We start from the raw sequence: 60,948 nt of genomic DNA, 5'->3' as shown, positions 1-60,948 counted from the left end.
ACAATACTTGCTCTTCTTTTCACTGAACAACAATACTGGAATCATCAAATGTTTCATAGAACTGTTTCAACATGCCAGTCATTACATCACATTACATTACTCTGCTTGCAAGGCTGTCTCATTCACCTTGTTTTTAGGCCTTTATATTTGTATGTAGTTGTGTTGCTACTGTCATTTTTTCTGTTCTTTGTACTGTTGATTCAAGGATTTAGCACAAAAAGGTTATATTTATATCACTATTCATGTGTGTGTGCATGTGTGCATGTTTGTGTGCATGTGTGTGTGTCAGTGAGACAGAGAGAGAGGAAAGGAGAGAGAATGGGGGGAGAGGGAGAGAATTAGGATGAGTGGCTATGGTGAACAGAATTCTCTATATAATCGAGGACACACAAAAAAAAACAAAAAAAAAACAAGCAAGCTCTCATCCATGTGTCAGTGCCAGGCATTAATTAGGCACAGATAATCATCAAGAGGGAGGGGGAGGAGAGCTAATGTGCGTCTCTCTCTCTCTCTCTCGTTCTCTCTCTCTCTCTCTACATCCAGGTCCCGGTCTAAGCATAAAGAATCTGTGGTCCATAGTTGTGCTGAGGGGGAATGAGAACAAAGCCACCAGGGGCTGTGAGAATAGCTTAAAATCACTTGATTGAAGTAAACAGTCTTTTGTGCCATGAGCACACGATATCTATCATCTTTTTTTCACACGATCAGGGTTTTTCCACCTCAGATACTGGGCACCAGGAGATTCCAGCACACACTTCTATAAATATAGACAGGGTGAGAGTGGGATTTTATTAAAGTCATTTTTCAGATGCAACCATATTGCTTGATTATGTGGTGGGAATATGAATAAATATGACAAACAGAGGTGCTATAATCAACACATTCCCTCATAGCTGAATGCAGGCTACTTCGCTGGGAAGATTAGAGCACAGATATACATCTGCTTTGAGAAGTTCTCTGTGTCCAGAAATAAACACAATACTTTGACTTTAATCATTTTATTTTGTGTGTGAAATTTTTTTCTCTCCTGTGCTTTTTCATCTTGGACCTGGACTTGCAGTTCCAGACAGACCCGCGCAAGGTAACAGCATCCACTCAAGGAGCACGGACAGCGCAATTAAAACGAACGGAAAATAAAGGATCGTGGTTTCTCCTGCCCCCACCACCCTCGCAGGGAGCTGCACCTTATCTTTTCAGAGAGAGAGTGCTGTGTGGAGGCTGCTGCCCTCGTCAGCCCACACACTCCTCCACAGTATGGGTACAGATGGAGGCTCAGGCTGGCAGGCAGGGTGGTGCTGGGGTGGGGGGGGTGGGGGGGGTCCACCAGCTGGAGTCCTCCCTGGAGATGCGCCTCCACTGGTCTGTGGCCAGTCAAACTCCACTTGTGCTGATAGATGTGTGCGGAACATCACTTTACACAGCCCATTGTATTATTCAATCGACTCCCTCCTACTCCACCACTTATGTTTTTTTTTTTTTTTTTCAGAGGTTTCACATTTTGGCTGCTGGTCCACCCCCATGAACACACAACACCCACACATGCTTGCCTGCACCCCTCTTGTGTGTGCGTGTGGGTGTGTGTGTGTGAGTGAGTGAGTGTGCTGGAGCAAGAAGTCAGGTACTGACTCACAAGACAAGCGGCGCAGTGTAGCTGTCAGCCTGCACTAGATGTACAGTTGAAGGTAAGCCTGTCTCTGTCTGCTCACTTCCCCTTTCTATCAAGCTTCTGTCGTCACTTTCAGTTCTGCTCTCTTTCTCTCCACCCCTCTGCTCTTTCTATCTCTGTTTCATCGCTCTCTTTCACTCCATCTCACCCCCTGCTTTCCCTCTCCCTTTACTGCACTCTCTGTGATACCAACTTCTACTCTGAATGCCTTTGTTTAAAAGTGCCATTGCAGGCATCTCTCCTCTCTCCCCCCTCTCGTCTCTTGTTCTCTCGTTCTCTCTCTCTCCAGTGCATATTCTTTTTCTCTCATTTACATATAAGATGTGACAGGGTTTTTTTTCCACCCCACAAGTTACAGTTCCCCCAGACTCTATAAAAGAAAACTGAAAGGAAGAAGAGGAAGAACAAAGAGCCCTAGTAGAGAGAAGGGTGGCAGTATCTCTCTCCTCCTACATATGGAGCTGTGAGGCTTTGTGCTGTTCACAGCAGCCTGTGGCTGCTCATTGGATGGCTGCAAGACTTGGAGATGACCAGGTGGACTGCTAAACCAACAACAATGCTCTGCTCAACTCTGGGATAGGGTGAGTAACCTGTAACCGTCTGGCTGATTTCAAACAACCACCCAGAGGCACTCCTGTCTTACCGTGCTGTAGTAAAGTATTTTTAAAGAAAGCCTATTGAAATACAGTTATCAGGTGCGTTGCAGAATGTGATAGTGAAGGATCAGCGCACCGTTGTCTTAATGTCACATGGGAATACTGGAACTGAAAGTTGGGATGACGTCTGAACGGAGTTTTATGTAAGAATGCCCTTTAACTTTGCGTGGGGTTATGGCAGTGTTTTGAAGATGTGTTCTATTTTCTGACCTATGAGGAAGTAAGCTGGGAAATGTGTGCTTGATTTTAATCTCCTGCTTCCTCTCAAAACAAGAATATTCACAGCTACAACTTTTACAGACCTCAACAAGTGGTTTTTGGGATTCACACATTGGTTCGCCCCCAGTGCATATTACTCCAGATCTTATGACTAACACGAAAATACTGTGCAGCATGTGTCACCACTCACCTGCACTGCAATGGGTAAAGGGAAATAGAGTGTTCTCTCATAATTTTGGCATCTTTCTCAGTTGTTGAGCTGAGTATTAGAAAGTACATTGTTATGCTCTCAAATACTAAAGCAGAGCAAATTATTTATAATGTGGTGTGCATTAATCTTTTTTGGAAAACCAATCGTTTCAGAAGCTGTCACGATGGATTGATTTACGATGGATGGTTTAATGTGTAACTCAGTTATAGAAAAGGCAGTGATACATAAAGAATTAAGGAAGGAATTATATCTAGAACTCGCAGACTGAGCCAGCTCAATTTCAACGCAGGGCTCGTGATGCACTGTGTTTATTTACATAGGCAAGGAAGAAAATGATAACAGTTTGCTACAGGAGGAAGACTCTGCAGGAACACTTTATTGGTTCTGTATGCAAACAGAGGGCGGTGGGTGAAAGTGGGCTGGGCTTTAAGGCCTGTTTAAAGCGCTTGATCACAATCACTTCTGCGAACCAGACCTTTTGTCCACCATACTACAACATGATGGTCACTGGGCATGACAGGCACCAGATGCAGGAGATTCAGCATTAGCCAGCGTTACATAGACTCTCATGAATGAGCCTATATAAGTGGAGGGAATGCACACTGACAAAAATGTCGCAATGAAATCACACACATATCTGATGTAGGCGTGCTCGTGCATATGGAGACCTATCATTACAAACCAGCAAGTTCAATACCTGGGACATATTCTGTTACTGCTGTAAATGTATTCTCCTCATTATAGCTGGTGATGCTAACTCATCACTCAGATGAATGATGCTATATTTCATTCTTTAGTGGTGAGAAAAATCATCTTTATTTGTATGCTAGTTGGGGAGCTCCTCATGAAACAAGTTTGAACATATTGCAACCAAACAACACAATAATTCCAATATGCTGTAGGCTAGCTTTGGTGACTGACTCATTTCTGTGGGTATGCAGCAGTGTCCAAATGAATGCACATTCCAGTAGATGAAACAAATAATAGCTCCTGATCTGTGAGGGTACGATCTCCTTGCAGCAGTGAGTCACTGCTTTAACCGCACTCAGCACCGTGCACGATAACATCTCCATCACCTGCTCTGTGTGCAAATAAGGGGCATGCTGCTGGCCCGCACAGATTACTGCAAGCCTCTCACCCCGTGTTTCTCTCACTCTTTCATCTTTACATTACTTTTAACCGATTGACTCATTACGCTGTTAAACCCACAATCTGCTATCCGATTTGACATTGGATGTCAAACTCTCAGACATTTTGCGAGCAAGATCAGAACTCATGACCTATTTGTCACAGATTTGCGGTGTCAAACATCCACCTACGGTTTCTAAGCTCATAACACAAAATCTGCAAACAAAGACGCTTGCATTTCTCAAGCGCTATTCAGTTCAATGCTCTGGAATGTCGGTATGCTCACGGACAGTACAGAATAATGTTTTTTTCCTTATGTAAATGAGATACTCTTATGATGTTCCATTAAAAAAAATGGGAATATTATTCATTAATCCCGATGCGCTTGGTTAGCGGAGGCCTAATGAAAACTGTGTTTCTTTCGCAGGTAATTAGCAGCCCTGTCTAATACCGTCAAGAGAGGGTGGTTGCCATGGAGACCGGCAAGCAGGGCTTTGTGAGCGCTCCAGCTCTCAGCAGCTCAGTCTCAGCACAGAGGGAGGACAGGATGCACGACGTACAGACCCCTCTGCCAACCGTGTACCTCCAAACGGTGGGTGGGCTGCCCCTGTACCCGCAGACGCTGCCGCCCGCCAGCCAGGATGCCGTCACCCTCCCTCTGTCCATCTCTTCGCTCTCCTCCAAGCAGGCCCTGCCCCTCCTCACCTTCCACATCGCCAGCGGGATGCACCTCCAGCAGCAGGGCCAGAGGTCAGGGACCAGCTCGCCAGCTGCCAGACCCAAGTCCGCTGGGAAGCACGTGTGCCCACACTGCGGCCGGGACTGCCTGAAGCCCAGCGTGCTGAAGAAACACCTGCGCTGCCACACGGGGGAGCGCCCATATCCCTGCACCACCTGCGGCGTTGCCTTCAAAACCCAGAGCAACCTGTACAAGCACAAGCGCACCCAGGCCCATGCCCGTCTGTCCTGTGAGTCTGAGAAGGGCAGCCTCAGCAGCCAGGAGAGCGTGCCGTGCTCTGGGGATTCACAATCCAACAGCTTCTCTGTGGGGGGGCAGAGCGAGGATTCTGAAAGCTTTGAGAGGGATGTTGGTGCACCTGCAGTGACACTTTGCACCACCTCTGCCCCAGCCCAGGCCCCTGCTCCACTGGGGAAGATCGGGTCAGACACTGGATGGGCTTTGCACCAGGCAGCATTAGTTGGACTCATTCTTGCCCCTGTGAATGAAAATCAAGAAAAGCTGAGCTCTATAGCCCGAAAGACGGAGCCGTCATCTGACCTGGGGACTGCCTCTGTGGCAAAATCCAAACAAACCGAGCAAGAGGAGCAAAGGCCGGCAGCCCTGACGCCAAATCGTCATCTTCCCCTGCAGAGGCAGCAGGCCACTTTCTCCAAACAGTGGGAGTCCCGCAAGACCAGAGGCAAGTCCCAGAGCCACGACAGCACAGACTCCGGCTTCTCGGACAGCAGCGATCCGCACTGGACCTCCAGCCCTGGCAGCACTCTGCATGACCACAGCATGGAGTCCCTGACAGAATCCAGCATGGAGCACCAAGAGGAGCCCAGGCCTCTGGAGGCCCCCACAGACCCTGGTGCTGCCAGCAGTGGGGCCAAGAGCAGGGTGTCTGTGCTGGAGAAGAGGAAACTGGAGGAGAGGATCTCTAAGCTGATCTCTGAAAATGATGCCCTGGTGGATGACAAGAGTCTGGAAAATGTGAGACCACGGAAAACTGTACTGTCAAAGCAGGGCAGCATTGATGTTCCAATGCCCTACACCTACAAGGACTCCTTTCACTTCGAAATGAGGACAAGTAAGCAGACAAACATCGTTTCAAACTGGCAAAGCCCAGACAGGAGAGTGAAGCAGACAATGTACAACTCCGTCCCCACCCAACGATCCACCAGTTTTGATCACGCACCTCTGACACGAAGCAGTTCCTTGCCATTTAGTTTAGGCAGCGTGGGATTTGATAAAAATGGCCATCCTGGACATTATCAAAGAGAGGGTATAGGGCTGGGTCGAAGAGACAGCTCCGGGCAGCTGTGCCCGGGTGAGTTTGTTATGAGGTCCGTGGACCAGCATGCATCTCACCACCGATCTCTAGTCAGGCAGTCTGCTGTTGACTGCCAACCTGCAACTGAAGGCCTCCTGGTGACTTCATCCGTTGAGGAGAGCTATCCTAGCAGTCTCAGCTCAGATGGAGACTCCATTGACATTGTCAGTGACTCCAGTGGTGGGAAATGTCGCAGGAAAAAAGCACAAAAATTCTCCTACAACAAGTGGTACATGTATGGGGGTGGGACCTTCACAAAGCTCTATAATATGGAAAAGGGCTCTGACCGTGGCAAACCTAAGAAGGCTATGCCCTGCATGGAACAAGAAAAGGTACAGGGGATTCCCAGCAGGAGCACAGCTGCGCTCACAGAACCCAGTAGTTCAGAAGTATCCACCACAAGTCTCAGATCAGTCTCTGATGGCTTACAAACCGTATGCCATCCACCATGCCTTCCAGATCACCTGCCTTCTAGCTCCAGTTTGCTTTCAGCAAAAGAGCACAGCAGCCAAGTTTCCTCAGAGCCATGTCTCCAGAGACCCATCCTGAAAGATTTGTCTGGCTCCACACATCATAACTTGGTCAGGCAGAGCAGCCTACCAGCCTTTGACTGCACCAAAGGCAGCAGAGGAGAGCCTGTGAAAGAGGTCCAGCAGGAAGAACAGAATACACAACGTACACCACTGCTGTATGTCAATAGCCTTCCATCAGAAAGGAAGAAGCAGAGGACAGAAAACAACATGTGCATGCTGGTGGACAATATGCAAAAGCAACCTCTGTCCTCTCTCTGCAGTGGCACTACCCCAAAGCACAGCCACACCACAGAGAGAGGTGACAGTGGCAAGTTACAGGTCCATCACCAAGATCAGAGGATGGACTTCAGTCTTTGCCATTTGAATCAGAGATCAGTACAGCTCAAGGACCGTGCTTCTCTTCCATCCCTGGTGAATGTTGGCAGACCATCTGGCTCACTCACTGTCTCTGCTCGACCTAGCACTTATTCTTCAACTAAGTCCAGCTTCCTCCCCAAGTACCAGCTCAAGCTTCCCCATCCTGCAGACCCAGGATCAGACTCAGAACAGAGCCTCTCTGCTCCACCAATCACAGAGGAGAGCCTCGCTGGTGCGCTAACCTTGGAACAGAGACTCACTGCTACATCTGTCTTAGCTTCAGAACAGAGCCACACTGCTGCCTTCACTCCCACCTCTGAACAGAGTCGTATTTCCACTAACAAATCAGCTATGACACACTGCCACTCTCCTACCCCCAACTCATCTTCTGAACAGGGACACACTGCTCTATCCATATCAACAAACAGACAAACTGCAACACCCACCCCATCTTCAGATTTGAGTTGCATGTCTATACCCATCTCAGGACAAACTCAAGCTGGCTCACTTATGCTAACCTCAGAGCAGAGAGCAACTTTTACACCTACCTCAGCCTCGGAGCTGAGTCATAGAGCTACACCCACTTTAGGACAAACTTACACTGTTTCACCCACGCTAACCTCAGAACAGAGACAGACTGCTACATCCACCCCATCTTCAAAACAGAGTGACATTGCTATACCCAGCTCAGTCTGTGTTAATCTCAATACAAATTTCCCAAAAGGAGAGTCAAATTCTGAGGGAAAAATCATATTGCTGAAGGGTGTATCGCATTCTACTGCTGAAGAGACAGACTATGTCAAAACAGGAGATATACAAATATTTCTACAGATCATTTCTGAAGAGCAGTTGCCGCTCATGGAAGCTCCCCTCAGCCAACAGGACTCTCAACTGGAGGCAAATCTTTGTCAGGATATTTCCCAGGCAGCGGTGAGGAATGCTGAAGTAGGAATACAAAACGAATTACAGAAACTGAAAACTTGTCATGACAGACAGTTACCTGCTCATACCACGCAACAGAGCAACAGCAAAAACACAATACACAGCAGTGCAGGTTTTATGGCGCCCAACACAGAAGCACCAGGTACAGTCTCCTACCCAGGGCAGTGTGAGCAGAACCTTGAAAAATGTGCACAGAAGAGTTCCACGCATTCAAATCCTATCGCTGGATATGCCCAGGCTTGCTCTATATTACCAGCTCCAACAGACATTGTTGAACACAGCACGGAGGGCTCAGTACTCAGGCCAGGTCAGAGTCAACTAGACCATGCAGACCTGCAAATTCACAAACAGAGTGACTACGGAGACCCCTCATCGGCAAAGAACTCACAGAGTCCAAATGAGGAACAGAGTGAGCATATCTTGTGTCTTTCACAGGACGCGTGTCCTCAAGACAGAGTAACACAGCAACAGATCAGAGCTGAAACAGCAGACTCTGTTGCCCTGGTACACAACCAGGCCCCACTACCTTCCTCGACGTCTCCCACTGTCATAATAGAGGCCGGATCACCACCCTCAACGTCTCCCATTGTCATGACTGAGAAGAGCACATATATTTGTCCACACACCCCAGGCAACCGGTCAGGGGTAACCAGCCGATCAGCTCTAGCAGAGGCACACAGAAACACTAAAAGACAAACTTTGTCAGGAAGTGATGAAATGAGCTCTTCAGCGATGCCTTTTCCTTCTACATCTGCAGTAGGACAGGAACTCCAGGCACTTCCTCCGGAGGTTTCATTGCTTGTACAGAACAAAGCCGTTATCACAGCAACAGTACCTCCACAACTTAAGCACTGCAATGATTGCTCATCCTCACAAAGTCAAATCCTTTCAGTTCATCAGCTTGAACCATCTTCCCTACCACAGTCCTCACATCTGCAGGATGTCCCACGCTGCCCGGATGGAATTCTCCCATTGAGTATGCATCACCAGAGCACAGCGCCTTCACCTGCCCCCTGCAGGACAGAGGGCATCACTGCAGCTGAGTGGGAAGGTGGTGGAGACAGTTCCTCTGTATCATACTTTCCGTCCACTTCAAACCACCTCTTCAGTCGTCCCTGCCCCAGAACTCCAGCTCCGCCTCCTGCCGCCATCTCCCAGCTCAACACTCAAATTTATACACGTGAAGAATCAAGTCTCGGTCAAGACAGCCAGTCACAGTCATCAAGAGAGAAACAAGACACAGTGGATTCAGTCAAAACCAGCTTTAATCAGACTGAGTCCTCAACGCTGGGGCAAGTCAGTCTTCTCACAGACATGGGTCAGCAGGCCAAACATGCAGCTGTGTCACTGCAAAAACACCACCCTAGGTTACAGAAAGAGATTCAAAGAAGTCCACTGAGTGTGACACAAGAGCTTGCCCAGCAGACAACTTCAGAGCATGCAGCACTAGTCTCTACTCCCCTGACAGACACAGAGGCACAGCAGAACAAAGCTGAGAGACGTGCACAGGAGGTCCCTGCACACCGTGGCTCTTCATGGGCCTCTCTCACAGCTCCAAGAGTCAGCCAACAGGAATTGGTTCCAGCATCACTCCCAGGCCAACACAAACTCTGCTTGGCTGCTGGAATCTCTCTCTCTCCCATTGCAACGGCAGAAATCAGCTCAGGAAGTGTACTACTGCACGTCTCAGTCCAACACAAACCTCTAAATCAAAGAGTCCCATGTAGTGCGGGCAAGCAGAGAACCAAATGTGGAATTCATGAGAATGAAGCCACTGTAAATCCAATCGGCACATCTGGAGGACTCCGTCCAGGATGGCCAGCCTCTTCCGTACAGGGATGTAACATTTCAGAGACCATCCCTGCCAGTGTCAGACAGCATAGCAAGGCTAGCCCGCCTTCTCATTCACATATCTGCTCCAGCCTCAGTGGAAGAGGCCCTCTTCTCCAGGATCCAGCGGCCTGCGTCAGTGCCTCAGCACTGATGTTACCTGCAGAGAAACCAGAAATCACTCAGAAAACTTCAAATGCGCTGTGTGAGCCGTCATCCAGGCCCTTGGGAAGGCTTCCATCAGGACGTGCTGTGAGTTCACTCACAAGGAGCCAGGTGCAGAGTGGCAGTGATGAATCTCAGGGCCAGGCCTCTACTCCACAGGGCCAATCTGCACCCCAGGGCGTGACAGCTGCAGATCAGGGGGAATTTTTTTTTGAAGAGAAACCAGGGGATGAGGTGCTGTTCTGTACTCCTGCAGACATAAAGGAGAAGAGCCAGGACCCAACCACAGGTATTGAAACAATCTCTTGTTGCCCATCTTGACATACTCTTTCAAACAGTTATGTAGTCTTCTTCAAGGTGTTAATGAGGAGTGACAGAGAGTCTCTTTTAAATGTTAAATGTGAAAATGTTTCTATTTTAAGGTGAGCTCTGCAGCATTCATTAAATTTTGACGCTATCTATTCATTTAGCTGACATCCCTGTCCAGCAGAATATTCTGCCATACAGCTGTACTGCTGGATTTTACTGCAAAAGTTCCAGCATGGAGGATTCACAATGCTTGAGGATTCACCAGCATTGTCTCACCTGGGATTTAAGCCCACAACCCCTCAGTCAGTTCCAGTTTTCTGTTCTAACACCCACGGAACATACTGGGACAATGTTATGCATTTACAACAAATTCAAACTTTAAATCACAATATTTCACTACACAGTGAGATATATGGGAATCACATTGGCAATGAACACATTTAAATAACGTTATGTCAGTTTATGTAACATGCACTATGTTTTACTGCCACAAGATGGCAATAACTGACCATGATTCCATTGGCATTCTCTATCCTTTCAAAGGTTCTCATGCTGATTGTGGTAGATTCTCCCTCAGTAAGACTAATCTGAGCACATTTTCTCCTTTCTCTTGGCTTTAGAGATTATGAAAAACTCTCACAGAGAATTCCTGTAAACATTTTTTAGGACTCACTGAATCACCATCAGGAACACAGCATTCAGCAGTGGTTTTGCTGATTTTGTCAAACCGCTGTCCTCGACAGCTATATCAGCACTTCACATCACACTTCACTGTGCTTCCTTAAAGAAAAAAAAGCATTTCCTTGCTTTCAGTCTTACGTTGTGAAGTGCTGAGCACCCAGGGTCAATCAAATAGGAATGGTTTTTGAAGTGCAGCATTTGATCTTCTCATGGAGGTGTCAAGTCAGCCTTGCTTGAAGTGGCTTGTCCGACACAAGGTTAAAGGTCGCATGAATTAGTCACAGTAACAAATCAGGGGAGGGTCAAAGGTCTGAGGTCCGGGTCAGAATAAACAACAAGCAGGTCCCCTCTTTAATCTGCGTTTCCACTGCAGGGCATTGTTATAAAAGAAGATGATCTGAAGAAGCCATAGGATGATCCTGATAGCTGTTAAGGTATTGAGTTAGCTGTTAAACTATACCATTAAGCTGTTTTGAGTTGCTAGACAACACAAAAACAAGTATGGGGCCTAATTGTTCAATTGTCAGCAAAATGCGTGGGAAATGGCTTAATTCACCCATTCAGTCCTTGCTATCTATTCCCCTGTTGTTGGCTGCCTGCAGCTGACGGTCTCACCGGAAAGCCAATGGTGCAGCGTTTTGATTGATCCAGTGCTTTAAGAGACAGGACGGGGTGCTGAGCAGAGGCCACAGGAAGACGCCTCCCCAGGGATCTCTCAGACAGCAGACGCAGGGGTTTGAGGGATTTTACGCCTGTCTCCATTCCAGGCTCTTGACATGCGATCCGAAATGTAAACGCCGGCTCCTTTCAGTGCAGAACTGCAATAGAGGCTTGTGCAAGAGTTCAGCCAAACCAAACAAGAGTAGAGCATCAGAGCCATAGTTTTTCATCATTACTGTTATTCCACAATTTCACATTTCAGATTGTATAGGACCATATGTTGGTTGGTGTGTCTGAATGCGCTTGGGTGTATATGTTGAAAAATAGTTTCAATTATTTCTTTCTCCTTTGGTTAAGAAGACATACAATGAGCCATATATGAAAAGATAGTGGAAAAATATCAAGACCACACAGCACACATTAGTTTGGGGTCTTTGTAATACTATACAATAGCAGCTGTAATTACAGTATGCCTTGCTTCAAGCCAGTTGTCTATAGAATATAACACTGGGACAATAGACATGTACTGCCTAGTTACATTATACTTCATTACTGCCTCCATCATATTACAACTGTAATTATTTTTCCTGGAACTTGCTTCAAACTTTTTTCCCCTGAAGAAAACTGAGGAGAATAATTTAATCAAGGTGTCTAAATAAAATGTTTTGTAAATCCTGTTCTGTCTAGATCAAGTGTACAATAATCCTCACACATGGGTCTTCAGTACACTTACAGCGAAATACCCGGCAGAACCTTTCAGACAAGCTGAGACACAGCTCCATATCTAAAGGGAAGGAAAGGCTGTGGTCTGATAGAGAAGACAGAAGACTCCTCTCTGTACTAAAAAAGGCCTGCTGTTGATTTGTTGTTCTTCTTCCAGGGCATCAGCAGACCTTGTCCGTCAGTGGCTCTGAAGTCAAGAAGGAGAATGAGACACAGGGCACCAGGTGGAGGCCAGAGAGGTGGGAGAGTAGAGCAGTGGAGGAGGGGGCGTGCAAGGGGACAGAAGTGCCAGAGAGAAGGGGGATGGAAGAGACGGAGAGAAGAGGGATGGAGAAACAAGAGAGGGGCAACTCCTGCACCTCTCCTTTAATGGTGCCGACAAAGGAGGCCACAAAAGTAAGGACTCCAAGTATCAAGCTGCAACTGTCTCCCTGCTCCACTTTGATGATCACACAGTAACAATATTGTTCTGCTCTGCACTACAATAATAATATAATAACTCCTGCACTAACAGACATAAATTTTGAAAAACAGTCTTTCAAGAAACCTTTCTTTTGGAGCTGACATTCAAGTATGTTTTAGAAAGACTCATTTTAAATTCCTGTTAGCTTTTCAATAAAAAACACAGCTGTGGAAGTGGAGCTGACAGCAGTGTGAATGAATGGCAAATAAGTAATATTTGACAGGCTGGGCATTTTTCCTACACTTTCCCCTTCTCTATAATCACTAAACTTAGCATTTATGTTTGCATCATTTCAAAAAGATATCTGACCACAACCTCAACAGACAAGTTCTTTTCAAAAGTAACCAACATAATATTTAGCCATTTTAAATCAATTGGTATTACAAATACTATATGACAAAACTTTTAAAAAGTGTCTGTGAGGCATATCGTTTGTGTAATGTAATACATTTCACATACGTAACTCCATGCAAATATGAATATGTATTTACTGTGTTTCCAAAAAACACTGTTTTGACCCTTAACTTTTCTTGTGACTGTAATGGCCTAAGGATGCACCAAATTAAAAAACCCCTTTGATCCTAGTAGGGTGGGGGCCTAAATCGTCTGGCAGTAAACATCAAGGCATTCCACACAATGTGTATGTTAATAACTTCATGTTTTTCTCTTTGACAGGGGGATGATCTGAAGGAGAGACTCGCCGGTGAAACACACTCATATAGCAGCTCCGGGCTGTTATTACACACTGCTCAGTCCCCCACCAAGAGTGAGACCAGCGCTTTACACACTTTACAGGTCCATGCACAGAGCAAGACCAGTGCTTCACACACTCTACAGGTCAAAGCCCAGAGTGATACCAGCACCTTACACACTCTTCAGGTCAATGTGCAAAGTGAGACCAGCACATTACAGACTCCTCAGCCCCCAACCCAGAGTAAAACCAGCATTTTACACACCGTAAACATTCATACTGTTAGCGAGACCAGCACTTTGCATACCCTACAGATCCACGCACAGAGTGAAACCAGCTCCTTACACACTCCTCAGCCCCCCACCCAAAGTGAAACCAGTTCTTTGCAAACCCTTCAAGCCCCTGCCAATAGGGAGAGCAGGTTGCACGGAATACACCAAGGCCAGTTATCAGGACATCAGGACTCCACATCCTGTTCCAGAGAATGGGGCATACACAGGCCTCTGCTTCCCCAACCTTATGTCCACAAGAGTCCCACCCCAGAGTCATGCCCACTCTCCATGAATGCAGCCCCACTGACCAGTGGGGTGGGGGCAGTAACTCAAGCAGTGAGCTGTGGTATGAGGGACAGCGCAGCTCATCCTTTCCAGCCAAGGACCTTGTCAGCTCTGGGGAGCAGGCTCCACCGTGAGGGACTGAGAGGGACAACACACACCAGCTCCCGGAACGCCGACTGCAGACCATCCCAGACTGTTACCTGTAGCATCCCAGCGCGGTCAGAGCAGCCCAGCGCACTCCATACCTTATCCTCGGCCACATACACGCATCCGTTCCTCTCACACACCAGCACAACACACTGCTCTCTGTCTCTAAGCGTAAAGTCCAGTGAGGCACCTGTCAGAGCAGGGCAGAGCAGTCTGGAAGAGGCTGACACCAGCAGCAGTGACGATGAAGGCAGACTGGTCATTGAACTGTAATAGCAGGTGAACACACATACACACACACACATACACACACACACAAACAATTCATGAGTCACAAAATTTTCTCCATCACTGTTTCTTTTCATTTTTTTGTCACCCAGACATATACATACACTCATACTTTCTCTCACGCATATAAACCCCCCAGGCCAAATGAGTCAGACCCAATTCTGCACCTGTATGTGTTTCGGCCATAGCCAGGTCAGGGCACCTGGAGGAAGCTGGGGGACACAAGTCATGCAGGAATGCATCCCAGTTCCAGACTTATGTTTACTGGAGGTGAGTCAGCCTGACTGGGCACAGGAGAGAAGATGACAGGAAATCGTTGCGTGCCTGTGCATTCCTGCAGCAGCTATCATTACATAGTCAATCAATCCTCAAATCTTAGCCAAAAGACATCCTTGTGCTACGAGAAACATGTTTTATAGCGCCTTTTTATGTTCGGTCTGATGTCAGCTGCTCTATCAGAGACTGTAAAATTTCCACCTTAAACTGTACAAAAAGACGTAACTCATGAATGTACTGCTATTTGTGGCCTTTAAATTTCTGAAGCCGTGGAATGTTTTCTTATTCTGCCATTTTAAAGATGTTATCAATATATCGGTATGTACAGTAAGAAAATAAAAAAAATTGCCTTCTGTTGTCAATTAAATCAGCAGGGTTTCTGTTGATTTTTTTTTTGCTGTTTAAATGTACGTACTCACAATGAGACTAAATCTACTCTAAAAGGGCTCTTTTTCACATCCCTTAACTGACTAATTCCTTTGTTCATTTGTACATTTTTGTACATGTATCTTTGATTAAGTCCTGATGATAGATGGCATTGACATAAAAAAACAGACCCGCTTGCTTAGTTTGTCGTTTATCATCAGAAATATGAAAAACAAAGGATGACACATTAATAATAAATAATGATACCATTTTAAATCCATCAATGAATGGAAAAGCGTATCTCCCCACATAATCAATCAGTGGTTACATATGTCTAGATCCAAGTCAAGAAAGCCAATTATTCACCAATTAATCTCCCAAATTCCCCTAACAGTACACACAGCTGTTGTCAGCTGTTATAACCTAATCATGTAATTTTTCAGAACATGCCATTTGTGTCTTTTCTCATTCACTCTTTAAATAAAAGGGAGAGCCTTTAAGCTGACACTATATCTTTAAGACCTGATTAAGAAAACAAGCATGTAAGAAATATTTCATATTTTCATTTTTTGAAAAGCTCCTGTTACTAAACATGCTTGCATGCATGGTCTTTTTCAAAACTGTTACTAGATGTGGAGTGCAGTGGAAGTGATTATTTCTCGTTCTAGATAAACAGCAATACAAAGTTAAAGTTGCATGTCGATTCAACTGCTAGAAACATGCATAACCAAACACATTCACATTCTTACATATCTTAATATGTCCTAAATAGTTGTTCTCCCAAAAAAGCCAACTATTCCAGGAGAAGAAAAAGGGGGGGGGGGGGGGCAGAGAAGAGAAAAGAGGAACCTGAACTTTCTGCCCAGGGGCCCATCTGAGCAACATATTTATCAAATAGATTTTGCAGCAATCTATGTGATACAACATCTACTGAAGAATAAAATTTCAACAACTCTGCTGTCTTCATATTTACTGCCCACAAAGTCATAAAAGAACAGAACTGAATGAAAGTGATGGGAGCCAAGATGCTTGTCTTTCTTATGTCAGACCTTCTGCTTTGACAGTGAAACAGGAGGAAGGTGGTTAACACATGTGATTGGCAGGTAGTAACACGAGGGTGCTGAACCCTGGGCCCTGTTGTTGCCTGGTCTGTGGAACAGGCTTAGAGAAGACACACATCTCCCTGAAAACCAGCCGGAGGGCAAGATTAAAATGTGTTCAAGCTTGTCATGTACGTCCAAATCCATTGACGTATAATTTGGAGGAAAAACTATTGCAGGCAACCCATCCAGCAGCATAAGATTTATCAACATAAGATCGGCTATATAGATCAGATAGTAGTTAAAAAAAAAAAACACCTGGTTGAATTAAAATACAAGCAAAACAATTTTAAATGGAGATTGCTTTTGATTAGAGCTCCCCAACTTTATTTGCAAGTGTAATTTAAAAGATTATTCCACTTACCTCAATCTATGGCTACAAAAACAAAAACAAAAATTCAAGGCCAGATTACTTTGGAATGTCATTACATCAACAACCTGCCTTTTGAAGGCAGTTATCTTCAATGGGTGAAATGTGCAATATTTCTGAGATTTGAGTTGTCTTGGTTAACATCGTTATTGAACAGGATGGGCCAAAGTTCAGGGATTTTTCTGGATTCTCACAGCTTACAGAGGAATTGAAGGCAGGTGGTAAATGAAATAATATTGATGGTGTGGGACCTCTAAAGCTGCAAAAAATGTCTTGGATCACAGGGGTAAGTTCAGTTACAGGGTGGTCTGCAGCCATAGCTGGGGGCATTGATTTTCCCTTCTCATAAGCCTGTGGACATGTTCACAAAATTCTTTTGTTCATGCCTTTGTAAAGACAGTGAAAACCTGACTATGAGTTAAGGTGACCGGACCTCTGTAAAAGCAAAGATCCACAGGGCCAGCAACCTGACATAGGAACATACTGCTCATTGATGTCTTTAGTTACTGCTGTCCATCATCCAACACAACTGCTCTCTGTTCTAAAGCTAAAGTATTTTCTGTGATGCTTCTGTGGCACTGTCTTATGTGCACAACACACATTTATCCACATTGTCACATGACATGAGTGTCACATGTATAAACAATTGGCTCTGTTCAGGTGTTGATCAAGAATGACATGTAGCAGTCCTATTGACACACAGATTAAAAAATACCTGCCATGCAACAGTGTACTGTCAGAAACACCCTGTTTCACCGTTTCATGTCTGGAAAAAAAAATAAAAAAAACATCTTTTAGAGATTATGGCTCATCTCTCAAGCTCCTTGTTCTCCTTGTTCTCTTCTTTATTCTGTTCTGTTCATGTGCCAGGCCATCTGCATCTGTGCCAGGCCATGTGTGTGACTCATTTTACGTAAAATGTAGACTTTTCAGTGGGAACAGTCGAGCTTCTGGATCGTATCAACATGGGCTTGACATGGCATCTGCGATGTTGTAATAAAGGTATTGACTGAAGTTGCCTTTCTCAGGTCGGACTTGCTGGACTGTCAGAATAATGTTAACGGCCCATGCAAAAATGCAGGGGAAATCTCTTCCTCTTACTAACATTGTTTCTGACAGCACACCATGTGTTTTCCCTTGCAGTTTTTTCTTTAGTTCTAAATATTGGTAGGCCTAGTAATTAATTCTTTTCACCGAAGAGGAAGTCTTCAACTACACATTGGCACCTCTCTGTAAAAATCCTACGTATGCCTACAATTTACAAAAGCTCTTTCTCAGACACACACATAGACACACAGCACTGAATAATGCATTTCTAGTCATTAATGTCATGCTAAGGAGCCAAAAGCTCTTGGGTTCAACAACATCAAAAGAAAGCTTTGTTGAGACACATGCAAACTTCATAAAGTAAATGAATTGTACAGGGGGATGACTAACATAAAAAAGGCATTTGTTTCATTGTGTTCGCTGAGACGATCCTGCAGTGAGAACTGCCTTGATAAGAAGCAGGAGGCTGTCAGAATTCTGGCAATATCTGACTGTCTTGAAGAGCTGCATAATTTTATCAGCCAATTTAAATCTCTTCAATTCCAGTGTAACATATTTCACAAAGGAGCCAAGGTATGTCTACTCCCAGATTAGCATAAATACACACTGAAAAATATGTTAGGCAGATGCTTTCATCTCTACTTAAGGGGTGTTTGTGTGTTTTATCTATGAATGCCATCCCCCTCTGAATTATTTACAGGAGTATCCATGTACTTTGTCTTCCAATAATTCTCTGCTTCACATGCTCTGAGCCAAAATATTATTTTATTACAAAGTACAAAGCGTTAGAGATAGCATGTTTATGCTACAGTTGTATATGTTCTTAGTACCAATGGTTGAAAATTCATAATAACATCATAACCTCTGGCCTAGTCAAACACCTAACCTCCCAGTCACAATGAGCAAAAAGATAATGCCGTATTGAGCAACGGGTGATTTCTGTCTAAGGTTATCTATATGATGGCATTGTTACTCCGTGAAAGAATATATATGAAGTCAGTTAAACCAAAAGTGTTTCAATGAAACCATTACTGATCAGCATAAGACCACCAGCCAGCCAAAAAGAACAGAAAGATGAAACCCGTTTGCATGGCACTGATTCCCAGGCTTGTGGGTGTGTTTTTGCCTAGATTTAATATAATCACAATGCCCTTAGCAAGTGTTTCATTTTGTGCTTACACAACCCTCATTAATTTCATCAAACTCATAATATTTCTTCTTTTATTTTTTTAAAAAAGAAAGAGGCTTGTACTTCACTAAATTCTTAAACAAATTTAAGGACAAAGCACACTGATTGTACAGAGGGCAAGTAATTTTTACCCCAAAAATTTTTTAAATAAAATCTGTACTTTTTCAATAAACATGTCAGCATGAACCAAATACTGCAAACTCATAGACCTGAACACTGAAGTTCTTAATGTAAGGGCTCTAGGTCTAGGTGACAGAGTGTTCCCAAGGGATGCCAACACAAAGGTAAATATCAAGTGACTAGGGGGAGTAAAAATCAATTCAGCAAAGAAAGGAGGGGGAGTGTGGGGCTTCCATCCACAGACATCCTAAAACTCAGACACCTATCCGATTGTATCATGTTCTTAACTTCTTGTGTACTTCCGGTGCTACACTCTGATCACAAATGCCATAGCCATCGGCACCATGGGATGACATGTTTGGACAACATCTCACAGTGTAAGTGAAACCCACTATCTACTCTATAAGTCTGCATCAGCAGCCATGCCAACAGCTTCTGGGAGCAAGATATGACTGCCAATTGTGGGAAACTTTTACTGACCGGACAATTGCAATCATTATACAAATGACTACTCAAGGGTCATAGTTAAGGATATCTTCTTAAATGTACCATAATTTCATCATAATTAGATCATTTGTGTCAGAGGTTTTTGCTTTTCCAGGCAATGAATCAGAATATATGAAACTATTGTTCTATGTACTATGCACTATGGCTCAGTGTGTTATCAATGTTCTAAGGGGATGCCTTGATTGGTCTGCTAAGGTCGGGATGCTCCTGTTCATCTCCCAATTGCCTTCATGCCCTCATAGGAATGAATGATTCCAAGATCCACAGGCAGAGGCCAATGATAGCAGAGGAGGAATGTGTATGCTGACCCAGCAGGCATCTGGGTCATAGGTCCAGTTTGTTAACTGAAAAGCTCAAGAAAACACTCTAACATAAATATATTGCAATTACACAGCTTTTCTGGGCGACCACTCAAATGCAACACACAGCAAGTGCCTGATCAGCCTGGGAGCCCCACCCCTCATAAAGCTCCTTTTATACCTGTCAAAGACAGGATATCAACAAACACGACCTAAGATGACACAGTCTGCTAATGGAAGTGACATTTAATGCTTGCAGATGGTGATTAAAGTTTATGCAGAATTAACGTAACCAGTTTGTGATTCTATGTCCTCTGTTACAGTCTGGGTCTACCAAACCATAATAAATCAGAAATAATAAATGTTATAACAAATTAGTAGATGTAACTGAGGTGCCAAACACCAATAAATATGCTCATATTATGTGTCTTGTATATTTTTGGTTTGTTTGTTTTTTGCTGACTCATATTCAGTATGATGTGGGTTCTTAAGGTCTTGTGCTACTGTAATACATCCCTATACTCCATAATGCTGGCAATGTGCCAGCTATGCTCAGGACAAGACTTGCAATCATGGATTTTCAAGCTTTCAGTGTGCTGTCTTTCATTTTAAAAATAGATACAGAGACACAAATTGTCCTGATAATTTGAATGACACATCAATACGTCGGTCCTTTAAATTCAGAGAAATTTAGGAATATGAGTACTGAAATTGAATACAACATGGATAAATACACATTCCTTTGTTACCATACCTTTTTCTTTTAATGTTTCATATTATGTAATATATTGTCAAACTTTTTTTTTCCCAAAAGCAATGCTTTAGTAAACTTTTTTCCTAAGATTTGCATTACAGATTACTGAAGCAAGTATGTCTAGCTATTGGGAAAAATGAATGAAAATAAATCTGAAGTGTCCTAAAGCTAACATCTCATTTTTACTTGTACGGTGGGTAATTTGACCGCACAGACGCACACTTGAACATTGCTTTCAACAGGGAGTGTGACTGCATGTGTTTTTGTTTATGTACAGCTTGTGGTAATGGACAAACGGAGACAGGGAATTATCTAACTGTGTCTCCACTACTGCTGCTGAGGTGATTTTGAGTCTTTTCACTGCCAAACCAAGATTCCTGCTGAGCTACCCAACGCATCTCAGCAGGACATCTCCAGGGGGAAATGGGATATGTTCCAGGGAGAAAACAGGAAAACAACCAGAAGTATGCAATCCAAACCATACTGACCTCTTCATCACCAAGCCATCCAAACCATCAGCTCAGAGACTGCATGCTGAAAAAGGCCACCTCCTGGGTGATAAACAGACTGTGTCTTCTCACTTTCGGTGCACAGCACACAAATTATTACATCACAAATTAATCATAGTGCATATTGGGGGTTCTTAATCTTTCTTAATCTCAGTTTTCAATCAGAAAGTTGATTCCGCTTGTATGGTGTCTGCCTGTGTGTGTCTGTGGGAATGTGTGCGTGTGTGTGTGTGTGTGTGTGTGTGTGCGTGTCTGCATTCATGTGTATATACAGTCTTTGTTACACTATTCAACGTGATATGTTGGTACATGTACTACTTTAGGCATATTACTTTCTGAGCATATTTGATATATTTTGAGCATATTACATTTTAAGCATATTTATACTGATAAATAATGCTTTACAGAATTCTATTCTTGTGACTAGGTGTCAGAAGATTACAAGCTTGCACTGTATCTGATGGAATTCAGCTGAGACAAGCAACAATGTTGGAATTGCACCCATAGCCCACTGATTTTTCCCAACTGTTCATACAACTAGCACTTCTCTCAGCTTTACATTGTTGTGATACTGAATAAAAAGCAAGGTGAGGGGCAAGTGAATTCTCTCATTTATACTATGGACATGCATGGGGAGACCATTAATGTGTTGTAACTGTGAAATTTAATGATCACGTCATCAGTATAAAACATAACACATGAATGGACATGCTTTCATCAATATTTACAGACAGTATAGGAGAACCAGTGGAGGCATCTTTGTGAAATCTCCATGATCTGCCTGAACATTTTGTGTGAGTTTTCTGAATTTCCTGATAGAGATGTCTCATAAAAAATTACAGTTGGAGATGGAGCTAATGCTCCATGATAATAATAGTAACAACGATCCACATTGCCCGCCAAGCAGCGCTGAATAAAAAGAAAAAGCCAGACACTGGAAATGCTAAGGAAATAGATATTGACTGCTAGGAGAGTAATGAAAAGCCAGGGAAAGTGATCCTGAAAACCAGAGCACACTGAGCACAAAAAGGCATAGCTACTCACATTGCAACCGCTTGCATGACCAGCATGGAATGTGTTCAGCACAAAACTAATGGTGCAGGAAGTGCAATATTATGGGACTTTGTGCGTAAAGCAGTGTGCAAAATGAAAAGCATGAAAGAGGTCATTGCATGTGATAGAATGTGAAATGAGGGAACGTTCTTGTTGGGATCTGTAATGTGTGTGGTCGTTTCTGACGGTATGTGGCATGTAATGCTTCCAATGAACTGTAAATCAATAAAATTCAAGACACTGGCGACAACACTGTTGTTATGTCTCCAAGCACATTCAAAAGCCTCCCACAATGTCCCCTGCTGGACAATTCTGACATTGATGTGAGAAGTGCTAGTGGCAAACCGGACTGCCCTAGGAAATTTCTAAGGAGCACAGCATAAAGCACAGTTTGGGTTTTTGGGATTGAGAGGCCTCATGCAAACCATTAGCTTTGTAAGAGCATTGTTAGAGAATTACATATACAATAAGCATAGCCCTCAGGGCTTAAAAAATAAACATTGTTGTATTCAGAGGCACTGGACAGCAAAAATGTGAGCCAGTACATAGTTAACTTGAATCTACATACCACTTGTGCCTTATAATCACGCTACCCTATGAAGAATGCATTTCCCAGTCCTTCCTACAATGGTGGAAAAATTTGAAACTAATGCGTTGGGAATAATTTCAGAGGTCATGTACTCCACAGACTGGTACACACCCATGTTGACAATAATTTAAAAGGATAGGAAAGAGTGGAAATGTGCAGACCTAATCCCCAAATTAGAATACATTGTACCAAAAGTTGACTAGAGCTAGTATTTTCACTTTTCTGGATGCCTGCAGCAGCTTCTAGCAAACTTCTCTCAACTCCAGTCACATGGAACTGATGATCTCCATCACCCAGACAGACCACTTCTGTTTCAAAAGGGTACATTTAGCATCACCATTTCTGAGATTTATCCATAACAAACCTCTGAAGCTGAGGTCTGTTTTAGCTGTCATGCTAAGGTGACCACTATAACAGACATGCCCAGAGTGACAAAAATGACAGGGCTTTGCCAAACTCTAGAAATGGTCAACTACTTAGGGCCATTTCTTCCCAGTTTTTCCTCTGTACTTTATCCAGTCTCTTAGCTCTTGATCAAAGATATTGGATGGATGTGAGATGATTCCCATTCCAGGCCTCAACAAAGTCATCAGCTCCAACATTGTCACATCACCATAAAGTAATGCCTTTGGCGATCAATGCAGGTATAGCTGGCCTTGGAGTTACACTGCTGTAACATCAGGGAAACAAACTATTTCCCACAAGAACAAAGAGATACACAGCCAACCCTGTTTTCATTCTATTCTTACACTGATGAGAACACAATAATAAGGGAAATGCAAGCAGATTGTGAAATAATGCCTGGTGGCATACAAACTGTTTGCTCACTACCTTCATGACATGGAAAGGTCCAGTCTAAAAATGGACTGCAAGTGTGCTACTAGCAAACATAGTCTAGACAAAGCACCTTAATGATGCCAGCACCTAATGATGTGGCTTACTCAATACAATATGAAGGCAAAGTGAAGCAGTACATTCTGTTTATAACATGCAGTTGGTTATGGCTACCAGATTAATTGTGAATGCAAACTTAACACCATCATAGGGGTCAACTGGTTTTGAATCAAATTGCATAGATGATATAATTTTAAGATGTGAGACATTTGTGATACATATTGGATACTGTCATTTGCAGGCATGGGCCTGCTATTTTTGATGAATGAATATTACTTAATTTAATACAATTTACTTAATTTGATAAAATGAGCATCTATACCCCTGGACCTCATACTTCTGTAAGGGGATAGGATCGGATGAACAGCTCTTAACACCAACTCGTGTAAAGACTGGGAATAAACACATGTGAGGAGTAGAACTATATGAAGCATAAAGACATGTGGATGTAGAGCCAAGGGAGGGGGTGAGTCATACAAGGGCAAGGTGGATTTCACCTTGTGTGAGCTGTGGATGGTACGACCAGGGTTTTGCAGGGAGCAACATTCTGATACCTATCCCAGCACGCAGATCTACCAGCTCAATCAGACAATCTATCTTCAATACACAGGAAGGGATGAAGGGGGAGGACTCATTCCTGTGACTGATGCATAGATTGTTGACTTTCTCATGGTAAACAGACTGTGCACATTGCTATTTTTTAGGCTTACTCATTTGCAAACTGGAGAAGGACAAGTTGTCAAAATTGTCACAGTCAAATAACTACACAAATAAGGCAATATGACCAAAAATTGGAAATGCTGTCAGAAAATTCTTGACTTTTATTCTCTCTATACTAGTGCTAATGGGATTTCCACAAAAATGGAAATGCTGTGAGAAAATTCTTGACTTTTATTCTCTCTATACTAGCACTAATGGGGTTTCCACAATACAGAATTTCTACAACATTGTAAGATTCTGAGCAGGGAATTTCAACGTATTCATAATGAACAAACCATTATCACCTCTTTCCCAAGAAAAGGAGAATCAGCTGGTCCATTTGAAAGGCCTGTGATTCACATCTCAATCTTACACATCTGTCTGCCCCAGCAGTAGGCCTCTGCTCCACAGCATGCAGCTGCCCATGATCGCCAGGGTTCCTGAGAATATCCAACCCGTGACTATCCTGGGGCCAGGTGTGTTGATGGTTTAGAGGAACACTGAATGCCTTTGAATGAACAGATTTTAGAATACATAAATCTAACGTATGTGTTGAAATGTCTGCACATCCCCTCTGTATTTGGCAAAAGGAATTCTAACTATTCACCAAGGTTGACATACGCTTTCTGTCCGTGATATTAACTGTTTTAAACAACTGGATTTTTTAGCGTAAAAATGACATACTGTTTTGACTTATACAGGTGGCCCCTGCTTTTAAGGTACAGTGTTCACATGTGAACATCCATTGTAAACCTGCTCACAGGGAAGTGATTCCTATTTTTGTAAAGACATAATGTTTAAGGTCATAAGCATGGGGTAGAAAACAAAACAGGCTAGTGAAATATTCCAAAATTATTATTACTATATAAATATTTTATGCTTACATATTCTTACTCACATAATGTACAGCATAAACACAGTATGAACATAACAGTATAAATAAAATATTTTGTATTGTGAGACCCGCTCTACCACAGTTTGAAAAGGAGATGAAGAACAGCAAGACACAAAACATTGTTTTTACATTTGCCATTTGACAGGGCAAAAAAGACATCATGCTTGGACAAATGACTAAATAAACAAATCTTCTTCAGTTCCCCCACATGGGTTCACTGAATGAGAGGAATCTTAAATAAAAAGGACACAAAATAATCTAAACCAAAGACCTCCTGTGGGGATTAAAAATATCATAGTTTCCTCTACACTTTTTATTTCACCACTTTGTCATTTCCAACCCCCACCCCCCCACCCCCATTTTTTTTTTACTGATACAGGGTGAATAGTTTTCTTTATAATTTATATGAAGTCTGCTGATTGGACTGTAAGTTACAAAAATGTGGTGTTTTGGCTACTGTAATGCCTCTGTGAGTTGTAGAAGTGGTTTAAAAAGTTAAAAGACATTGTTCTGAAACCCTTTAATAAATCAGTGCACTCTACACTCAGGAAGAACACATATGATTATAGCAACAATTAATTTTCAAGAAACTGGGCAGCTGAACTAATAATAACGTTTAAACTAAAACATGATAAATTAGAATAACCAATTTTTCCATCCTATTCTGTTTGCTAATTAGTTTCAGCTGATGATATATAGCTGAATGAATGAGGCCTGCCATTATGTGTTGATTTACGGACATGACTTGTGCATTACTAATACAAGTAATTATGTGGGATTTTGTTGTGTCATTTCACCAATTACTTTCAGCGCTATTAAAAGAAGGAAATGTCTGAGCCATGGTCAAGTCCAAACTTGAAGATGCAAACCTTCCCACAGAACCTTGAGTGTTGATTCATTGCCCAATTTGCACAAGAACATGCACATGCATAGTGCGATAAGCATTCACACTGCAAAGCATATATTAAGCCATGTTTTCTGGGTTTCAGAGTATGACACAAGTTTTGTGTCCTTGCACACTTTATTAACCACAGTTCTACTGCAGAGATACTGTACTGCAGGAGGTGTAAGAATTTCAGGGCAAACACTGGCTAATGCCACAATTTAGTGTTTGTATGTGGCTTTGCAGTCTAATCCAGCTGTGCTGCAAACTTTTCTGTGATTCTGGACGACTTCCAAACAGCTGGATGTCACTTGCAATTGTTGTGATTGTTTTTGAACTCTGGAGTCGCTGTTTTGTTAGTGAAGACTGTGGTGGAGGCAGGAGTGCCCCCGTCAAGGTTTGAACAACAGCTCAAGTCCTCAGAGAGCAAGAGAAAGCCAGATTTAATTGTGAAAATATCACGTCCAATCTCTATATTTCAGAGCACTGGCTTAATGTCTGTTCAAATGCCATCTCGCATGTTTCTGTTTAACACTCACGAAATAATTGCCATTTAACAACTGCAAGAGAACCACTCTGCTGAACTAAGAAATTGTCACGCGAGTGGGTGGGTATGACAAACAGAACTGTAAGAGTGCCATGTTGGCCCGATGACATGGGGACATAATGGAAACCTTTGATAGTAAAATGCTAAAGCAAACAGAGGAGCAGTGAAGGTGGTGATGCAACAGATCTGTGTTTGAGTGGTTCATTCCTCACAGCAGCTCTGCTCACTTCTCACACAAGGAGTTAGTGTGCTTGTAGGGAACATCATCTGCGAATGATTACTAAGCTTACTGGGACTTAGCTGTTGCCAGTAATTGCACATTAACTCACCTAATCTAATTAGCCTTAGTAAAGAGATAGAATCATGTGATGTAACTAAACTGTTTTAATGGCTTAAAAGAAATGGGGACTTTTGTCGTATTTCTAAGATATTGGATAGTGTTACCCTACTTTGGCTCAGGCTTTCAAAACTAAAAACTAAAAGCCAATTCTTATGTGTTTTATTTATATTTTCACCAGGTCTTCAGACACGCACAAAAATAATAAGCATGAATATTTTCCATATGAAAGCCTGAAATGGGTACTAAGAAAAGACTAATATCACACATTGGGTGCAACTAGGAATATTGCCCACATTCAGTGTTAGTTTTCATCCCTTGCTCTCCCTGTAAGCTGAATCCTTTTCATGTGATCCCTCCCCAAGGAATATGAGCTAATAAAGCAGAACTTTATAACACTGAATGAGCAGGGGTGATAAAACCAGATTGGCTCATAACACCCTGGGTCAGGAAATTAATGGGGAGAAATGAAAACTGATTTTCCACAAATATTTCCTGCAAGCTGTTTTGCCAGCATTTACCCCAATCTAACAGTCCTGTTGCATTGCTGAGCTTTCTGTGTCTGTAGAATATATGTGTCTTTAGTAATATAGTGAAATGACTTCTGATCAGCATTTAACATAATATGCTTACACAAACAAATTAAAATGTATACACTCTTCGTCAAAGAGGAATATATATTTAATGACGTGTATTTTCTAGCTATCTCTTGGCTAATTTTTATAGATTAGTAACATCTGGCTTAACATAAAAATTGAAAAAACACGGAAAACATCTGTGGTGGGATTGTATCATAAAGTGAGTGGAGTTATCATCAGGACTCAACGTCTTACTAGGCAATCAGAATGATACCCTTTGGAACCAAGGCAGAAAAAGGGGACTTCCGGAGTGCAGTAGGACTGTCACATTCAATGTTTTGAATCCGGATCTCTGATGCAATAGATGATTCAGAACAGATATGAAAAACAAGCGTCCAACTCAGTGGAGATGGTGCTGGTCTTCCAGCTCCAAAATCTCACTCTTATGTTCCACACACTGTAGTTCTGTACAGTGTAACATATTACACTGATATAAAAGCCCTTGGCTTCTTTGTGTATGATCAAATTCATTCCAAGGGTAGGTAGGAATACTGGGAGTACTGGTGTTTGGAGAATTCCTGTATTTGGGACACTTTTGTCATACTCATGTGTCTCAAGTTCTAGTGAATAACCTATGTGTATACATGGGCTAGAGTTGGAATTATGCTATCAACATAATTACCCATCGGGTCATTTTCATATACATAGTATTACACGCTCTCTCAGTGATGAAATTAAAGGAGAATTATCTCTATTTTGCCTTCAGCTGATTTTGTAAATTAATCCTGTATTCCTGTTGGTATGCAAGCAGTTCTTATCAAGTGCAAACTGAACACAGGAAATGACCTGAATGAAAAGCCAGAGCCGTATAATCAGTGATATGACATAAACAGTGTAATAGAAGAAAAATGCTGCTTTGGGAAAAGGAAAAAATGTAAACATATTGTAAGGTAAAATGTGAGAATAAATACAATTCTTGCCAAAAGTCTATACTATCTTGATGAAAGAATCAGACTACAGAATACAGAACTAATGCAGCGTTTAATCATTGAAGCAGAGAAAAATGTTTTAGGTTGATTACAGCTGATAATCATGGAATGGCTGAATGTAAGCACACATATACTGCATAATGAGAAATATAAAGTGCTGTACACAGATAGCCTCAAGCCTGTTTTACAAATGGAATATGTGGAATAAGGCATTGCAAAACAGTTTTAGAAGTTTCTGTGAACATCATAACAGAAAGAATATCACCTCACTTGATGCTGTCCAAGTCCCACCATTTTCTATGGACCCAGATGTCTTACAGTAACAGACACCCATATAATGCCAGAACTGGCAATCTTTGACTGATGCCCACTACCTAACTGGGATATTGTCTACCCTTGGGAAACTCCTGCAATCGGAAGCTTCATTTAAAAGGAGTTTCGCCACTGGTTCAAGTGATCAGCTATCAGGTGCCTATTTTACTTAATTGTGGAAATTAGTGATTTGACTTGGTGATTCATGGAGTAATTTAGTTTGGGCTCTGCAATATCCAAAATGAATAATAGTTCATGTTAACAGTTACAGTAAGGGGTTTGAGCAATGATTTGATTAAATCTTATTTGTTTCTAAGCTCGTTTGCATTGATAAGAATTTTGCTGTGCAATTTAAAATAAAAAAATAAAAGTAGTAACTTAAAAACCTATGACCAAAATCTTCAATTTTTAAAGGGAACCTAAGCCTGTGGAAAAACAGCAGTATATTCCCTAACAAATTTTCATTTAACATGCATATCTGATTGGAGCTTAAAATATGTTATTGTACAGTTCAAGTGGTAGCATTTAAGAATACATCATTCACATCCTGCATAATGAATAATTTGTCCATCCAACTAAACTCTTTCCCTGGGTTTTGTTCTAACATAGAGCAACCTGGCTTCCTTTTCAGTATGAATTTCATATTCATACTGTTTACAACAATATGTACATATTATTACTGTTGTTATATTAAATATGGTTATCTCGTTTCTGCCCTGCAGTATACCTGTCATAGAGCATCATAAGAAGCATCTTATATATATGATAATGATAATGAAGAGATGTTAATGTCAGTAAGTATTTCACTAACTACATGGTGGATCACGTTGTTATATTGCTATCAAGGGAGCCATACTTCCATTGTAAGTGTATTGCCTAGCCCAATCAGCACAGAGGTTCTGTCCATTCTAAATTGGAGTTTGGTTGGAGCTTGTGTTGGCCCCCATTCTGCCATGGACCAGAGTGAGGTCTTGCACACTTCTATTAGTACATGCCTTGGCACACAACACACCGCAGGGGTAATTCCCTTAGCAACGTGACCCAAGAAGAATGCCAAGACGAGCTTGGAAAATTAAATGTGATATTGAAAACTGAATTGTTTTTTTTATGGACTTTACAGAGCTAGTCAGAGAAAAAGCCAAAATTATATCCCCCACCCATCCTCTCTAGCCACTTTTCCTCTACAAGGACATAAGGCATGGGGAAACAGAAGCATGGCTGGAAGGATTAGTACTCTAACACAATGTTTATTGTAACAGCATGTCAGTCCTGTTTGATCTTCAGCAGGTCAGAGGCCTATGAACCACAAACCAAAAAACTGTCAGGTTTGCATTTGTGTTTCCATTGCATTTCCTTAAACAGTCACTCCTGCCTCCTTCTAGACCCAACCAATCAGTGCAGCTTGACAGCTTTTAAAAATTCCTCAACAAGGTCATAAATAAAACACAGATATCAGAAAGAAATAAAGTGTTTTTTGAAAATCTCAGATTTGTTGAAATATTCATCCTTAGAGTGAACAGCTCAAATATGTTCTCATAGATTGCTACATTACATTACATTACATTACATTACATGCATTTAGCAGATGCTCCGACTTCCATCACAATCAAACATAAGTGTATTCATTCAATTTAAATGAGCAACAGTGTCAGACCAGGCTCACAACACTCCCAGACCAGTGAGACCCAGACTAGAGCTAAAATAATAAAATAGATATTTGCTACATAGTTTGCTATTACATGCTGTTAACCACCCTCTGTTTTACTGCCAGTACAAGTGTTTCAACTCTGTGCTTGCCCCAGTGGTGAGATGTGTTTTATATCATTTTGGCTGCAATGGACACAAGCTAATTGGCTATTTTTTTCCATTTGAGGATGACCTGACAGTGATCATATTTAATCTGGAGGTCTAATTAAATGCGGTACAGGCTGCAGCATGGTGTGTACTCTGCTATTGATGGTATTGTGAAAATTGCATCATCCCTTCGTTTTTCTTCGGACCTTTATTAGCTTCTTCTTAGCATCTAAGTGTGCAATAGATTTGTGAAGCATATTTTGTGGTCCAACATCTACTTCAACAATTACATTCTTTTATTCCACCAGTTTGATATACAGTAAATAGATGAAGCAGATTTTCTCTTGAAGGTTTGGCTTAGGTTGTGCCCAGGAGACAGATGGGAAATTTTTACCCATCTTACTTACAATTTCTAAAATTCGTCAAATATGTGATGTGTTTCTGAAGGACATGTCACAAACCGTTATTGTGGAATGTTGTCTCTTAAGTATTCTTTGATCATTCATTTAATGTGTTATGTAAAATTTCATATTTGATTGATTTATTTACTGTGTGGGAAAAATGCAGTCATTTACCTGTAGCCATCTATAAAAAGCTTGAGCTTTATATATAGAACTGTCAACACCAGTGGCATGTAGACGAGCACATAAGAAAAGCAGTGTGGGGGCCCCAATGCACTGTTAATGCAGTCAGAGAAAGTTAAATTTATGATGCAGGAAGTTGGCTTTAGAGTAAAAAAAAAAGTTGGCTTTGATGCCTGTGTTGAAATTTAAATTAGTCTATTGTAAGTGTGTGTAGTTCACTAAGGGCCAGTTAACGTGGTTAAAAGAACTAAAAGTTCAACCTGTAGTACGCCAATGGTTAGCATGTCTGCCCTCAAGCTGTTTTTGGTGCCATGACACACTGATTCCATGATAACACAGAAAAACACCAGGCATTACTTCCTTTAGCCATGTCAGCCCCCTCAACATGTTCTCCCTTAGTTGATGATTAACATTTTTTTTTTGTTTTCGTAAATGGGAGACTGTTGGCTGTCTCAGCTGTTTCATTGGTTCAAATTAGTATTCCCAGCTTTCTCACTGATGCAGAACCCTTCCTGATACACGCAAGAGGCCTGATGCTGAAAGAAATTGACTAATGATTTATAAAGCAGTGTTAAGACAGGACCATGCTCATTGTAATATGAAATATCTCGGCTTAGCAGACCTTGACCAGTCAATTTCATACATAGTTCACTTGTTGCAAATTGTATTCTGGTCCACTTGACCAATCAATTAAGTTTCCTTTGATTTAGACCAGAGAAACTCATATTTACTTTAAATTAATTTGTTTGCTTGGACCACTTGCTGCTGCAAGCTGACCAGACCTCTGTTAAAGTTGTTTATAAAATTTATAAAGTTGTTTCACAACTTTATAATCATGTTCAGTGGAAGTTCTCTGGAAAACATACAGGTCCCATTGAAAATGGAGACACCTTATGTGATGTGCTGTTGCTTTTCTTGTGTGTTATCTGTGAGTTACTTTCATCAGTTAACTGTAGTAGAAACTAAACATACTAAAACACTGTCGTTTTGGAAGCCATTCACAAAAGACATCTGGAGAACACAAGGTGGCTGAAGCTAAGACATTTTCTCTACTGAAAAGTACTGGGCTAACGTTACCATTTGGAAGCATGGAGAGACTGAACGTTTTTCTGGAACTTGATCAAATATGCCACTTCCAGAGTTTGGTGCCCTTTTTAAGCTTTCCCTTTTTTACTTAACCAAAAACATAAACACACCGAGCTCCAAACAGTTCAAGACCACCCCTCTCTAGTAGTCTTGAGCTGATTCTTAAGATTTGCAGTCCTTCGCAATCATGTCATTCTCAGAGGGTTCGCATATACAGATAAAAACAAACTTAACCAACTGAACAAACTTAAGTAACTTAACTTAAGCCTCTGTTCAAATTCAACAGTGAAATGAATGAGGTGTGAAATAGTCATTTGACGGAGAGCTTGGTTGTATATCCATTTAAAAAGTCAATTTTTCACAAGCCATACACGTGTCTGTACCCCTGCTGTTTTACTGTTTTGGGAGCTGGAAAATAATCTCATAAGCATATTGTGTTATTAAGAATGCTGAGGAACTGCAGGGGGCATTGTGTACATTTTTCTTTTTATGAAAGCTTTCTTAGGAATGTCATGCAGGTGTTTGAAAATCATAAACAAATCATGTTTTAAGAAAGGCATAACTTTTTTCTAGTCATTCCCACTTGTTCTGTCATGAACAGAAAGCCTGCCTAATAACATACAGGTCTCAAACTGTACCAGCTAATGCACAAAGATGATTTATCCACAGAGGATATGTTTCCTGACAGAGTGAGGGAGTATTATTGCATCTCCAACCACTTCCATGTACATTTAACAGGGAATAGGAGTAGGCATGATCTACTGTGCCTGCCCTACCTCTCAGAGAAATCAGGGCCTCAAAGTGCCTGTTTAGTTTAGATTAATTTCCCTGAGGGATCAATGTGGAATGGGCTTTTTAATCCCTGGCCTCTCATTCCCATGATGCACAAGGTGACTTCTGATGCCCCCCCCCACACACCTCATTCCGACAGGGCCATGTGTGTGGAATGCCCCTGACTTTGTTTTTGTAAAAGTGTTTTCTATTAAAACAAAAGGAAGTGCCAGCAAAAGCTGGCACTGCAATAGGTACAAAAAGGCTCTCCTGGAATCTATGATCTCCAGAATTAGTAATATGTGATAATTACGATGGCCTAATTGAATACTGCAGTGGATTAAAGTAGGCTTAAGACATGTTCGAGAAACTTTTGAATCACAGAGAATCATGTCATTGAAAGCATGAGCGGTGTAATGTCAAGTATCTGATTTTGCACCTCTAGACAATTTATTGTTGTTTACATTTAAGACTTACAAAACAACAAATTAATACAAAGTAGAGTGTCTAATTGGTTTCACTGTACAAACTGCAACAGAATAAAAGTTTACTCCAGTCATGGCACATGCTTTTTGGTGACTATTTCTAATTCAAAACTCAGTTTTTGCCTTGGAAGTGTAGTGTAAACCAGTCCACAGTGAATAGTTATATAACACAAGTGGCCAATCTTGGGAAAGGGGATTCAGTTTAAGTCTGGGGCAGCTTCTATTCATGACACTGACCTCTTATGGTATTGTATCAAGAGCCCTTGGAAATGTCACGCTTGAGGTCAGACTCTATTAAATTTCATCAACAGCCTGGAGTTTTCTTCCAGTAGCCAGGCACGGGCACCCACTGGTCTGAGAGTCAACTGTTCTGTTCCTCTGTGTGCTGACATCACTTAACCCTATTTGTCTCAGAGCTGTGAATCAGTGAAAGTAGTTATTCTTAAATAAACAAGGTTACATTTTGTAAACAGTCCAAGTTGTCTTTTTTACTCATGTGTGTAGTTCAGGCTGCTGTCATTTAAATGCTAAACACACACACACACATATACACACACACACACAAACACACACACACACACACACAGTTGAACAGTTGAATTGTGGGAGTCTCTTTTTTACCCACATGTTTACTTCATACATAAGTTCTATGTTAAAATGCACACACACACACATACACACACACACACACACACACATGCATGTGCACACACACACAATTGAATTGTGGGAGTCTCTAAAAGCCCACAGCTGACGACTGCAGTCTTGAATATTTTCATGAATACCCACAGCCTGTGTGAGAATATAACCTTCATTCCTTACATTATTCCTCCATTTAAGAACAAAGAACATTATCTGTTCTTTGTTTGTCTATGTTCATCTTGAAAGCACTTCTGAAAATGAAACAGTTGCAAGTTATCCATTCAATCTGTTTAACCCTCTTTTGAGGCAAGCAAATATTTTTTAAAAAATTGGATATAGCTGACAGCATTCTTATTTTAAACATCACACACATAACTCATTGTTATTATATTAATGTTATTATATTAATTCATTTTTCCTCAGCCAAGTAAAGCAACTACGACTAAGAGATAGGAAAGTATCACTGTAAATAAAAATGACATAATTATTATTTGTCATTTTTATTTCAGTCATATGTTGATCATTTTTCTTTGACAGTGAATCAAGTTTTGATTTGTCCTCCTCTTTTGAATAGGGTCCACAGGCTTTATCAGTCAGTAAATGATTTAGAGTAGAAATCAAATGTTGTAACTACTAAACTGGTGAATGGTATTAACTTTTCCAAGCCCCCAATTTCCTGTTGAAGTGGCATGACATATTTCCAATAGGGTATCTGGGTAATATGTAAATTTGCCATATATTTACAGCTTTGCAACCCTCCTATTCTTCAACTTGTGACTTGTGACCAGATCTGGCACATTCTCATGCAGTGAGCAACAACTATTCCATGTAAAATTGTCTGAAAACTTGTTGACAAGCCACTCACTGCGTCTGGAGTTCAGGCGACAAGCTTCAGATTAGAAGCACATGTGAAGCATGGAGATGCATTAATGTTATTCCACAGTGCTCTGAGGACCATGTTTACTTAGCTTCCCAATTAAAGTCTACTTATGGTGGCCTTCAATAAGATCGCTGATGAGGGGGTCTCCTGAGGTGTGAAGACACATATCAGCCCTTATAAAGTAGCCATGCAGACATGAAAAAATCCTACTTCTTGCAAGTTATCTGTTAGCCTGTTTATAAGTTATTGTGTGCAAGGAGGTTAAGTTCAGAATGCCATAGCACTATTATGGTTTACCACTCAAAATAAAAGCAATACTTATCCTGAGGTTGGAACAGCACAAGCTGCCATTCATCAAATGGCTTTTGGCAGCTGGGGTACTCTCTGCCGTCGAAGGCTAATGGAGAAGAAAACTGGTCTTTGATCCAAAACCTTGACTTTTGTGGCCAAACCAGGGTTTATGAAATTGCCTTTATCAAGTTTCCTTGCAGCTACACCATCCATCCAGGGGGGATTTAGAGTGTGAAAAAAATCACTTTTATTCAGTAACAGATATTAATCAAGAGGAGTTCTTCCTCCGGAAGTTCCAGTTCTCTTGGCCTTGAGTTTTCCTTTAACGGACCCATTTGTTAAACACTTTAGCACAGGGTGAGAAATACGGGGGGGGTCATGAGGGGTCCGAGACCCCATGATTGACACTTGAGACCCCCTGAAAGCCTCAACAGCAAAATTTTGGGGGGTCTCTGGAAAAATCTTAATTATTTGTCACTTGCATTTGTCACTAAAAATGTCTTTTAACCCTTAAAACCCAACAAATGCAGCCTGCATCCAAATTCACATCCCTTCTTCTCGGTTGAATTGCTCACAAAGTATTCTTCGCTAACGATGCTAGTTGCTTGTCTGTGCGACAAAGTGCTGGCAAGAAAAATAATTTTGAATTTACATCAAATTTAATCATAGTTACAATCTGCATACAGCTCTGCGTCCATCTCCACACCCATTACTCTTGTTTGAATTACTCATGAACTTGTCATTGCATAGATATGGAACACATATCGCAAGAAAAAGCGGAACCAGAGCTTTGTAATAATGCTAGTCACATATTTGTACATATTGAAGTAATCACATTATGAAGACAGATCAAACTTCTGCAAGGTAATATCTTTACTAATTTCTTCACCCATTTTCACACTCCTGCTTCTCAGTTGAATGAAGTCACGAAGCCCCTATCGCTTCACAATGTACCGCACATCAAAATAAACAGTAGAACTTAACCTTTCCAATGATACTGTTTTTCTGTGTGACAAAGTGTGGTCAAGTAATCTGGTTTTGAAATCACAGCAAATTTCTGCATTGTCTCCATCATAGGGCTGACATTTCATCCCACTTTGTATGAAAAATTAAACACGAAATAGTGTATTTGCTTTTCATTGTAATGATTCAAAAGTTGTGGTCAAAAGACGTGCACAGGTTTTCATAAAATAAAGTACATTCTTCATCCAATGATTCAGTGGCAAGACTTCAGTGAATAAAACAATGACATTTATTTCTGTTAGGCACTAAGCACATATTTTTTCAAATTGATAAGTCATAGAGTATCCCACCATCATGGTTCTGATATTCCCAGGTTCCAGACAATCTCCCCTACACAATTATGAAAATATATCTCTACTGATATCTCTACAGCATTTTATGGTGAGATACATGTAAAAACATAACAATTTCATAAGACATACTCTTTTTTTTTCCTTGATAATATAAAAAATCTGCAAGTATTTTCATATCAAATGACAGAAAACCTGGATAGCCTAGACTGTTCTGAAAAAAAAAAAAACAAACAAGATACAGCATGTATGGCTAGCACTTATAATGACCAAGATGAGAGCTTAAAAGTAAAGGTAGTGAAATTACCCTGAAAATTGCCTAGTCCCATTTTTCCCGGTTTTCTCCCGTAGGCCTATTTCAAAGCCATCTCCCAGTGCCCTCCCGTTATGTTCTTTCTCCCAGGAAACTCCCATAATTTGTATGGCAAACTTTATTATGAATAATCTTCATACACGGATCCATACGTTTCGTATGTTTGTCTGACGTTACCCAAGTTGCCAGGTCATCTATGAAACACAATCTACACACATAATCCACACACTACATAATTATGTTTGTTAGATTTTTTCAATTATACCAATTAAGTTAGCTTTTATTCTAGTCATTTAATTGAAGCAGTATCTTGTAAATCAGTAATTGTTGTTATGAACACAAATATATACAAAATACTGTATACAAATTGTGACGGAGTGCCGTCACTACGGTTGAGTATGCACTCTGACTGCCATACCAACAAGCCTGGCTCTTTGGCGTCACGGTCAAAGTGGCATGGTTGGTACCCCGTAGACCCGGGTTCGAGGCCGGGTGGGGTGACTGCTCTTGCCCTTTGCTACAGGCAGATTTATGAAAGGAAGACATGGTGTAGTTATCAAAAAAAAAAAAGGTTGGAACTGGTAATAGCAGTAACATGGGTGGCCATAATACAGGAAAAAGCCATTGTCTTGACATTATTTATCCATTTGTTCAACTCAGCATTATGAATTATGCTAAAAACACCCCTGAAAGTTATTTTGTTGACTTTGGATGTAGCTAGACCACTTTCCTCAGCTCATTTCAAGATTTAATTTGAATGATTTTGACAAATGCATTGGCTTATTTTTTTCATGGGCAAAAGTCATTGCTCCACAGCATTTCCAAAAAAATAAATTAAAGTGCATGTAATCTGGAATGCAATGACTTCTTTACTCAGTTCAATGTGCATATCCTTACATACTTGTCTTTTGTTAGATAACTTGACTAATGCTGACCCAGCACTTAAAACCTGTGTATATTTTAAATGGATGTAAATTGATATGTTCGAATAATTATTTTAAAAACAACAGTTACCTCACAAGATTTGTCGCTTTTAAGTCCTGCATATTGAGTGGCGTAAAATCAAACTATTTTTCAAAAATCACCTTTATTTGAAATGTTTTGAAGAAATACAAATAATGTCCATTTGTAAGAGATCATGAGAGCACCATTGTATATCAAACACATCAAAACTGAACACATTTACAGGCTATCCTGTGACAAAAGAGCACAAACCTTCAACTAGGCGTATGGAATCTGACACTCGAGGGTACCTACAGGAAGGGTTCAAGAGGCAAAGGAAATTGGGGTTACAAGCTCGATGAGGTAGGTATTCCTCCTGTGTGTTTTTGTTAACCTGATGTTGGAATAAATCCAGAACAGCTCGAATTAATTGGAAAGGTTAGTGTTAGAGGGAGAGTGGGTTCTGCGTAAGTTCATGCATCATTTTATAGAGTTGCTATCTTCCCCAATTTCACTGCAACAACATTTAATATTTTCTGTGCCCCAGTTCCATTTTATTACATTTTTTTCAGTTTTAAGTAGAAAGTCAGAAATGTAAAGTCTGTAAAGTCTACTCTGGCCTATCTGTTGGTCCCAATTGCCCTGCAAAGTATCTCTGTGCTTTACTAGATGCATGGTGGCATCTCTGCTGGGACCCAAATGGTGCTGCTTCACTGCACCTTTCCCAGGAACAATGTGGAACACCTCGGCAAAACAAAGATCCACAGAATTCAAAACAGGAGCTTCAAGGTTGATGAGGGCACTAAGCACCCTATGAAGTACACCAGCTGCAATGAGATGATCCTGGTAAATTGCTGCAAAGTAAAAGTCTGTCACATTTGTTTAAATCAGCTTGAGAAAACTAAAATCCATTAAGTTTTGCCAACTTCAGGACTTGTTTCTAACTGCCCAGTGGAATGATTAGTGATTACTTGCAGGGCATTTTTGATGGTTGGAGAGTTCTCATTACATGGACGATGACACTTTTTTTTTTACTAATATGTTTGAAACAAGAGTATGGGATGGTTGAAATAGTACACATGCTTCCAAAATTATTTGAAAGGTTAAGACATGACAGGCAGATATTTATGTAGATACTGAGACAAACATGTTACAGTCCTCAGGCTAAAATGAGAGTCAAAGTCATAAATAATAATATGTACCTCTCCAGTCTTGACTAATAGTACATTTAATATGTGCTAATTGCCTGTATTATTCAGACTGACTTGATGTACTGTGTTAAATATTGCTTTTTATAGTCAAATATAAATAGCCATTCATTAAATGTAATGCAAAATTGTTATGTACTGCCAACAATAGCTGTAGTATTCATATCCTTTCCATTTAATTTCAGTTTCATATAGCTTTTTTTTCAGAATTTAGTTCCTATTGACTTTCCTGACTTCCTGATTTCAAAAGAGTAATTTTTATAGTTCTGCTGTTATTCATATTATTTATACATTTTTGGCAGATGCCTTGGACAACATGCAAAGGACTGGATGATAAGAGAGAAATCACTTATACAAGGGCAATTAAACAGACATCTTTTGGCGACATTTCTTCAAGAAGGCATATATACGACTCGCATGTAGTAGCATAACATATGACAGTAACTTAACACAGTATAACGTAATGTATGGCAGGGAATTACTCGTTCATGTGCGTTCATCTTATGAACATTTTGGGTGATGAAAAGCATCAGACGTCAACAATATAATGCTCATCATGCGAAAAATGAGTATCTATGTCAATATCAGTTGTACCCTTTATTTCATTTATCAAACGAGACAATTAAGGTAAAAGCCATAATCTATATTGCAGTTGTACTTGTGATTATACGAAGACGCACGCCTGAGTGTGCGCGTGAGCGTGCATGTCTATGTACGGTACTGCTGGAGTCCAGCGGGTGGTGCTTTGTTTCTGTATTAACTTCACAGTATATAAAGCGCCCTGCCCTCATCTCCTTCACCAAAAGAAAGGAATGTCGTGTTCCAGTTACCTCCGATGCATCATTAAGGGGCGAATAAAGCAGCAACCGAACGCGCAACTATGTTGGACACCTGCGCCGGTAGAAACTAAGAAACGAAAATGTGCGTCTTTCTTGGAACTTAACAGACTTTTTCCCACCTTTGTCTTGGATGCGTAATATCACACGTTTTTGTTCAATTTTTTTTTTTTTTTATCTCAAACTGGTTTTGGAATTATTGTGGCATGGCTAATGTATCCTTCATGGATCTGGGGGTTTTGCTTTTAATTGGACTAATGGCTGCATTTGCAAAGGGTAAGTTTTCGAAATATTTGTAGTCTAAGCACCGAGATGTGAGGTCTGTTGAACAGACTACTGGTGCACTTAAGCACATGTGAAACCAGTTCATACAGAAGTACGTAAGATACCTCTGTTCGGCATGTAATGACCAAAAAGGGGCGCAGACATTAGACTTTGATCTTACTCCTTCACGAACGCACTATGGTTTATTTTCACAGTCAGTAAAATACGCTCATAAAACGACAATTGCACTGGGTGCATTTTCTCTAATCTGAAGTTTGACTGGTGCGTGTTAGTGAACGTTAAAACGTCGTGTAGCTAAACGTGTTTGTTCGGTTGATGTCATGTTCAACGCTGTATTCTCTCGATCTCTTGCAGAAACGCAATAAATGTCTCAGTGTTCTAATCTGTTGAACGCCAAATGTCTGTAAAATTGGATAGAAACCAAACCATGGTGAAGTTTTTGACGATATTCCAGTGAAAGTGTCTCACGACATGGCCTCTGAACAGCGTAGCAGTTTGGTTCAAATGCTCATGCAGGAGCGCTGGACAAGCTGCTGCTTCTGACAAAAAAGCACACACGCTGAAATTGAATATTTAAGTAACCGGCAGTCTTAACGTGGCAATTACTCGTTAGCAAAAATGTTTGTGATTTCGTTAATATTATTTCGGACTTTTTGCAAACATTTATGGAGTTGCTTCAGGTCGACCGCTGAACTGTCAAAAGTTTCGATATTTAACATGAATGACAAGTACCAAGAACGTCACTAGAGGCAACGCTTAATAATGTGGGGGCGTTTAACACGAGAAAATTGCACACTCGGCGCATAATCTCCATAGAATAGTTAAATCTGGTTAAAAAAATGATTAGGCGCAGTAGGCTACAGGGGAACTGTTAGCCTTCGGTTTACAGTTAGTCTACTGAAAGATTATTCTTTCATATTTAAGCATCTACCACGTTCAGACTTATTCACCTTATTTGTTTAAAACCTCTTTATTCTCATTGTTTCTACTAGTACTATTAACAAGTATTATTAACAATAATAATTATGTATAACTGTTGTTATTACTATTATCGTCGTTGTTAGTATTTTAGTCGTAGTGGTAATGTAACGTTATGTTAATTCGCAGGTATTTAAAATGGAATGTTTGCTCTTAGATTCCAGTGCTGTTTACTAAACCTGGATAACTGTGATATCTGTCGTTCGTGAAATGCGAAAAAGTAGACTGATGTATTGGTTAGGGTGAGCCGTACACAGGAATCTTTAATGACATATGCGCGCGCAGCCACGCACAAACACTATTATAATGTCAAGTTAAAGGAAATAACGTTAATACATTAATGTAAATGCAGGTGAGCTATGGCTATATCAGGTAGGCTAGTGAAAACTTTAAAGAGGCCATGAAGAGTTAAGGCCTCCTTTCCGGGCCATAAAGAGTTAAGGGATGGAGGTGAGGTATAGGCCTACGTGTGTTCAAAGGAAGACATGATCCCTTGTTATCTTAAGACACTACTTTTTATGAGCTCCCAGTCACACCATTGGTTTTTAATTTTAGTTAACGCTGCATATTAAGCCACCTCTTCGCACAATGTTTATTGGTTGTGAATCCCAATTGAAAAAATATTTACCTCTGTAATGGTAGTTATTCAATAGTTAAAGCTTATACACATGTTTAAATAATTAAATATGGTGGCTGTTATCCAGGTCATTACTGCAATCCGAACACAACAGTTTATGTGTAGATTAGTGTTTAGGCCATGCCAGGTCAAGGATGCGTATGCCTATCTGTGTTTATTGTGTTTTACATTTTCTTTCCATTGCAACCGCTATTCATGTGTCTGTTTCAAGGTTCTTCACCTCTCAGTAAAGAAGAAAACCAGGTGAGCGGGATTGAGGCGACTCAAACAGATGGACTGCCCAGGCGCTCCGCCATGGACTTGGGCGGCTCGCCTACACCCCCAATCGGCGAGGATTCTGAGTGTTCGGCGTGCGAGATGTCAAAGCCGCGGAGGAGATCCAAGCGCTGCACGTGCTATACTTACAAAGATAAGGAATGCGTGTATTATTGTCATCTGGACATCATCTGGATCAACACACCTGAGTAAGTACATTTACTGGTTTACATTTTATGTTTGCATAAATTAACAAATGCCTGTAATTGTATCCATCTGTACAGGCTTACCTCGCCAATTCAGTGTATTATTTTTTTTTTAATATTTCAATTCCTTTAAATAAATATAAACTTCTTATTGATTTTTTTGTGACTGGTTGAGACACCCTGCTAAGTAATCGACACAGTTCACTTTAAAACGGCTACATTAACTCCTCCAGAACGCATTCGTGCCGAGATTTTTGCTATAATGCACCGATATTAATGTATACGACACTGAAACGCAAGTGTATTGTTTGCGGCAGCAAATCCAGTAGCGCGACCAGGGTGGGGCAAGGACACATTTATGTGGTGCGGTACTCCACAGAGCTGGATTCACGCGTTTGACCTCTACAAGGCAATTATATCCCCTTGAGGATCGTACAGAACGCAGATACATTCTTTATTCAAGGCTGCTTAACACTAAGAAGGCTTTGAAGATCTGCTGTCGATATGAGCTATTTACTGCTGTTTCCCTTTATTATCCTACAAGTGTGTTGACATTTTCATACAGGGACGTAGGTGATGACTACGGGCTCTTTTATGAGATAATTTTCTTTTGGTCATTGGTCATTGGTTGCCTTCTTCTGGTTTTATAAAAGGCAGAGCAATACCGCAGTGTAAACCAGACTGCCAAGTCTTAAATGTGTCCCTTATTTGACGTGCACACAAGAATAAGGGAATTCATGAACTGAATGGATAACATAGTCTTTGTTAAACCTACAATATGTGTGAAAAGGTTTTAATCGCGACTGTTTTGTTTGTGTAACTAAGAAAATTTATTAAAATTACATAAAAAATAAATCAAATGACCAATAGCAATTAAAAAAAAAAGTCAAAAGGGGGAAAAGTTGTGCATTTTACCTCTCAGCTCTGTTAAGCCAAAGTCAGCAGTGTTTTATAACAGCAATAGAACATTGTCATTTAGCAGATGCTCCTACCCAGGGTGATTTATGTAATCCAGAGTTACAATTTTTACACGTCATCCATTCATACAGCTGTATATTTACTGACCCAGCAACCTTTCAGTTACAAGCCCTGCTCCTTATCACACTGCTACACTGCTGCCCTACTCTCTAACCTATTGTCATATTTTGGTATCATGTAATGTTAAACATTTGGCAGTCACTACTGACAGCCCCTGAATTACGTTGTGTATGTTAGCTTCCCATAGGCCTTCAGAAATCATGCATATGGTGATAAATTGTACCTGCTTGTGCACAGGTACCCCTGAGATGAGAGATCGATGAGTAGGGACAATATGGCCTAGCCACTATTTTCGGGCGACAGGAAAGGAAGGCAACTTTGTGTGACGTATATAATCATTTGAAGCACACAAATATGCTTGCGTGTTAACATAACATTGCCTCACCTGAAGAATTGTTTATTATCCTTGTACTGTTATTCTGAACACTACCTTGTCCATATGTGAGAGACATGCTAACAAAACAGTGGGTTTGCATTCTTAAGGAGGGAGGTGAGGACTGGGTGGATTATTTCCAGCTGATAAACACACAAAACCATATTTAGAGGATAAATATACATAACTGTTCTGTCTCTGTCTGTGAAGACTGAAGATATCGGCACTGAAAAATTCATAGAAGATATAAACTTTATTCATCTAATCTAAAATAAAAAAACAAGCCCCGATATCAATGATAATTGTGTCATATCTTAGAACGGATACCTGTGGAATCAGTGTCAATTGTTTTACTCTCTTATTTGCCCCATTCATACATGCATACAGTTGTTAAAAATTCTCCCTGTATCAATAAAACAAAAATGAATGGTCGTCCCTTGTTTACCCATTTCAGTTGGTCAGGCCATGTCTTCTTTTTTGGTTGTCACCGTTTCCAGTGATGCTGCAGCTGAACCAGCTTGTTAATGTTTAAGAGTGGACTTCAAAATCAAACAAATTCATTATTACAGTTTTAATTTGATTTAAAACTAGTAAAAAAAAAAAAAAGACCAGATGGAGACAATAGGGGGTCTGTTTGATGCAGGTTTCCCTGAATTCCCTGCAAGTCCAGAGGTCATGACCTTTCACACCGAGGATCTCACCTATGGTGCACTTGAGTTCTTTGTGATGGATAGGGTTTAAACAAAGCTGCGGTCTGCATCCACATGATAGATCAATCAAATGGCTCTCTAGATCACATTGCATTGCACTGGATTTTGGCTTCTTCCAAAAGACAAACTATAATGACACCTTCACACAAGGAGAGAAGGAGATGAAGATTCAGGCAGGTGTGTTTATTTACAGAACTGCCATGGCTATTTGTTGCATAAAGCAAATAAATATAGTATAAAGGGGGTACTATTTACTGCAGATTTTTCCACAAAAATGCAGCTAAAATAGCAGAATTTAGCTCTTACTTTTGACTTGGAACCTTTTGCTCTTGGATCCCTATGCATTACATAAAATAACTAATTCCACCATATCCACAATGCAAAATGCTGGATACATAGTAACGTGTATGTGCATGTGCCACCTTGCTTAAATTGTCAGTGTTTGTTAATATTACACTGACCACTGCACAAGCAAAGGTTAAGATTAAAGTAATTCATTTATAAATATGGTACAAATGTGACTTGGGTCCATTTTGGAAATTACGGAAAATGTCTACACGTATGATTGTACCTTCTCTATTATTTGAATTAGTAACATTGCTGCACCCTGTCACACTGTGACCCCACAGCCCATCCACATTGTGACAGATACAGTTAAGAAAGAGCCAATCTTATGACAAAAAACATCTGACCACAACCACTGATATTCAGTACAGAACACCAGTGTTTCCAACATTGATATGCCATAAGTCCATGTGTGGCCTCACATAATGTATCTGAAGTATTAGCTGCAAGACATTGTATTAGGACAAGTTCAGTATTTTTTAAGTGGTATGTGCTGAATTAGTTGGATATACCCCAATCTATTCACCCAGAATTTTCTTGACAGATGGTAATATTTCATGTTGGACTGAGAATATAAAGTAACACAATTAATTAGAGAGGCATTATAATTAATATAACATCTTAAAACCACATAGCATCATTTAATTGAGTCATGTTCTGAACAACATGTACCATCTTATGTAAAGTAAATGGAAGGAATTCTAAAACAGATGCACAGAGATTAGTGGCTTGGAAGTCTGATGGGTTCCAAAGTGGTTAGTTTAATGAGCCAAGATAGACGCTATCAATCTTATTTATATAACCCCTTTGAAACACATAGTGTGTAGCAATTATTGTTGAGCATTGCTGCAAATAAACCTAAAAATTGCAATTTATTTCTTGGGATAACCTCTCAGACTGTGTCAAATCTCTTTTTGACACTTGATGTTGTTCACACAGGGAGGTTTTTTTTTTTTTGGTTGGGGGTCCACTGTCATGGTGACAGTAGGAAGTGTTGTAGTAGCACAAAGGAATGGCAGGATAAGTTTCCATTCTTTTTTAATTTTAATTCTTTTTTCAATTACCATGACATGATAATAAGTGTCCAAGTGTTCCTCAACCAAAACAAGAGCTGAGAAGAGTGGCCATACACCCCATATGACTGGCAGTGGAATGGAGATCTTATTTCCTTCTGTCTTAGGCCCATATGGAGGAATTTTGCCCCATGTGGTCCCAGAGGCCCACTGTCTGAGCCTGTGATTTACTGTCAGGAGGTCACTGGGATCTCCAGAAAGCAGTCATAAGAGCTGCACGTTTATTCTTGCTGTAGCCAGGGATAACTCAATGACGTGAGACAGAGACACAGTCATCTGCTCACCTGGATTTAAATTTCCATGCTACTGTTCTATAGCCTGGGGAAACACCTAGCGTGCTTGTGTTGATGAGGTTGACATTGCAGGCCGACACTGAGGCCCTTTGCAGAGCCCAAGCTACTGCCTGTTTTTGCTTTGGTTCTTTATCTCTTAGCTAGTCCTCGGCTGTATTATACCCATAGTAGAGCTCTAAAAGGCCTTTAGCAGGAGGACAAATCACTAAACATTCAGGGATCTCTCTGCCATCTGAAACAGCCACTACTTTCTGTGCTCTACCTGTGTTCATGACTGGAGTGGAGGTTTTAGTCAAGGTATCTTCAGTTGTAGTGCACTAAATAATTGTATTTAAAGTACTTGTAGGTCTGTACAGCACTGCCACACAGAGTGCAGAGTATATTCTGCTGCATGCAAGGTGACAGAGAAAAAGGCATGGTCTTGGAAACAGTGGAAGTAAGTCATTTTGTTAAAAGACATATGCAGATATTGTGGATCATGTAACACTGCTGCTTTATGGTGTTATATTTAAAAATATATTGACTTGGTTGACTCTTAAGTGACTGAAGAGGCTGAAGAGATGTGTGGATTTCACATAATATTTTAGACACATTTCACTTCACATAATATAATGGCATTTTGCAATATGGTGTTTTTTACTGGAAGTCTTTATGAATTTCATGAGTCTATGGATTACATAAAATTTGTTTTGTTGTCAACATCTAAAGGACAATATTTACAACTGCTGATTGTCAATCATCTTTTACTCACAACACACATTAAAAATATTTCAGTATCGGACAGTTCTCCTTCCTGTTATATGTATAGGGGTGTGTAAATTGCACAATTTTTGGATCAGAACCATGTAAGATATTCATATCAAGTAATTAATTCAGTGGGGGAATTAAGTTCAGTGAAAAATCCAGCCAGGTCAAGGTTCCAATAGCTCATAATTAACAGAGAAAGTTCTCATGTGGTGTGATATAAACAGAATATCCAATAATCTAGAACTGGGAATGGGGAATAACAAACAAGCACAAATGTTGTAATGTAGTTTATTTTATAACCTCTCTTCAGAATCAGAAACAGTCATGATAAGAGCAGTGATACCCCAGGTTACTTAGCCTAACATTAAACAAAACAATGACAGAAGAACAATTTCAATTCACTGAAAAAAATTGCTTCAGTACTTTTTCAATTTCAAGGCTTTCATCTTGATATTTTCCATAGATGTTGTAAATAATTTTCACTTTTCAATAAATGATATCAGTGTGGCCTTAGGAGACTTCGACAGCCTGCCAAGGAACAAATATTGAGGGAAAAAAATATGTGATAGGATTAAGCTGGTATTGTTTTGGCATTTTATTGGATACATCATCTGGAAAACATACAAAAGAATGATGGAATGCTCCCGTTTCTCTTGCACGGAAAGACAACACGTGTGCTTGTATTCCCTCAGGAGAATAAGTTGGTTATAAACACCTGTACATAGCGATCCTGTTTGCTCTAGTCTGGATTGGTCTCTTAGACTTTGCGGGGAGCATGGACCCAGAGAGATTGGAGTCTGGCTGGGTGTGTACTGTGTGTTGAAATTACCCAGGTCTGAAGTATATCAAGGAAGTGTGTACAGAGGTTCAATTGCACTTCTGCCTGGCGGGCAACAGGGGGAGCAGAGACTAAATATACTCTTTGATCAGAGGATGGCACAGTGTGAAAGTCAAGGGAAAGTAAATACAACGCTCAGCCTCTACACAACACAGCCAGTTTTGTGTTTGTTTTCCTCTCATCTGTATTCTGGAAGAATTTGTATGTATGAAAAGAAAAGGGACGGCTGATCAGGACAGATGTGCCGTATTGACGGGACTTGTAAAGTTGCCATATAATAGACTCATGGGTAGACTCATGGGTATTAGTTGTCATTGGTTCAGAATATTTGTGGGTGGATTTGAATTATACTCAATTGAATTGGCATTCAGTTGAATTTTACGTCCTTGAGCCTTTAAGGCCTTGAGCCTTTAAATGAGAGCATGACGTTTAGAGGTCTGGGTGTGGGGGAGATTAGACCCAGGGGTGGGAGTGGAAGTAGAAAATGAAGAAAAAAAAACAATTGCATCTGAAAAATATGTGCTGTGTTTCTTACTTGGTTTAAACACAGCTGGAATTGCAACTGAACATGTGAAAAATATTAGCTTGCTTAGAGAAATAATTTCTCTCATAATCATTTAAAGCAGAGTTTAGCAATGAGCAGACGGTTTACAGATTTGTTGAATACTGTGTGCAGTGTGGTGTTACAATCACAATAATGTTTAAGAGCATATTGAAGAGCTTTGTTTTTTAGTTTCCACTGGGTCCTGTGATTGTAGGTTCTGTCCGTGGTGCTGATGTTGAGCATCATTGCAATAGCTTTCTGAGATACAGGTGGAGGGACCAAAGAGACAGGAAAGTTACTCTTATATGGTAGATCTTCATGCAAGGAATCACTAATTAGGATCTACTTTTGCAGGTAGTGAGCATTAAAATCATTTTTATACCTGTTATAATGATACGCAATTATATATGGTTCAGTCTTGATTAAGAGTCTACATTTGTTTAACTGTGTTATCTGTTGTCTAGAATAATAATCTTCCCCTTAGAATTAACAAAGAAACATTTTGCTTCTCCACCAAGCAATATTAAAACTATATTTTGTCTTGTGTGTAGTTTATCAAGCTCTGGCAGTATTCACTGCAAATGTCTGTGGACATCCATATCACTCTTTCATCATTCCCGAAGTGCACGTAATCAATAGCATTAAGCCAAATGCTGCTGCTCTGAGCTAAGATGCATTTATGACTTGCTAAGCAGAGTGGACAGAGATCAAAGAGATATTTTCGTGACAGGACTGAGACAGTTTTGGGAGTAACTCCTTACAGATGAAGCAGGGAACATTTTAACATGGACCTAAGGATTTCCAAAGTTCATTCCATATGGTGTTCATCACACAGCCTGTGGAGGTTCTTCTTCATGCGCCACTGAACTAATGTCTTGTGCAGATCATGTTTGAGAAGGTCAGACCAGGTCACCGACTCTCAGTCAGAGATGTTGGTGGATTCCAAGGTGTGAAACTTCAGAGAATGCTTTGCCATTGAGTTATTGGGCAACAAAGACAGAAGGCTGCAGCCACCAGTCAAGGATCTGCTCCAGCATGGTCAACTGTCCACCCGCCAAGACGTACTTGTTCAGAAAAAAAAATCAGTATAAGCAGTGTGTTGTTGATTTATTTGCTCTGCACATCAGCATTCTTTTGGCAGCTTTTGGCACACATGATTCACTGTAGATACCTTTGTTTTGTTCCCTAGAATGCGGTCTTCCAACAGGCTGGTGAAAGGACATGAAAGCATTCCTTCTCTGCCTTTATTTCCCTGCCAGAATGTTCTATTCTGTTTCTGGAGGTGCTGAGCTCATTTAATCTTCTCCTCTAGTCATAGAGCACACCCCGCAGTCCGGCAGCTGGTCCTGCGCCTGGCTGCGCAGATGCCTTAGCTCATTGGCCGCTCATCATGACATCATCACTGCATGCATGTGTCACAGTATGGAAGGTATTGCAGCATCTCTCAATGCAGACCTTCAGAGCGAATCCAATCCCCTCACATATTTTTGAATGTGGCAAAGCCCATTCCTCATTGTCCAGGTCAGGCAAAACCCTTCCTCATTCTTTGGAATGGGCAAAAACACCTTTGAGACGCCCAGATGATGTGGTTTAACTCAGCCAGCCTTGCCCTGCAGTCATGTTGTAATGAAAGAAAAACAATTGCAGTGAGCGGTTATGCTCTGCCCTCTTTGAAGAAAAATGAGTCTGATATTCCACTGTGGGAAAATGGAGTGCATGGATCCCCTCGTAGGAAATGATCTACATGGGTAGTTTGCCTGAAGTGACACATTCTTCATAAAGATTTGCTGAATAAGTCTTCTGGTGGGCAAACATTCAGAGGAACTGTCTGGCCGCAAATCATTTTCCATGTTTTGTACCCGAGAGTTAAACAGTGCACACTTTCCTCTGGGACTCGAATGCTGTTTTTTTTTATTTCAGACTGAATACTGTCTTTTAGATATTTAGATATTATACTGAATAAGACAACAGAGTAATAGGCCTGATGAAAAAGGGAAAATCAGAAAAATGTAGCCTCATCTCAACATTTTTTTTATTGAGATTCTAAGCTTTCAGGTCTGTTTGTTTATTGGCGCTGTAAGTAATGAATAAGGGCAGAACCTTGGATATCAGAGGTGGGTAATGGCCCTCTTTTCTGCCCCTTCTGAGATGGTCTGCAATCAGTGTCGTATTTCAGGCAGCTCCGTGACTTGTGTATTTAACCTGCAGCTGAAGTGCCAGGTCAAAGATCGGACTCACTAGGTCACTGGCATTTTTACTGTTATATATTAACTACCTCCTCCCCCCTCCAAACACACATATACACTCATACACTCATAAACATACAGCAGATGCACACACAAATTTAGTCCCCAAACACACATTCCACATTCACAAAAACTCATACATATTCACATTTTCAGCTTCCCAAGTAAACACCCCTCACACACACCCACCAACACACATAAAAATGACATAAATACCCAGTGTCCTGAAATCAGCCTGAGGGTCAGGAAAAAGGAAGGAAAGTTTACTCTGTGCTCTTTGAGACGAGGGAGGAAGGAAGGAGATTTATTATGCGTGTCATTCTGGTCTGTGGAGGAAGGGGTGCAAGGAGGTGTATTTCGTGTGTCCCTAGTGGAGGAAGAGAGGAAGGGAGGTTTGTTGTGCATGCTCCTCTGTTCTGTGGAGGAAGGGAGGTAGGGATGTATGGAGATCTATTATGGGTGTTCCTCTGTGGTTAGCTGCTCTTTGTCCTCACTATGGAGGGCCGTGGTGCAGACCCGGCCGTGGGGAGACTATAAGATCCTGACCACCTAATTAACATGGCAGACGTGAACCGTCAAGCCAATAATAGGGTATCGCTTCAAAGTCGTCCTGCTAAATAGCAACAGCAGGCTTATGCAATTGCCCCCTCTCTCTCACTCCCTCAAGGACAGAATCATAACAGAGTATGCAGCGTGCTCTAACATGAGCCCCAGCTCTGATGTATTTATATATTACTAAATTGGTGTTAAACGTAGCACTCTTCAATGTCCTGACTTGATCTCAGCATTCCACCCTTAGGCTCTAGGAGACTTTGTTCATGTGTATTCCACAGAGCAAAATTTATAGTCCCCCCCCCTCCCAAATCTGAGACAGTATAATGCAAGACATGATATTTGTTTATTTATTAAGTTGTTTTTTTCATTGTTTTTTTCTGAAATAAATCAGAACACATTTGACATAATGTAACATATTGTAGCAAGCACCTCTTGTTCAGTTGTAGTTCTTGGGAATATTACAATGACAGCTTTGGCCAGAAAAGATGAGAACAAGTGGGTCTTCGGAAATGCTGTTGCTGTTGCTGTGACTGGAGGATGCATCTCTGGAAATGGTCACATTCCCATAACATACAATGTTCATCAACCTACTGAAACAAAGCTATCTATGGAGGCAATGTTTACTTTGTGAAGTTTTGGTATTCAGCAAAAAAGCTGTTTGTGTTTTGTACAGGTAACCATCAAGAAAGAATAAAGAAGCAGATTTCAATAGTCTTGGCATATTTCCCATGCTTACAGTATAAAGGATGTTCCTGACAGATTTTAATAATCTCACCACATTTCACACGGAACCTAATAAGAATGCCTGCACTGTTCCCAGTATTTGCTGGATTTGAACCCACATTCTCTCAGCAGTGAGCTTCTTTGGCTTCACCTGTCCTGAATGTGGAAACCACCTGATTCAGCATTGCCACAGGCAGGCAGGCAGTTCAGTGGACTGCATCTTGATCGAAAGGCTAGTGGAAGTGCAATGAAATAGAAATGGAAATTCTTGCAATTTTTTTTCCTCCTGCCAATGGTACGAGGACCTGTGGTTATGTGATAAGTCCTATGTGTTTGTTTGAATGTCTTTTCATCCACATGTGATCAAGATAACTGAAGTAGTTAAGAACAGACTTGAATGAAACTTGTGTATAATTTACTTTGTGAGCAGGAAAAATTCCATTACATCCTTTTTTAGGGCCGATACAATCATTGTTAAGGGTGCTTCTGGTGTTAGTGTTAATTTGCTTGGAAGCTGCCCTTATCTAGTGTGAGTTACTTTGAAAATATTGCTAATTTATTCAGGTTGTTCAGATTCAGGTTAAGCACCTTGCTCAAGGAAACAAATGCCCTGATTGGTTTTCAACCAGCACACTTCTGATAACAACCCCATATTCTCAGCCACTAGACCACACTATGGTGGCATTTTACAAGGCAAAGTAATGTTTAGATTCATTTATCTTATCCAACTTGGTGAAGTGTAGTAGCTTTGCCAAATATAATCGCTGTGGTCCAATACTACGGGCATTGCAGGGATGGAGGGGCTTTCATCAGAGATCCTCTGACAAGCAAAGAGGACTTGGAAAGTGGGTCTTAGATTTTTTAGTGTTTCCATATTTGTCACATACCTGGGTAAAATCTCCTTATTTTAACAACAAGCTATAATACAAAACAAGAAGTATTATTTTCTATGCACTCGGCCAGACTTAATGTTAATATTTTTATTCGGTATTATACCAATCACTGAATGAGACCCAGCTGAACCTTTTATAATTTAAAACAGAAAAAGTCCGCAGACACAGCTGAACCATTTCTTATTAAATCCAGAAAGGAAAACAACAATTACATTCACGATTTAGTTCCAGTCCTGATCTTCCTAAATGACTCCCTTGTGTTTGCTGTGTGTTGATGCCCATCTGTCTCTCTGTTTGCCTGCAGACGCACAGTCCCCTACGGAATGTCCAGTTACAGAGGCTCACAGCGTGTGCGGCGCTCGGTCCAAGGTGGGGCCGATGGCCAGAGGAGGCAGGCAGAGTCTCAGCGCTGTGCATGCACAGTCTGGAATGACCTTGAGTGCAGCCGCTTCTGCATGGCAAGGTGACTCCCCCAAACGCTCCTGCACGCTCAGACATACCTACTTCATACACGGAGCACCCACTCAGAAACACTACAGCATTGAAATTCAGTGCATGTGAGCATTTGAAAATGCTCCAGTTTTCACATTTAGTACATACCACTCAGAAAAACTGCAGTATTCCCATTTAGTAATATGGAGCAGCAGGAATGCTGGTCACATCCACTGCAAATTAGTAGTCTTCTCCATTTATTTATCGTCTGTAGTAATGTTTTGTTTTGTTTTGTTTTTTTTTTTTTTTAGTTTTGGTTTCTCAAAATCTGTCTGACAGTTCTATATATCACGGAGACTTAGGGGGAGCTCTCAAACAGGTGGAAGACATCAAAGGCATTAGCATTCATATAATAAACTCCCAAAATCTGGCCATTGAGGCATGAATAGAAGGAGTATGAGGATAAGAAGGCTTATACTCCATCTGGAAGAATCCTTTGCACTGAGAGCAGCTATATGACGTACTGAGATGAAACTCATTTTAGAGATGCCTGTCAAACACTTTGCCAAGGTGGCTTATTAGCCATGTCTTGTTGCCTGCACACCACCCCCCACCGCCTCTAGTCTCAAACACTTTTATCCAGCATCTCTTGAAGGGTGGAGACACCCATCTCGCTGGTTGGAGCAAATCCATCTGCCAACATGTCCAATCAGGTCAGTCCAAGTCTGAGGTTCTGTGGACTCTAACAGATGGAATCTATCACAGAGCATATTCCCAGCAGGGTCAACACACTGTCTGAAAGCACTATAGCATGACACACTCTCACCCCAGCATTGTCTCTGTATTACCATCCATAGATGGAATGTTTGTACACCTGGAGTACTGCAGCTGAACCAAAAAGCTCTTCAAGATTAAACTCAATAACTCAATGTGGCAGAAGGTGATATTCTTCTGTCTTTCTATTAATCTCAAACTGGCAGATTAACAGTGTAATCTGACTCTAATTGGTTTACAATAAAATCCATAAAAAGCTATAAAAGAAAACAAGGACATTCATTAAATTATAAACAAAAACATGAGGCAGCACAAGTCTTTGGAAGCACATCAGCCTACAGTAAATACTGCATTTACAGTGTAAGGTCATTCAAAAGTTTATTTAATCACCTGTGGTATAAAGGATAGTTCATGTTTCTTGGATGTGCTGTTTAAGTTTTCCTTAAACATCATCTCTGCTGCTCTCAAGTGTGGGGAGAGATTCAGTGGTGATATCAAACATTTTACAGCATCTTTTTGAAGTTATTTTGTAATTCATCTGAGAGGTGTTTGGGCAGCCTTTCCCAAACAAGACTGGAGCATTCCACTTTGGGTCTTATGAAAGTGACATAGACCTGTGGCAGGACATCTGGGAGGCCAGCTTCTTTGGCTACACAGAGGTAATGCAGTCTGGGGAAAGATGATTTAATCAGATGTTGGACATTAAAAAAGAGTGTGAATGACATCACCCTTTCAATCAGCTGACCAGCTAAAAAAGAAGCAGGCAGAATAGTTGATCTTTTGGCGCTTATGACCATATTTTCACAGTGTTTGCTGTTAGGCAATTGCTCTCATCGAGAGATCCTCTGCATATTTAACTGGTTCCAACTGTGTCAGGTAATTCTGAATCCAGAATATTCAAGCAGATGACAAAGACAAAAAGGGAGAGACCTCCCACCAGCAAGAATCTGATGAGGGTTTGACAAACAGATTCCCCACTCCACTTTCTGAACACTCTTCTGGCTAACTGCAGATAGTAAGCCAATGGTCATACCTAACCCTCATATCTGCCAGCTTGTGCAGGGGCTGACTGTGACCATAGTTGATGGTATTGAAGACATGTGAGAAGTTGAAAAAAAAACTGTATGTCAGACTTTGATTTGTTTAGGGTCTCATGCCAGCCCTGCAAAATATGCAGCAAGGTAGTAAAAGTTAAAACCATACAGCCATAAAACCATTCTGAGAGAGCAAGCCGGACTATGAAGAGCATCCTGGACTATTCCCTCATTGTTTTGCTATGCATGATCAATGGGACCTGACAAAATTCTATTGGAAAGTGTGATTAGGTGTGATTTCTTCACCACCTTAAATAGTGCTTCTTTTCATTTAATGAGGGAAAAGTCCATTTTGCATACATGAGTTGAACTCATTGCAAAGTGCAATGAGTTCAATGAGTGCAAGAGTTCCTCATGAATATGGATCCTTATTACCTGCAAGTAAATAATGAGACCTTTTTTTTATTGTCATACTCTTCATTCCTTTTTAATTTGCTCTATTACCTATAGAGCATACACATACGTAAAAATTAGAAATTTATGATTCAGTCTTGATAGATTGCTTACCTTTATCGTACACACATACGTAAAAATTAGAAATTTATGATTCAGTCTTGATAGGTTGCTTACCTTTATCATACACACATACGTAAAAATTATAAATGTATGATTCAGTCTTGATAGGTTGCTTACCCTTTTCAATACACCCTCTTAGCCAGCGCCCAGTCACATTGGCTAAATTTCTTTCTTTTGAGTCTTTGCTTGCTATTTCCTGGAGTAGCATGTGATACAAAAACCTAGTGGACACCCCATGTGAAATATAGGCAAGGAGTGCACAGGGCTAAAAAAACAGCATGACTCTTTCCAGATGAGGGCATCCTGACACACGGCTTGTCAGTGTGGGGCAGGCTAAATCAAAGGTGATGGCTAAATCAAAGGTGATTCAAACGTGTGAACCATACTTGTGAGGGGTTCTTTGGTAGAACAATGACCTCAAGCACTTATCATCAATATATGACTTGTAACATTAAATAATTTTACTCTCATATTTTTTATTCCACAAGGCCACGTGCTCCATGACCATGTGGGACAGAGCAAAAGGGAGGACCACACCCCTCCTCCACAGCACCACTCTATTTTGACTGCCTTTGACTTCTGGATGTCCTAATTGGTAAAACTCTCATCTCATCTCGTCTCATCTCAGCTCATCTCATTGGAATGGCATCCTCAAGACAAGAGACTTGGAACGCTCTGGTATTTGTATTCCAAAGCAGTATATTCAATGGAATGCATGGGACAAGTCTGATAGATGGTCCCATAAACATTTAAACAAATCCTCTACTGGCCTGATATATTGAGATCTAAGGTTAAGGTCAAGGACCAGTTTTCAGCCAGATCAGTACCTAGTGGCCTACTTTTCAAGCTGAAGCCAACGTAACTCATAACAACCTATGAGTGGCACCAACTGCTTTTTCACACTTTTCCTCACAATGACAGACAGCAAAATACGGGAATTTGTTGGCAAAGTGAACACCGAGTTTTCCCTTAACATCTCCACAGTCGTCTGCAGAGCAGATGTGCGGCATTTTTCAACACTTCAGCATCATCTGGCTCTGATGTATATAAGGGCCAGGCCCAGGGGGAGGGAGAGAGACCTTCATTGGGAATCAATTCAACTGTTCCTCACATCTTTGGTGAAACAGAAAGGATTCTGAACGTCATGTTTCATGTTACATGTATGTCAAGATTTTCTCCTGTCTTGCTCTGGAGTATATCAGAGTCTATCATTATTACCAACAAGAAAACATGGACCCAAGGACTAACTTCATTCTGAGGGGAAATGTCAGCTTAAAACAATCTGAAGTTTCTATCTATTTTTGTTCATTAATTCATTAGAATTTTTTTTTTTTTTTACTTTTTATTTTTAACAGCATTTCACATTCATTAGAAATCTTGCCAAGAACTATGTACTGTGACATTCAAGACCATACTCCATTGTCTACATACATTAACTATATATACAATATTTTTATACTTGTGTACAAATGTGCATATCAACAATTATATTACAATATATTCTATAGCTGTGTATTAGGCCTGAGATTATTGGTGCCAGGGTATGACCCTGGAAGTAATTACCTTCACTGTTTCCACTGAAAATGTAATTCTCCATAGTCATTGCTTGCTTAGGTTATGTCAGTGTCTTATGCTAGCAAAGCCATTCTCAGTTTCAAACAGAAATGTCAGACAGTAACCATTGTGAAATATTTTTACTGTGCACCTGACAAAGGGAAGTCCCAACTTCCTTGCCTCTGATTGGCTAGCTGGGATTACTAATGGTAATAAGACATCCCAGTCACAGTAATGCCAATGTCAGTTTTTACTGAATGTCTTGGAATGTTATAAATCATTTGGAATCTTGGAATCTATCTTTTGTCTGTGCATGTGAAGACATCTTTAAAACCCATTAAGTAATGCACTTAAGACTTACACACATAATGCCCATGCCACCTCAATACCCATAGTCTTAACCTACTTCACACTGACATTTAGCTGCTTCCATTCGCATATTTATTCAGAGGGTTATCACATCCAAACATCTAGCTTTAGGATGCCACCCATTAATTAATGCCCACCTCAATATTAGTCAACCCTTACCTCAAAACACTAGCATGCAGGCATGCACACACATGTATACACAAACTCACCCATACATACGAGCCCTTGTGGGCACATTGTAGCATCTTTATACCTTTATACCAACAGTGCATTACCTTTGACAATCTTAAAATTGGCTGTATTAAAATTTAAAATGTAATACATTTAGAATTTGTAATGCCCATTGATATGTTTCCTTCAGTAAGATCCTTGTGAACACTATTGTCACCCTTATGAAAAATGATTAGATGTTAAAATAAGGTAAATTATGAATTCAAACTTTCAGAAAGTTATTTTTAACATTTTCTTAATGTCAAAAGAGATGGTACATATTACAAAATGTACAAATATTTGCTTCATTCATAGAATACATTTTCATTCTTTAATATTATTATTATAGCATTATTGCTGATTAATATATTGTAGAATGTAAGAATGTAAAATTCTAAAATATGGTGGTCATTTTACAGTATATTGTACTATATATAACAGTAGAATATGCTGCAAAATATATAATTACTTTCTTAAAATGACTTTGATCACAGCAATAATTAGTAGTTATCTATATGTGTATGTATGCAGTATATTTTGACATATATTGCAGATATATTCTTGATTTTGATTCTGTATTTTAACATGGAATTTTATGGAAGCATATGCAAGTTGGGGAATATCCATAAGTTCCTGTAGTTGCTGGTGTTGAGCAGCATCTTACTAGTGTAACTCTGTACCAATAGTAAGCTGCGTTCTTATTAATGCACAATATATTTATCAGATATGCCTGTGCTTTCAATGGTGTAAATGGTGTTCAGGTTCTCCCTATGTTTCCATTACACTAAATCAACATGTGTTTCTTATTTGTTTTGAGGATACTGCACAATAACTGACATATGCACAGAAGTATCAGTAACGCATGGTTTCCTGTGTTCTTAGTCAATGATGTTCTGATCATTGAAAAAAGGATAATTGGTGTGATATCAACAAAAGAAGACCTGAAAAAGATAAACAAGTTTCCAGTCTTCAAGTGTTCAAGTGTTCTATTCAAGTGTGGAAAACAATCTGGAGTTATGCTTTTCCTTTACTGGAAATACAATAACACAACTTTCTGCCAGACTCGGCTTTGAAGCCATGACAACCTGTTATGAGGTTAATTGTTTTACTAACATTGTATGCAAAGTATATTGACAGTGCATATTTTACCAACATTAACATTTTGTGCAGCCTTCTCAAATGAAAGCATATGGATGTAATTAACAATACTATGAACATGTAATGACTTCAGAATATGTCTACTCACTGGACAAATTCAAGTATATGATCTTTTTCACCGTGATTTCCTAATTTGTACATGGTCTGAAGGTTTTTGAAGGTTTGAAAGAGATCTTGCTGATAAAAACAGATTGCTGTAAAAAGAAAGGGGAAAGTGCATTGGCCAGCTGTGTTGGACAAGTTTTCTGAGGGCAAAACATGTCAACAATGTCCTCCCTAAGGGAACTGTATAATCAAGTGGTAACCTGAAACTTAACTGATACTTAACAAACCACTTTGCAAGGCAGGTAATACAAGAGACTAGAAGATTGAATTGAGCTGGGATAAGATAAGAAAGACTCTAAATTTATTGTAAACAGCAGACAATACAGTTGTGAAGTAATGATCACTGTCCTACCCCCATGCTAATTTCAGTCATCAAATATTTAAGTGGCTTACATTCTTGGAATTTTGTATATATGTATATGTATTAATATATGCTTTTATCAAGAGAAATTTAAAATATATGTACAATCATACTATATACAGCATGTACAGTGAAAAAAAAAACTGTACACTTAACAACAAACACTGAAGTGACTAGTAAGTATTTAGACCAATGCAAGAATTGTTCTGAGTATTTCTGTCAAGTTTCCCTACTTACTTGTGGTGACAGGAGTGAGACATATAATAGTATGAATACAAAAATTGATGCATATCTGTTGGAGAAGATGAGAAGGTAATCTGGTACCAGCTGAGTACTTGTAATCTCACAGACCACAGGATTATGGATCCCTCATGGTGTAGAGAGTGTATGATACAGAGCTTCCGCCATCAAATACTGAAAATCTACTGCTCAGAATCCCAGTGTGTTTGACATAAAACAGATGCAAATAATCAGCAGGGGTATTTGCAGGAGGCTACATAAATCAATAGGTCACAAGGAGGGGTGTTAAGAAGTATTTGGATACTCCACTTGGTTTGACAAAATTCACATTTTAAAAAGAAAAACGTCTCTTTTTATTTCAGGTTTCACAAAGTCACATCAGAATCAAGCCAAAGATCAATTTACCAAGGCACCTCTTTGGGGTATTAATAGATTTTCTTTAGTAACAAAATGGGGGATAAAGCAAGGGGTTTTCAAATCCTGTGTCCAGAACTTTCATTACCACAAACATAAGACTACTGCCACCAGCTAGCATGCAGAGCTGTAAGTTTGCTGTGGACGAATCATGCACCTGTGCTAACCAGTGGGTTCTGTGCCAATCATGCACCTGTGCTACTTGCTCCCATGTGGATATCATGCACGTGGTGCTCTAGACAGAAGCAGGCAGTTAAAATAGCTAGGGTCAGAATGGGTGAAGAGAAAACCGAAGTCATGATCAATCTTGTGATGTTCTGCTGTTAGTGTTGTAGTGAGTAATGGTGTGGTCTTTGTTGGCCTATGTCTCCATTCAGCTACATTTCAGTACTTTGAGATTGGTAAACCATCACTTTATTTGCAAAGACAATTTGGTGTGACACAATATTTGGAGTACAGAACTCAGTTTTGTTAAATATTAACTGGACAATCCCAACCATTTAATTCGCATGAACCTCAAACATTCATTTCCATCTTTAGCCACAAAATATCTTAACACAAGAGCTGCCATGTTCAGCCTGTGTAAGAGTAACTTTCACCTGATGACCCCAATGTAAATCTACCTCAAGTTCCTGCAATGCTTAATTGTGGAGTCAAACTAAAGAGTTCATGCCATACAAAGATCCTCACAAACAGATCCTTCAAACATGTACCATTTCATTGTAAAAACCACTTCGCTTACAGGCATACATTGCTGAGGAGATTGCTCTGCCTCCCCACAAATTGATCCCATTGCTCAAAACTGTTGGTTCAGGTTTGTTGAATTACGGATGTATACACACAAAACAAAATATGTATGTACTCCATATTTTTGAAGCCCTGTGATAAAATATAAAGCAATAAATGAATAAGATAAATATACTCCCTTGATGTTCTGAACTATGATGATCTGTGTCTTTATTTTGCCATGTACATAACATAAGAAGATAGAGTAAGAGTGCATCAGGTCACCCACAATCAGTCAAACTTCATGTGATGGATGGTTAATGTAGGCTCTATACTGAGGCATAGTGATGCTTGAAAGTAGTTAGAAAGTTATGTGTAATAACACAAAATCATAGAAATACCTGGGAAAAATTCCAAAGGTTTGAAAAATGGTCAATGGTATTGCTTCTACCCCAGAGAGATACTGAAGTGATGGTCCTTGTTTTGCATGCAGAATTCCCACCATTCTTCCATGGAAA

General features: G+C 40.5%; 2 protein-coding genes across 2 annotated transcripts; both read left to right on the top strand.

Moving 5' to 3' along the window:
• The first annotated feature begins 2,113 nt into the window (after positions 1 to 2,113).
• Positions 2,114 to 14,820, top strand: znf831 (zinc finger protein 831). Its single transcript, XM_036531764.1, has 4 exons — positions 2,114 to 2,247; positions 4,308 to 10,050; positions 12,292 to 12,530; positions 13,273 to 14,820. Exons 2-4 carry the CDS (start codon positions 4,353 to 4,355, stop codon positions 14,263 to 14,265), a joined length of 6,930 nt encoding a protein of 2,309 aa, XP_036387657.1. The 5' UTR covers positions 2,114 to 2,247; positions 4,308 to 4,352; the 3' UTR covers positions 14,266 to 14,820.
• Positions 14,821 to 39,944: 25,124 nt separating this feature from the next.
• On the top strand, positions 39,945 to 55,849 carry LOC118778671 (endothelin-3). Its single transcript, XM_036530291.1, has 4 exons — positions 39,945 to 40,014; positions 41,850 to 42,102; positions 52,782 to 52,940; positions 55,782 to 55,849. The coding sequence occupies exons 1-4, from the start codon at positions 39,945 to 39,947 to the stop codon at positions 55,795 to 55,797; spliced, it is 498 nt and encodes a 165-aa protein (XP_036386184.1). The 3' UTR covers positions 55,798 to 55,849.
• The last annotated feature ends 5,099 nt before the right edge of the window (positions 55,850 to 60,948 follow it).

Source organism: Megalops cyprinoides, chromosome 6 (assembly GCF_013368585.1).
Source record: "Megalops cyprinoides isolate fMegCyp1 chromosome 6, fMegCyp1.pri, whole genome shotgun sequence".
NCBI classification, from domain to species: Eukaryota; Metazoa; Chordata; class Actinopteri; order Elopiformes; family Megalopidae; genus Megalops; species Megalops cyprinoides.
This window is presented reverse-complemented; position numbering and strand designations above follow the sequence as displayed.

Coding starts and splice junctions, on each gene's coding strand:
- znf831 (XM_036531764.1), top strand. CDS start 4,353: ATGGAGACCGGCAAGCAGGGCTTTGTGAGCGCTCCAGCTCTCAGCAGC. Junction 10,051..12,291: donor GAGCCAGGACCCAACCACAG/GTATTGAAACAA, acceptor TTCTTCTTCCAG/GGCATCAGCAGACCTTGTCC. Junction 12,531..13,272: donor CGACAAAGGAGGCCACAAAA/GTAAGGACTCCA, acceptor TCTCTTTGACAG/GGGGATGATCTGAAGGAGAG.
- LOC118778671 (XM_036530291.1), top strand. CDS start 39,945: ATGGCTAATGTATCCTTCATGGATCTGGGGGTTTTGCTTTTAATTGGA. Junction 40,015..41,849: donor AATGGCTGCATTTGCAAAGG/GTAAGTTTTCGA, acceptor GTCTGTTTCAAG/GTTCTTCACCTCTCAGTAAA. Junction 42,103..52,781: donor ATCTGGATCAACACACCTGA/GTAAGTACATTT, acceptor GTTTGCCTGCAG/ACGCACAGTCCCCTACGGAA.